Below are 72,089 nucleotides of genomic sequence, written 5' to 3'. Positions count from 1 at the left end.
AAGAAAAAGTTTAAGAGAAATACAGAACTGTTGCATTATTATTATTATTATTATTATTATTATTATTATTATTATTATTATTGATATTTTTAAAACATTAGAATTACGTGCTTAGGAGGATTCGTGTGGGGCCCCCTATGAATAGAAAACTTTTATACGTGGGATGGGATTCGATCTAGTGTCAAAATAGTGTAAGAACTACTAATCCACCAGGCTACCCACCTAACCACGGAAACTACTTTTTGCTTGTTCTGTTTTCCTTAACAAATAAATGCTAATATCCATAGCGCATGTCACTTCCAACCTCAAGACAGGAGATTTCCTCTTTGTTTCTTTCCGTACGACATCTTGGTTACAGAAGCTAATTTATATTCCACAAACCATCTAGACACTAGGTTTAAACCAATAAATTCAATATTTTACTCGACTTTCCAGTTCCTTCCGCCAGCTCATTCACTGCCTCTTGTCAATTTCCCTCCGCAATCGTGCTTGCTACTGAAAAATTCCCTAGAAATCATGATAGCCAGTATACACAAAACCAAGCATAATTTTGTGTTTTGCTGATATTTTTATTATTGTATTATTTTTTTTGGAATATCTCTTTAATGGATTGCTTTCTATTATCTCCACATACTAATAACTGAAGTTTACCCACAAACGTGAGGAAAATGGAATAAATGCGAAAAATCGCGAGTTACAGTATACGCGCAATTTTTATTGCGCATGGGAGTACAACTACAATGTGGTGCTATATGTTGAGAAAATAAAGAAAGTCTCAAACATTCAGCACGTGCACAAAATAACATGTACAAAGTGAATTGTACATTGAATATATCTGGTGTCCGCTCTGACCCCAGGTCACAGAAATATGACATTAAAACTTTAAGGTGGAAAAGGAAAATACTCGTTGATATGTATATTTTGAAAAGCTTGTAGCGTATTAGAAACATTTTGATATGAAATGTCACTGTGCATGAGCACCCGAAATACGATATGTACAAAATGGCAGGTAATTAAAAGTACCTGGGGTCCGTGTGGACCCCAGGTCATATTGATAATGTTAACGACAAATGATAAAGAGCTATAATGGTATAATCATTAGTAGGAGAAATCCAATCAATCTTGCCCATATTAGGCCAATCCAAGTCCCGCCTGATAGTAAGGACTCAATATTTCAGTATCGCATGACACGTGATGCCACACGTATCTGCCAGGTATGGAAAAGTGAACACCCTAAAAACTCGTTCTCTTTTACGATCCCTTTTTAAAAGTGTACTCGTTCTCTTTTATGGCCACTTTTTTAACAGTTATTTTAAATAGCAGAAATTACTTAAGACTGAAAATTGCAGAGCTAATAAAAGACTATGAACACATTTTCCAACCCGTATGTAGCATAGCAGAAATTACATAAGACTATGAACACAGAGACTACGAACGCATATTTTAGCAGCACTGCTATGTAACATAGTAAAGACTATTAACATAACAGAGAATAATTGGGGATGTACTCGTTTCCCTTTATGACCCCTTCTTTTGGGTGTATTTGTTCTTTTTATGATTACTGTTCACCCCCCTATTTTGACATAGCAGAAATTACTTAAGACAATGAACACATAATGTAATCAGAAATTACACATAGACCAAGAGCGCCTATTTTCGCAACGCCCAATGTATAAAACAGTTTGAGCTATTTTGACCACTGTTTAACATAGCACAGACTACATAAGACTCCCATATATTATTTAGCAGAGAACAAAAACCAACAGTAGGAGTGTATTCGTTCCCTGTTATCAACACCTATGTAAGTAGCACATTTTACACAAGTATTCATCAAGTACTACATGCCCCCAAAAATACCGACCATTGAGGTCAGAGGTCAAGTATTCAAACCCGAAAAACTCGTAAACGAAGCCACATATTGAGGTGCAGTTTCCACGTTTAGTAATATGTAATCAACTACTACATGTCTCAAAAGTAGAGACCATTAAAGTCAGAGGTGCTGTTTCCCCATTTAGTCACAGATCTTCAACTGCTACATGTCACAAAACTACTGACCATCAAGGTCAAACGTCAAATATTTAAATCCGAATAACTCCGAAGCGGAGCGAAGAATAAATTTGTGTGATCTATTGAATTTTGTATCAGGCAGGAAAGAAGAAGGAATTCACTTCAGTGATTTATTTACATTTGTATTAATGAGGGAAAACCAAGAAACGTCATTTTAAATAGTTCAATGATATACCTTTTGGCCTATTCAAATAAACGAATAAAATTTGAATGGAGTATTAATTTTTGTACTAACCAGAAAAAGCAAATATGTGTCATTTTAACTACCAAAGAATTTTATATCATCTTCTACTATTTAAACAAACGAAGGGATGAATTTGAGGGACCGTTTCAATGTTGTACCAACGAGAAATGCCATTTTATGTAGTACAGAATTTCTATACTTTTCGTGCTATTCAAACAAACGAAGGAATGAATTTGTACTAACCAGAACAAGGGAGAAAATACCACTATAACTAGCTCAGAAATTATGCACCTTTTCTATTACTGAAATAAATAATTTCAGTACTAAATAATTTCAGTACCAAATTTAGTAATTTCTATTACTAAATTTGTACTACTCCAATACACGAAGGAGTAAATTTGATTCTTATACTTTTTGTACCAACGAGAAAAAACGAAGAGCCATTTTAACTTGCTCACAATTTAATATATTTTGCAATTTAAACAAAACAAGGGATAAATATGAGTGGTCTATTCAGTTTTGTATAAACGAGAAAAATGAACGTACAGTTTAACTAGCACTGAATTACTATACCATTTTTTAATATTTAAATATGCGAAGGAATATTTTTTGTGATCTATTTAGTTTGTACTAACATAATAGAAGTGAAGAAGGACGTTTTTACCTAACAAAGAATTTTATATCATTTTCTACTACTCTAATAAACAAGGGAATAAATTTGAGTAGGCTATTTAATTTTGCAACAATAAGAAGAATCCGATGAGAACCATTTTAAATAGGTGACTACTTTATATCATTTTGTACTATTTAAATAAACAAAATAATAAAGCAGTACTAGCCGGGAAAAGCAAAAAACGACTATTTTAACGTCAGAATTTAGGTACAATTTGTGTTACTCACATAAAAGAAATAATACTTTCGGGTGTTCTACTTTTGGTATGAACCAAAAACAACCGAAGAAGGACAATATTAGCTATCTGAGTATTTTTACCATTTTGTACTACTCCAAGAATAGAATGAATAAATTTGAGTGAAATATTTAGTTTTGTACCAACAAGAAAAAACGTAGCTTTTTAACTAACTGAGCATTTTATACCATTTTGTAGCATTCAAATAAACGAAAGAATAAATTTGAGTGGCTGATTCAATGTTGAAACAAGCAGAAAAATGAAGCAGGCCCATTTGAATTAGCTGAGTATCTTATACCACTCTCTACTATTTAATAGACGAAGCAATAAATTTGAATTCCTTAACCGAAGGACAAATTTTACTAGGTCAAAATTTCTGTACTTTTCGTACTTCTCAAATCAACGAAGAAACACATTGATACTAACCGGAAGAAGCGAAGTAGGAAATTTTCAACTAGCTCTGAATTTATGTACCTTTTATACTACTCCACTGACCGAAAGAATAAATTTAGATGTCCTATTTTAATACCAACGAGAAATACGATTTTAACCAGCTCAGAATTGTATACTTTTTGTGCTATTTAAACATACTAAGGAATAAATTTAAATTGTATAATTAGTTTTGTACCATTTTAACTAACTCAGAATTTTATATTTTGTATTACTCAAATAAACGAACTAATAAATATGAGTGGAGTATTTACTTTTGTACCAACCAGAAAAAAACATAGGAGGACCATTTTAACTAACTGAGTATTTTATACAATACTGTACTATTTAAATAAACAAAGGAATAACTTTGTAGGAACCAGAAAAGTCAAAAAAGACCATTTTAACTAGCTCAGAATTTATGTACCTTTTGTACCTTGCCAAAAAAGGAAAGAACAAATTTAGGTTACCTTTTTATACGAACGAGAAAAAAGTGGACTTGAATTTTAGCTAGTTGAGAATTTTATACTATTTTGTACTATTTAAATAACAAATTGATAACTTTGTACTAGCCAGAAAAAGAAAAATGCCTACTTAACTAGCTCAGAACTTTTGTAATTTTTGTACTACTCCAATAAACTAAAGAATAAATTTTGTTATGGTTATTTTTTATACCAACGAGCAATCTTATTTTAAATAGTTCAGAATTTTATACCTTTTGTACAATTTAAATAAGAGAAGGGATAAATTTGTGTGGCCTTTTTTGTGTCAACCAGAAGAAATAAAGGTCCATTTTACTAACCGAGAATTGTGTATCATCTTGTACTATTTAAATGGAGGAATAAATCTGAGTGGCTTAAGAGAAAAGGACCATTTTAACTAGTTCAGTATTTTTTACCATTTTGTATTACTCAAACAATAAAATAATAAATTTAGGTGTCCTACTTTTATACCAAGGATAAATGCCATTTTAACTAGCTCAGAATTTCTGTACCTTTTTGTGCCATTCAAATAAATGAAAAAATAAATTTCGATGGAGTACTTAGTTTTGAACCAACCAGAAAAATGAAGAATGAATAAATTTGGGTGTCCTATTTACTTCTGGAAAAAATAAATTTGGGTGGAGTATTTAGTTTGCACCAACCAGAAAAAAGTAAAGATTGAGTAAAATTTGGATGGTGTATTTCCTCTTGTACCAAGTGGAAAAAGTGTCGAGCAATTATAGCTTGTGTACTATTCAAATAAACGAAGCAATAAATTTCAGTGACCTATTCAATTTTGTGTCAAGCAGAAAAAGTTGAGAATATTCATTCGAACTCAGCATTTTATACATATTTGTACCATTTAAGCAAACTGAGGATAATTTGGGTGCTCTATTTAGTTTTGAACTATCCAGAAAAGAAGCAAAGAAGGACCATATTAACTAGTTCAATGTTTATATCCATTTGTTCCATTAAAATAAAAGAAATAATAAATTTGGGTCTTCTACTTTTTAAACCAACGAGAAGAAAAAAGTAGGACCATTTACCTAGCTGGCATTTTATACCATATTTTACTATTTAAACAAGGAAAGTAATTAATTTGTAGTAACCAGAAAAGGGCAAAAAGGCCTATCTTAACTAGGTCAGGATTTATGTACCTTTTGTACTACTCCAATAAACGAAGAAATAAATTTAAGTGGGCTCTTTAATTTTAAACCTACCAGAGAGAGGATCATTTTAAATAGCTGAGAATTTTTTACCTTTTACTATTTATACAAATGAAGGCATAAATTTGTGGGACCTATTTAGTGGTAGTGCTAGAATTTTTACTATATTTTAAATTTTTTGTTACCCATAGAAAGGGCCATTTTAAAGCATTGCATGCCAACTTCTGTGATGTAAATTTGTAATTCAACATTTTATAGTATTTTTGTAAAAGTAGAGCCATATTACCATGTTTCTGCCCTTTTGGTATACCATTCAAAATAAACGAAGGACCATTAAGTTATTGTACTACTTTGATTATTTCGAATCTTTTGTACTAACAGAAAACGTATTCCGTTTAAGTAAGTAAAACACTGTAGTGGTACTTCGTGTGCGGTAAAACAAGTTGAATTCCTAAATAAATTTTAATTTCCTCTCCTTTCACGTAAACGGAAATCACAATAAGCAGCTTTTGCCTAATGAAATTTCACTAAAGCAAATAAGTAAAAAAAATATGTTAATAGCAATTTGCCATCCACATTATTAAGGTTCCCTATGTTATGTAGAAAACGAATTTGCGCTCAATATAATATACCTCAGGACCCTCACTATACTAAAAATACAAATATTAGGTAACGTATTCGTAGCGTTTCTTTTTTATTTTATTTTAAGCGTATTAATATTGACAAGCATAAATATGTGCAGCAACATTCAGAATAATAGTTTAGAGAGTTCAATAAAACTGCTCACACCTAATAGTTTAGCACATTTTTATAGATGGTGAGCAACAAAGAACTTTGAAACCTTTTCTCTTATTCGGTGAGCTGATTTTTACTTTGATATATTATCTTCGTCGTTACTGCATTTAATTATTCTATCCTGATTTTCATTTTCCCTTTTCCTCTATCAGCACGGTAATTGAAAATGGCCAAGAATCATGTTCCTTGCATTTACTATTATCGTCATATTTCGTTGTCCTTCATTAGTCTTGTTTAGTAAGTCTTCATCACTTACTAACGCTTATTGCTATGGAGTATGTTTTACAGAATTAAGTTGATATTGAATGTATGACGTTGCTCTCTTCTATTGAATATTTTTTATTTATAAACAATGGCAGCTCAGGTGGATTAAATATTACGTTCAAATACTTAGTAAGAGACCGGAAAACATTGGACTTTAGCGTCCCTTTAGTATTTTATAATTAAACATAAGACATAATTCGGTAAACGCACATCCATTAACCATATAACTGAGAGCCTTACTTTGGGACGTAAGTGGCAATTAAAATTTATTTAGCAATGCAACTTGTTTTGACATACACTAAGTATTCAACAATGTGTTGCTTACTTAAATGGAATATTATTCCTGTTTGTACAAAAGATACGAAATTAACAAAGTAGTGCCATATCTTAATGTCTCTTCGTGCCCAAACACTAATATGGCTCTTCTTGTACAAAAATACGATCAAATGTAGAATTACAAATATGAATCACAAACATTGGTCTGCAAAACTTCAAAATGGCCCTTTCTCTGAGTGCAAAAATATTCAAAATCGTGTAAAATCTAGCACCACAACTAAATAGGCCCCTCGAATTTATCCCTTCATTTGTTTAAATAGTACACAAGATATAAATTTCTGACGTAGTTAAAACGGTTTTTCTGATTGGTACAAAATTAAATATCCCACTCAAACTTATTCCTTCGTTTATTGGAGTAGTACAAAATATACATAAATTCTGAGTTAGTTAAAATGGTTTTTTTCGCTTTTTCTGCTTAGTTAAAAATTATTCCTTTGTTATTTAAATATTACAAAACAGTATAAAATACCCAGCTAGTTGAAATGGTCCTTCTTCGTTTTTTGGTCGTTGGTATAAAAAATAGAACACCTAAATTTATTCTTTCGTTTATTTAAGTAGTGCGAAAGGTACAGAAATTCTAAGGAAGTTAAATAGTCCTTCTTCGTTTAAGCCACTTAAATTTATAACTTTTGTTTACTTAAAGAGTTCAAAATGGTACAAAATACTCAGCCAGTAGAATGACATTTGTTTCCTTCTTCCTGTTTGGTACTTAAATAAATAGGACAACCAAATTATTCGTTCTTCACTGTTTCTAGTTGGTACAAAAGTAAATACTCCATCCAAATTTATTTTTTTTGTTTATTTGAAAGACGCAAGAAGATATAGAAATCCTGAGCTTGTTAAAACGACATTTCTCGTTGTTTTAAAAAAGGAAACCAATATTAATTCTTTGGTTTGAGTAGTATAAAATGGTTCAGAAATACTGGGGTAGTTAAAAGGTCCCTCTTCGCTTTTTTGCTCGCTGGTACAAATTTATTCGTTCGTCTATTTGAGTTGTACGAAAGGTACAGAAATTCCGAGCTAGTTAAATCAGTTCTTCATTATTTCGCTTTATCGCTTCAACCACTCAGATCTATTCCTTCGTTTATTTAAATAGTACAAGATGATATACAATGCTCAGTTCATAAAATTGTACTTCATATCTGTTGGTTGACACAAAAAATAAGCCACTCAGACTTTTTCCTTTGTTTGTTTAAATAATACAAAACGTATAAAGCTCTAAGCTAGTTAAAATGGCATTTCTTGTTGCTATAAAAATAACAACAACAAAATTTAATATTTCATTTATTGGTGTAGTACAAAAGTACAGAAACATTGAGCTAATTAAACTGGGTGTTATTCGCCTTTTCTGTTTAGTAAAAAATTATTCATTTCTTTATTTAAATAGTACAAAATAGTATAAAATTTTCAAATTGTTAAAACTGACGTTTCCTTTTTTCTCGTGGGTATAAAAAATAGAACACCTAAACTTATTCTTTCGTTTATTGGAGTAGTAAAAAGGTAAATAAATTTTGAGCTACTAAAATGGCCCTTTTTCTTTTTTTGGTTAGTACAAATTTACTGTTTACTTAAATAGTACAAATTGGTATAAAATTCAGCTAGATAAAATGCTCTTTTCTCGTTTTTTTCTTGTTGGTACATACCTAGATTTGAGTAGTACACAATGGTATAAAATACTAGGCTAGTTAACTCATTAGTACAGAGCGTCCGATAAATCGAACGCGTGCTTTTATTCATTTTTTGAAGACACTGTACGTTTTCTGCCCTTTAATTCTTTGTAGTTCGTGATTCTACTATCTAGTCTTCCTACGTTTCTTGTGGTTGACTCGATAACATTGATTGTCTGTATTTCATTTATCGAAGAATAAAATATGGCGGCGAGGCTGAATGCTGTTTCACGTATGGCTTTACTTTTTACATATAAATAAATATAAAGGTATTTATGAAGCTTTAAATTATGTATAAAAATTAAAGTATATGCATTAACATTTATTACTAACTACATATTTAGTTATGATTTCCATTAGTACGAGATAGGTGAGATGTAAATTTTAGGCGCCCGATTTATCGGACGCAGTGCATGAGGAACATTTTGCATTCACTACAAGCTCAATTTTTGACTAGATAATACACATTGTGTGTTTTAAAGTTTGCTTATTGAGTCTATGGTTAATTTCAGAACCACTTTACATTAAATGTGTTGTATTTTGTAAATGTGTATTATGTAGGAATAGCGGAATTACTTCTAATTATTAAATATTTCTGTAACGTAATATACAGTGTAACATCATTTGAACAACGATGCCCAACGATTCGCTGATTCGGATCCTTTATACAAGCTGAAACCATAGGTAAGCTTTCGTCTTAGTTCCAAAAACGTTGTGGTCTTCAGGAAATAATTTCAATTGACGAAAGTATGATACTTATGCAAAACAATTTATAAGAGGAAAGCCCATTCGCTTAGGGTTACAAGACTTGATCATTTGTTCCAGTTCAAGTTATATGATGTGTTTCCAATTGAATACAGGAAAAGAAAAAGAGACTATCATTATGTACTGGATGGGAGTGTCGTATTATATTTGCTAACTCCAGCAAGCATTCCAAGTACTGCTAGGTATAAAATATTATTCGGCAATTACTTTACATCCATAGATATCATGAATTATCTAAGTAATATGGGTATTCGTGCACGAGGTACAATTCAGCAAGGACGACTCCGCAACCGCCCACTAAGGGACATCAAAGAAATGAAGAAAGAACGAGGGGTTGCACATGACTATCCTAGCAACGAAAAGGCCAACCTTGTTAGGTTGAAGGACAGCAATGTAGTTGCGGTGGCAACGAGCTACGATAAAAAATTCGTTGCGTTCAACAATTCGGTCGTCTCACGAAAAAATGTTAAGGATAAGTGTGGAGCAGCCTTCCAATATACAATAAAGAAATTGAAGGAGTAGATTTACTAGATCAGTGTGGTATCGTACTAAACAAGAACATGGAAGCGTAAATGATACTGGCCAATATTTGCATATTTCCTAGTTGTTTCAGTTGTGAATTTTTGGTTATTGGCAAAGAAGCTTCAATCCTTGTTAGTACAAATTTATTCCTTTGTTTATTTCGATGGTACAAAATGGTATAGAATTCTCAGCTAGTTGAAATGGTCCTTCTTCGGTTTTTTCTGGTTGTTGCAAAATTAAGTAGCCCTCTCAAATTAATTTCTTCGTTTAGACGAGTAGTATAAAATGATATAATATTCTGAGATAGTTAAAATGGTCCTTCTTTGCCTTCTTTTAGGTTAGTACAAAACTAAATACGCCACACAAATTTGTTCCTTCGTTTGTTTGAATGGTACAAAATGGTAGCCTATAGAAATTTAGAGCTACTTAAAATGGAATTTCATTTCTTCTCGTTGGTATATAATTGAATATACCCTTTCGCTTGTTTAAATAGTACAAAAAGTATAAATTCCGAGCGAGTTAAAATGGCTCTTCTTCGTTTTTTCTGGTTAATATTATTAGTGGAAAACCAAATTTGTTATTTCGTTTATAAGAGTAGTACAAAGTTACATAAGTTCTGAGCTAGGAAAAAATGACTTCTTCGCTTTTTCTTGTTAGTACAAATTTATTCATTTGTTTATTTAAATAGTACAAAATGGTATAGAATACTTACCTAGTTAAAAGGCTCCTTCTTCGCTTTTTTAGTTAGTAAAATATTAATTCCTCTCTTTATTTGAATGGCAACAAGAAGTATACAAGTTTTGAACTAGATAAAATGACATTTCTCGTTTTTACTAAATTGAATAAATCACTAAAATTTATCCGTTCGTTTGTTTAAATAGCAGATGATATAAATTTCGCTACTAGTTAGAATTGTCATATATTTGCTTTCTGTGGTTTTGTACAAAAACAAATACTCCATTAAAATTTGTTTACAGGTTTATTTGAATAGCCCAAAAGGCGTAGAACACTGAACTATTTAAAATAGCCTTTTTTTGCTTTTTCCCGTTAAGAAAAAAGTAAATAAACCACTCAAATTTATTTCTTCTTCACATTTTTCTGCTTGGTAAAAAATTAAATAGGTCACACTAATTTATCCGTCACTCCGTTTACGAGTTACTAGTGTTTAAATATTTTTCCTTTCATCTCGATTTTCAGTACAATTCGGACATGTAGTATTTGATGACCTATTACTAAAAGTAGAAACAGCACCTTAATATGTGGCTCCATTTATGAGTTATTCGGGTTTAAATATTTGATCTCTGACCTCCATTGTCAAGCACTTTTTGGAACATTTAGTACTTGTAATGCTTGTGTAATTTCTGCTATGTTACACAGAACTTGATAAAAGGGAACTAATGCACTCCTGCTATTGGTTCATATTCTCTGCTAAGTAATACATGGGGGTTTTATGTTATCTATGCTACGTTAAATAGTGGTTAACAATATATCATACTATTTTATACATTGGGTATTGCGAAAATAGTCTCATAGTCTAAAAATGTGCTCATAGTCTTTTATTAGCTCTGCTATCTTCATAGTCTTAAGTGATTTCTGCTTTGTTAAAATAAAATAAACTGTATCTATAAATGCTAACTCTGTTTAGAATATAGTTAACGTTTTTTGTGGTTACATTAAATATGACAATGTTTTATTAAAAACTGATATGTCATATATTACGCTCATCACCATTGTGTTTTATTATATGTCACTATCTTGTTTACCTTACCTACTGAATCATTTTTTAAAAATGATTTTACTTATACTAGTAGTAAATTGTTCACTCAACACTGTGTAGGATTATGGCAAGTAGCAGTAGTATGCGCATATCATGTGAAAAATTTAGTATTTTATGGTATGAAATTTTTTCAATTACTATTAAAGCCGAAAGAGATGTAGAATTATAATATTTTCTGTTTAGTAGAGAAAATAGAATGGAGATGAAGAATAGACGCTTAATCGACTGCAGAGGAATACATCTCCCTATACGTTATTGTCTTCACTTTATAATGAACGAGTTAGAAACCAAAATGACTGTTTTTTGTTACTTCTGGTTTCAATGGACGAATTACAGTGGAAATTGAATGTATTTTTGAGATGCTTATTTGATTTCATTGTCACTCCTTGCTATACGATACCGTTTTCGCTCTTTAACAGTGAATGTAAAAAATACGAAAATGGTTGGTTTCTCACTCTTTCGGTTTCAGTACAGATATTACAGTTGGTATAGACATGTTCGGAGAGTTGAGCGAGAGATATGGATAGAGGAGGCAGAACCACACCTATTGCTGTATACTACTATCATGGCCACCATCTTGAAGTCACCATGTTGGATTAATGTTCAAACTTTTCTTCAGAAGAAGATCATATAACATATCGAGATAAATTTTTTTATCACAATCACCTCTTTTAGTGTATTTCCAACTTCCCTGTATTCATTTAATGATTACTACATCACAATATATGTTTATTAACTTACAACCTGAAACCTTAAAAGGTATATTTGACTTGTATACTGTAAAATCATTAAAAAGACTCGGTAGTTGAAAGAAACACACACACACACACACACATATATATATATATATATATATATATATATATATATATATATATATATATATATATATATATATATATATATATATATGGTATTTAAAAACAAAACTGACGTTTGGGAAGTCATATCTGACAGCAAGATAAGAGAAGAAGTATATACCAACTTCGGTGCATAAATGCTTCCTTTCGGAGTTACATGCTGCCGAAAACATTCAAAATGAACTTTAAATTCCATAGCTCAAGAACTATAATACCTACCGTAGCGGAGTCAATACTACACTTAGTAACTAATATGTGAGCTATTCAAAAATACATGCTTCAGAATCGTAAGTTACTCACGCAACAATTTTTATACAGGGAGCTTGTCTACCTGTATATTTTGAAGTACTCACCAACTAACTTTATAAAAATTGAAGCGGAAATACTGCACTATTTTGGAACTTGATATTTGCATATGGCACATACTAGTTCCTAAGCTAAATCTTGACCCGACTACGGTAGGTCCCATAGTTCTGGAGATATGGACCTTAAACTTACATTTTTTCATGTTTTCGGCAGCCTATATCTCCGAAAACAAACATTTGTGCACCCAGGTTGGTCTACACTTTCTGCCTTATCTTGGTGTCAGATATCACGTCCCAAATGTAGTCCAGTGTTTTTTGAAACATCCCATATATATTTCTGTTTGTGTGTGTGTGTATATATGTAAGTTTGTGCGTATATAAGTACGCATAAGGAGGTTCCATTTTTTAGACTGGGGAACTGACAAGAGATACTTCTCACCGAGGCCAATTTTGCTCAGGTCCTTTAGTGCTGGGCGTTTTAAACTGGTTCCGTTTTGTCGCCGAGCTCTCTTGGCTCTGCCTTTTCGACAGGGTCTATTTCAACACTGCCACCATTGGACACTGAGGATTCTTGTCTCCGATCTCTCTGTTCTCGCCCTTTTCACTTACCTTCTGACGTGACACTCAAAGAAATGACCAACTATTTAAAAGAAACGAGCTAATACACGTGTCTTATTGTTTTAAATGACGAACTTATAAAGGTAACCAAGAATGTTCTGTCGCTTTTTACACCCACCACCTCTGAACATCGATATGTTACCTAATATGTACCTGTAAGATCAAAAATAGTCTCCATGACCATGGACGATCTTCTGCCAAAGTTCCGGATGGGCATGGATTCCATCGCAGTAGAACTTGTTGGGCCGTAAAGAGAAGAAGGTATCAAGCGCATTTTGCACCTCTACTAGGTATTTCAACTGGCATCCTCTAATGTGATTGTCCAAATAACGGAACAAGTTATAATCATACAGTACAATGTCCGCGGAGTATCGCGGAAACGATAGTGTTTGACATCCAAGGGGTAGAATGGTGCCTCTTATCATCATAACCACGTGAAGCTTAGCGTTGTCCTATAACAGTAGAACCCCCTTTCTATTCAGAAGTGCTGGCTCCAGTGTTTGAGTTTTTCTTGAACACTTCTCAACTGATGACAGTACACATTTACACTGAAGCTGTGACCAGTTGGAAGTAGTTTTCGATGCATGACGCCGGAGCAGTCCACCAAACACACAGGAGGACTTTCGTCTGGATCAGTGCTGTTTTCGGCACTTTTGGAACCGGTTCATGGGATGGTAACCAATAATTGCAGCTACGTGGAGCTTCGTACTGGACCCACTTCTCATTATATGTCAATACCCAGTTCAGATATGGCCCCTTCTTCAGACGAGACAGGAAAGAAACGCAAGTCTCTGCTTGCGTTGCCTTCTGTACCGGAGTCAAATTACGTGGGACACGTCGAACAAATTTGTAATGCTTTCCAAGAAGATGTAGCCGAATGGTTTTGTCCACACACACTGAATTGGAGTCCAAGTTCCTCACATGTCTGTCCACTGTCCTCTTCAATTGCTGCGTGAAGATATTCAGTGTGTATATACATTGGTCTTTGGGCCCGTACTGTCTTCCAGTGCCACCGTCGTTAAACGTTTTAAACCACCGCTGCATTGTCCGCGTAGTCATGGTACCCTTGCCAAAGGCCTGGCGTATCTTCCGATTCACTGCAGCAACGTATTTTCCCAGTTTGAACTCGTACAGCATATACAGCCTTATGAAACTCTGTGAAGATCCCTGTTTACTCTGTCCTTACGCAAGTTCACGGTGTAACTGAACTGACACAACATGCCAGTATGTTGGATATAGCCACACCAACAACTGAGTTTCGCTTTATCTCTCTTCCCATTCAACTAAGATTGTGAAGGTCAATGAAGCACAGACCTTTACAAAAAGTGACATAACTTTCTTAGTCACTTTTATAGATAACGATAGAATACGTATTTGGACATTGAGCTGCATACCTCTTCCGACACTCTACCAATAGCATATTCGAAGGTGGAGTTCATAAGGAGGAAAACGTTATTACCATGCTTTATCGGTTCAACTTAACACATCGAACGACTGTGCGGTTTTTGCAAATATTCTCCGCTTATCTTTATTCACTGGCTACGGACTTAGCCTCGCTTTTATATTAGGTTCTACTTCTTGAAAACTTGACATTTAGAACCTATGTATATGTAATTTTCCAAAACAATGTGTAGATTTGGCCTCAGCAATGGTAGGTTACAAATACGAACAAAAGTCCGATTTTGGGAAGTTGTTATACGCAATATGTGAAGTGATATAAAAATTGGATGGATTTAACTAGAGTTATCTTGGTAACGACATCCTGACCGAATATAAATAAAGTGCGGTTGAGTTGAAATAGGAGGCTTTCAATGAAATTCATCTGAATTACAGAAATAATACATAAACAATTAACATGAACAACCATATCTTTTATAAACCATCCCATTGAATCTCCAGTTATTTTAACTGGTCCTTTAATATGTGCACATGCTCACTTGATTTATGATGTGCAATAATGGACCCTTAAGTTATGCAAAAACTGCAAATATTTTGGTTATTAGGCATCAATTACTTCTGAATTATCCAAATTTTAAATATAAGGCTATAAACTAAATATATTATGCTTTTACGAAATGATTTGTATCTATTTTAGTATTGGATGTAATATAATTATTAGTTTTCACCTCAATGTTTAGTTCTGTTAGAATGTTTAGAAGGTTTTACAATTGCATTCATCGAAAAAATAAACTTGTACTTTATTAGGTTAATGGTTAGGAAAAACGGATACGAGTGTATCCTAAATGAATTACACAATGAATGACACATACGCTATCACTCTTTTGACACATTCTGATCTGATATGCCTTCCGAAGATTTTAAGAGGATCTCTTAAACAATTATATGCTCAAAATTAGTGAAGAACGATTTTGGTATTAGAAAAATGTTCAGCATAGCTAGTTGAGATTTGTTGTGGACAAGAGATCGGAACAAAGTGTTGTTAGAGAACTTAATAGTGAAAGTAATAATTTAATTATTCATGATATTGTCGGTTGACCAAGCATACACGTCTTTAGATTCCAAAATATTATATTTAGTGATATCTCAAGAGGCAAATACTTTCAAAGTATGTCAAGAAGAAATGGGAGGTTAAAATAGCAAATAAAATAATTATAGTTAATGAAATACTCACTTCCCACGGACGTCCTCTTCTTCGTAACATATAGAACGTGCAACGCTGAGTGACTTGTTAGTATCCACACTTTTGTCCTCCAGAATTACATAGACAACTGGATTGTAATAATACTTATCCCACAGTGATAAAGATACCAAAACAGCACAGACAACGAAAGCTAGCCAAGTAATAATCCAAAAGATCCTATTGAGATGAAACAGTTACTTTTGTTACATGACGTTGACTGAGGATGCAATTGGCATAATATTCAGTATAGAAAGTGTAGTTAAAAAATGATTATTGTTGATTGCTGTTGACGCCGGTAAACATGGTTTCATGAATGTCGAGATGAATCATATTTGCTCTAGTCTTCCAAAACTTAAATGTTCTTTATTACTTAATAACATTTGCCGTTTTCATACGCCAGATTTCGAAGCACGTAATATCCTCCATAATCCCTTACATATTCCAGTTGTTCTGCGTAAATACATTGGTACAATCAAAGAATGAATTATACAATGCTTCTTTGGAAAACATTTATGCCCAATATCTCTCCATTATACTAAAAGCAGTACCATTCTTTTTCTTAATATCTTTCTCACGCAATATGTACAGGCTTACCCAAAATTAAGTTAGAAATGGTAATGAGGGAATAACTCATACATTTGTGATGGTTAATGACAATATGGAGATAAAATTGTATGATAGGTGAATATACTGCCAAGTATTCTCGGATATCTAACACAATTTCCAAGAGAGAGGAACAATGACGTGACAACCATGAGAAAGGCGGCTACAGAGCATAAAACTTCCGTATGGCTGTCATGCAACATTAACGGCCTGTAACCATTGATACTCGAGTTTAACACAGAACATTCAAGACCTGTATGATCTTACTGCCTTTCAATTTCGCGGTAAACAGTATACTGGGACACCAAATAATTATTATTGTGACATCAATAATTACTTTTATGTGACATCAAATAAGTGCTACAAATTCTGAATATGAATCTTTATAATTGGGAAGCAGCCTCAGATATTGATCATAAAGTGGAGAAACTTCTAAATAAGTAAAAGTAGATTAGATTTTTTTTGTGTACTGAATGTGGTTTTATTAAAATCTGAATTGCGATGAAAGAAACCATCTGGAAAGGACGGTGACTCAGATTTGGATTGTCGATTTATTGGACTAATTTAGAAAATACAATACAAAAGATCAGGTTATACAAATACCATTGTTATTGACTGATTGATTGATTTTCCTTTAATGTCCTTTTCAACAGCGAGGCTATATGAGATATGAACCTAAAGATTAACGTGGAATCCGAACCACGTGAGCTCCCGCCGGGAATCAAAACCGGGACTTCCGGGCCAAAGGCGATTCGATTGTTATCGAAGGCATGTGCAACATATTTTTTCTTTTTCTAAGTATTACTGGAAAAGAAAGATAATAATAACTAAATAATGTTTTTGAGAATAAGTATTTGAGAACGGGAGGAAGTATAGTTTGATTGACTAGGGAAACAAAAAAGAGATAAGATTTGCAAAGAGAGTCTTAGATGTGGATTGTTTTTTTTTTTTTTTTGTAATAAAAATTACGACTGCAATTCAAAGAGTTAATTTATATGTAACTACTCACACTAAGAATGGAGGAGTATTTAACCCATGCCGCTCCCCTTTGTGGGGATCCTGACCGTTCGTATGTTTTGAGGATTTGTCCATTCGTTTAGGAGTTATGGTCTTTTGTGTTAGCTTTTTCACATTTGTAGAGCGTGTGAGTTTGGGCTGGGGTATTATGAGCTACTCCCAGGCAAATTATGTCTTCAGAACTCTATATATGTTATCCGCAGTAACTTGTGTGTCATGAAAGAGGACAGAGAATTTGATCATATTACTTAGCGTTTTTCCAGTTATTACATTAAAACGTTTCTGAAGTATCTCAGATTATACACGGTAGCCAACGAACTAAAAATTAACGCATAATTTGATGGTTTATAAGAATTAATGTAACACTTCATCTGATGATGTAAAGCTTCAATACTCATTTCATTGTGTGATTTCCAAAGCATTCATTTATGATACTTAAAACGAAAGATACATGCATTGTAATAGGTATGCATATAATTTTCTCAGAATTATTAGAATTAATTTAGCTTGAAGGAAGTGGCTCTCTGTTTCTAGGAATCGCTTGTGCTTACAAGCAACCTACACAAGACAGTATCAGATCTGACTCAAACTTCGCCCACACGAGACATAATAGAAAAGAAGAAAAACGCCAAATTTTAGCTGCACCCATACAGAAACACCGAAGATATGCTCCGCGACATAAAGCACCACGCGACAACATGATATAAGGTAAACGTCGCAAGATACCCGTTTATGTCGAAAACGGAAAGGATGGGCAGCACCAAAATGATTTCAAGATATTTGATATGCTATAACACTGGCAGCCATCTTTAAAACCATGATCCTGGATATAGCGTAAGGTATTGAAATGAAAAGCGGGATGGGTGATGTATCAATGTAAGGTAAAATGCAAGATGAAAGCCAACGATGTAATCGTGAAAAAGATATGTGTAATGGTGTGGACGGGACGAAGTGTGGAAGACTCGAGCAAAACAAACGTGTATTCGAAGTACAGAATAATACGGGAAGATCCCACGACAATGATACGCGACAAGTAACTGCAACAGTGTCTGTGCATGGAAGTCCATCCGCCTTGACAGATTATGCCTTTCGAGGATATTGGGATTAGGTTTGGAACAATGGAAACCACAGTTACAACCCGCGATACGAGCACTTGTTTGGAGACTACATAAACTACAAAGGAGTATTTCTTATGAAAAAGCAATTCGGCAGCTCGCTCGGAGGTGTTGGAGATATCATCTTGGATTGGTGATCAATAGCACGACCTACCTAGGATTAGAGCCCACTCCTGGATAACGTTTTTTACGTTTCTTGATCAATTTTCTTGCAGTTTCGTGTAAAAAAGGGCATTTGGGCCTACATATATTTAAACACTATCTGAAGCAAAGTGTGTACGAATGAGAAAGCCCAGCCATGTTCTAGTTTACATGTCTTTACGAATATTTTTGGCGACGGTTCCAAATAGTCACTTTATCAGGGAAAGAGAGCGTTCTGCATTGACTCGATGAATTCCATGAGTTTTTACAGTATGCCCCTAGAAGGCTAGTTTACCACACAATGAGACGACCCGAATTGTGTCTACTGGTTTCACTTGCACATATGGAAAGAAGTGAACGTGACAGCAGTGGCCGATCAGTGAGAAGTGATAGTGGTTTTGTGCATATGCAAGCAAAAACGCGCAATATGCTATGTAGTGAGTGTGTTCGCAGTATCGTTCATCAACAAACACCAACGCTAAAATGTCGAACCCTCTCAATCTGTTGTTACTGATGCAAAACAAGAATACGTGCAATCGACAAAACCGACAGAGGACGAACGACAAGCAACTGAACACATGTTGCAGATTTTGAACAACCACGATGCAACAAAAGTGAATGTGGATGAGACTCTTGAAACAAGTAGACATAATTCGAGTCGTTTCATTTTGTGGTAAACTAGCCTTCTAGTGGGAGACTGCAACAACCAATGGAATTCATCGAGTCAATGCAGAACGCTGTCTTCCCCTGATAGTGTGACTCTTTGGAACCGACGTCAAACAGTGTAGCAAAGCGCGCAAAGGAAAAGAAATATTCGTAAAGATATGTAAGCTAGAACATGGCTGAGTTTTATCATTTGTACACGCTTTGCTACAGATATTGTTGTGGGCTCAAATGTCGTTTGTTTATACGAAATAGCAAGAAAATTGAACAAAAATATAAACAACGTTGTCCAGGAGTGGGCTTCAATCCTAAATTTTTTAGGTAGGTCGTGCTTTTGACAACCAATCCAAGATGATATCTCGTACCCTTCCTGAGCTTCCAAATTGCTTTAACATAAGAGATAACCCTTTGTAGTTTATGTAGGCTGCAAACAAGCGCTCGTATCGCGTAGTTGTAACTGTGGTTTCCATTGTTCCAAACCTAATCCCAATATCCTCGAAAGGCATAATCTGACAAGGCGGATGCATTTCCATGCACAGACACTGTTGCAGTTACTCGTCGCGCACCATTCTCGTGGGGTCTTTCCCTATTATTCTGTACTTCGAATACACGTTTGTTTTGCTCGAGTCTTCCACACTTCGTCCCGTCCACACCGTTATACATATGTTTTTCGCGGTTACATCATTGATTATCCTTTTGAATTTAACCTTATATTTATATATCACACATCTCGCTTCTCATTTCAATACCTTGTGCTATATTCAAGATCACGGTTATTAACATGGCTGCCAAGTCAGTGTTATAGCATATCAAATATCTTGATATCATTTTGGTGCTGCCCATCCTTTCCGTTTTCGACATAAACGGGTATCTGGCGACGTTTACCTTATATCATATTGTCGCGTTCTGCGTTATGTTGGGGAACGTATCTCCGGTATTTCTGTACGTTGCTTGTTATTATGTCTCCTCTGGGCAACGTTTGAGTCGGATCTGATCCTTCCTTGTTCTGTACTTTGCTTGTTAGTATGAAAGCGAAAAACTGTAAATGTGTTGAAAATTACTTACGATTCTGATCCCAGTCTGCTTTACTATAACAAGTTGTAGCAATAAAAAATTTCACAAGACCATACCATAATGACATAGTTGATGTCCATAGGATTTATTGAAGAAAAGGTCATTCCCGCTGGGAGGACAATGGGAAGACAATAAACAAAATTGAGGGACAGAACACTATTGATTCCAACGTGAAATGATTGAATTTTAACACAAGAAAAGGCTACACAAAAGCACTCGAATCCAATTCATTTAGAAACTCTCTTTATGAGGGAAATATCAACTAAGAAAGTTTCATGGCGAGCTATGTTTATCGTGGAAAAACAATGTTACCAGCCAAAAAAATATACTTTATTCAAATTAAATACGTCCAAGTAGTCTTTTTGTAACAAAAATGCAAGAACTGAGGAAATAGAAATACAAAACGTTTGTAATTTATTTGCAAATTTAAATTTAAGTTCACAAATTAATTTTTGCGCTTTTGTGGACATGAGTACCTGCACAATTTGTAAAAACAAAGTCATTAAGAATATTATTCATTATTTGAAGCAATTCATATTATTGTGTACCAACCCCAGGTTGTGTATCGAAGTTTCAGAATCTTATTGTTTTTGTTCACAGTTTTCTTCTTCATACTTCTGGTATTGTCTGTAACTAAGTGTTCTGTCAAGACATATTTCTTTTATTTATAGAGTTCAATTGTAATGTTTTCTTGCTGAATTTAGAGTCTGGGATTTTATTTATTACCTAATTATTCGCAGGAAAAGATTTGAACACAATTTTGGTAGTTGTGTTTCAGATATCAATAAGCGAAACGACTTAGGGAGTAACTGCTGCGTCAAGGATTTAATGCAATTTGTCGGTATGTGAAGCAATGAAGTAGTATATTGTACGCTAATGTCAATGACCTTGGTCCGGGGTCAATAACCGAGGGGTACTTAGGAAGAGCCCATGTAGAGTTTGGAACGGGTACCTTGGCCCACTCCCTAAATTTTGGCAGGGGTAACTAGGACCACCCTCCTTAAATTTTGGAAATTCCCAAATTTAAATTTGGGTATGGTAGCCTTGGACCATAGTATGTACCACGAGTAATACTGGGTGTCTATGTCGTTCACTTTTATGGGTACAAAATTGCCAACAATTCAAATTTCGGAGGTCTTTGACCTAATTTATCCCCTTTGATGAGGTTTAATTAATCTATATGGATATATGGTTATGTATAGGTGTTCATTACCTTTCATAAGACATGGGTACATTAATGCACCCCTTGAAATTTTTGGGAGGGGTACCTTGCCCCACCCCATAAATTTTGGAAATTGCCAAATTTAAATATTTGGTATAATAGTATGGAACCCTCGTATGCACCACTAAAATTTGGGTAATCCACCTCGTTTCCTTTCATGGCTACAAAATTGCCAAAAAAATTGAATTTTTGATAAATTTGACCTAAGTTATCCCCTTAGATGAGGTCCTTTTACCTTATATGGTTATATGGTCATGTATAGGGGTCCATCCCGTTTGATAGGACATAGGTACATTTGTGCACGCCTTGAAATTTTGGGAGGGGTGCCTTGGCCCACCCCTTAGTTTTTAGAAATTGCCAAATTTAAACATTTGGTATCATAGTACTGGACCCTAATATATATTACTATAAATTTGGGTGGTCCACCTCGTACCCTTTTAGAGGTACAAAATTGCCAAAATATAAACGTAAGCAATACGTAGTACTACGTGTTTGGTTTTGACCTAAGTTATCCCCTTTGACGAGGTCCTATTACCTTATATGGTTATAGGTGTCTATTTTCATTAGACACGGGTATATTGTAGCACCTTTCTTAAAATTTGGGAGAGGTACTTTGACACACCCCTTCAATTTTGAAAATTGTCCAATTTAAGCATTTACCAGACCTCAATATGTATCATTATAAATTTCGGTGGTCCTTTCGTGCGTACATAGTTGCTAAATTTTTAGTACAACTGTGTTCGATTATTGGCTCAGTTTATCCTCTTTGATAAGTTTATAACGTATGGACTGGTATCCCTTTCAATTTGGTAGGGCTGTTAGTGTCAAATGCTAGTACAGTAACATGATTGATGATTTGGTTTTGATGCGCGAGGGGTCCCTGGTCAATGTTCTCTACGAATTAGGTGGAAATGTAGAACAAGATTCATGGCATTTAATTTTTTTTCAACTTTCAAACTAAAAAAATCAAACCATGATTTTCAAAACAAAAAAATCGAAACGAAAACTTTCAAACAAAACTTTTCAAACTTAAACATCAAAATAAAATCTTCAAACAAGAAATTTGAAGAAAAAATTTTCAAAGAAAATTTCAAACGAACAAATTTCAATCCAAATTTTCAAACAAAAATTCAAACGAAAAATTTTCAAAGAAAATTCTGAAACGAAAAATTTTCAAAACAAAAAATTTGAAACGAACACTTTCGTACAAAATTTTCAAATTAAAGAATTTTCAAAAAAAGTTTTAATCAAGATTTTTGAAACAAAAAATTTTTCGAACTAAAAATTTGAAGCAAAATTTTCAAACGAAAAATTTAAAACAAAATTTTAAAAAAGTTTTCAATCAAGATTTTGAAACCAAAAAATTCAAAACAAATTTCAAACGAAAAAATTTTCAAATAGATTTTAAAATCAAACAGTGATCAACTTTCATGGTTAACCGTCAAATTTTATCCGGTTTTTAACTATTCGATTAACAAATGAACGGTTTTCAACTATTCTATTAACAAACAATCGGTTTTCAACTATTCGATAAACAAATAAACGGTTTTTCCATTTCTTGCCAACATTTACGACTGAGTACAAGAATTTAGAAACTAAAACAAAAAAAATTGAAGTCACTTTAAATACGCATTTGAAACAAGATGTTAGTGTTCATCATGGATACACAGTGGAAGCATCCATTTACCTGTATTCTCGTAGGACCTAGTGGGTGTGGAATAACTTATTTCATGAAGCGATTACTGTCACATCTCCCAACTATGATCAATGTGAAATTTCGTACGATATACTGGTATTATGCAGAATGGCAAGACGTGTATGCAACAATATAGATTCCAATAGAATTTCACGAAGGACTTCCACGAATGAAAGATTTTCAGCCTCAAGATGGACCACATTTGATTATTATTGATGACTATGCCAGATGTGAATAGTGATATTGTTGATATGTTCACGAAAGGATCGCATCATCGAAGTATTAGTGTGATTTTTATAACAAAATGTATTTCATCAAAGTAAAGCAAATAGAAATATGAGTTTAAATTGTTCGTATTTGGTGTTGTTTAAAAATCCACGTGACAAGTCACAAATCAAGCATATGAGTTATCAAATCATCCCTGAGCATCCACTGTTTCTACAAGAAAGTTAAGCAGACGCAACAAGAAATCCACATAGCTATTTACTGATGGATCTTAAACAAGATACACCCGATGAAATGCGATTTTGTATAAATATTTTTCCCGACGATTTGCATCATTACGTTTTCGTACCAACAAAACACGTTTAAATTATTGTGTATTTAAAAAGGATGACATAGTCTGTCACGATATCTCCTACAGTGAAACACGCTAATCTGCTACGTGCTCCGCATAAACCTAAACCAAGATTGCGTAAAGCTATTATTGGCAATGCAGATGATTCATTGATTCATAGTATTTGTGAATGTTGTTATAATGTCTTAAAAGGCACTGTTCCACTGACAGGTGCGCAGAAGTCAAGATTAAAGCGTTACAAGAACATACTCCGCTATCTCGTGATCAATACAAAATCACTGGATAAAAAGAAGAAACATTTAGCCATACAACAAGGAGGATTCTTACCTGCATTACTTGCACCTATTGTAGGAAGTGTGTTATCCAGTATTTTGTTTAAACAATAAACATCATGGAACATAGCAAGAATATGGTTTGAGTTCAACCAAAAGTGCTTCAACGAATGCATGCATCAACATCCCGTGTAAGTGAAAATCCAGAATCTATCTCGATCGTGAAATGCAATCCATATTGAATACATCGTATCCAAGTGATGAAGGAAAATGGAATCAGTACAATAGAATATTGCAGAAATATCTTTATGGATACGTAAACAAGAAGAACCAATAACATTTACAATTACATCAATGAAACCTGATGGTGACGTTCCGAATGTTGATGATAGCACGAAGCAAGAAATTTTAGCCGCAATACCACAAATGTATCGTAAGAAAGCCGAACAGTATGTATCGAAGCCGAATGTATCGTAAGAATGTTCCGTCGTTTAAAACAAGATGACGCATCTTCGTGGGACCATAAAGGAACAGTGTACATTAACAATAATAAATTATATGGATCCAATATTGTAGATTTAAAGTGTGATGTGACTCGACCGAGGGAACATTCTAATCTTCAAGGCTGGGAATTGTTTTGCAACTACCTTGCATCGTCAAACTCACCTCAAGAATTGATTGGTAATCCACGAAGATTAAACTATATTGTCAAGCATAATAGTCCAACAGCATCTGAAGGATCTCCCACCAAAACCTGCACATGAATTATTTTCTTCCGGAGAAGAAGAAGAACATGAAGATGATGAAGTTGTTTTAGAAGTCAGACCAAAAAGAAAACGTATCATTCCACAATGGTCAACGTACAAATCTTGAACAAAAAGTTGAAATCCATTTATTACAATCCAGCACATCCTGCATCATTTTCTACAGCAAAGAAATTATGGCAAGCCACAAGAAAAACCTCTTGCCAAAATTAAACTTTGGTTAAACAAACAACCTACCTATACGTTACATCATCCTGTACGTCGTCGTTTCCGTAGAGATTTTTTTATCTTGTTAACAATATTGATGATCAAAGGGAATGTGATTTAAATGATTTACAATCACTTCAAAACTATAATGACAATTACCGCTATATTCTTACAGTGATTGATGTGTTTCGTCGGTACGGGTGGGCTGTATCACTAAAATCAAAAAGTGCCGAGGATATAGTGAATGCATTTGAAATGATTTTCCAGGACAGGAAACCAATTGTGCTACCTAGTGATCAAGGAACTGAATTTACCAACAAGACAGTACAAAAGTTTCTGAAGAAACACAACGTGCAACATGTTACAACAAAGGATCCATATATTAAAGCCAGCATCGCAGAAAGATTTAATCAGACATTCAAACATCGTATGTGGAAATACTTTACCTAATATCAAACATGCAATTACATCAGAGCATTGCCTTTACTTGTAAAAGCATACAATGAAAGTCAACACTCCAGTATTAAAATGACACCTGCAAACGTTTCTCAGGACAATTTACTGGAGGTGTGGCATAACTTATACAACAAAAACTACAACGTTCAAAACAAGATACGGATTTATCTGTCGGTGATATTGTTCGTATAAGTAAAACAAAACGTGTCTTTGACAAGGGTTACCTCGAGAACTGGACTTGGGAAATATTTATAGTAAAAACCATTGTACCATGAATCCCACCAGTGTATCGACTGGGGATGGTACCGAGACCGAGACGGACTTTTATATACCGAGACGAGACCGAGACCGAGACGGACTTTTAAATACCGAGACGAGACCGAGACAGACCTCTATAAATCGAGACGAGACCGAGACGAGACTTAGGTCAGTCTCGAAAGTCTCGGTCTCGTCTCGAATATAGATATTGATAGATACTAAAATTGCTATCATTCAAAACTTGTTTCGTTGCTGTGTTAGATAATATGAGAACGGTTGACTGATGTACATTGGCATATTTAGGGGGTGGTTATCGGGCTCAAACCCCTCCCGAAATAAATTTGTGATAATTTTTTGCATTGCACGTACAACACAAATGTTTCTTAATCGTTCCTCAAGCCTCTCCAGAACCAAAAACCACTGCTGATGCGAATAGAATTCTCTCTCTCTCTCTCTCTCTATATATATATATATATATATATATATATATATATATATATATATATATATATATATATGGTCGCGGTGCCACCCAGGTCCGCCCTGCATGGGATCCCGGGGCCCAACTTTAATTTTAAATGGAAGCAAGGGGTGAGTGGTACCTCGTTCGATAGACCTTGAAAAACTAAAAAGCGTTGTGGCAAAAGATGTTTCATATCGGGCACTGGCCGACAAGACATGTTGCCTCTATCAGATACAGTAAAACGTGCAGTACCACTAATATGAAAACGGTTGAACATAAATTAACCGAACAAAACCTCAAATAGAAAATGTCATGTGGCACATCGATTGATATTGTCGCGGAGGTTCCCAGGGCTACCCTTCATGGGGGCCCAGGGCGCATCCTCAAAATTGTAAATGGAAACATGGAGTGACTGATACCTCGTTCAACATATCTTTAAAAACTAAATAGTGCTGTTTCAAAAGATTGTTCATACGGGTCACCGTTTTCAAAATGACCACCAAGACATGGTACCTACATCAGGTAAAACGTCCAGGATCACTAATATGAAAACACCAGAACAAATATTCGAATAGGAAATCACAGAGGGTATTTATCATTCTATAGCTCGGGAATGTTGCAACAGTCGAAAAGATGATTAGAGTGAAAGTGCCATAATGGAAAGGAAGAAATCTAACTCCTAGAAATTTATCCTAACCTCACTCCCTAAGTGAGTGAAGCAGGAAGGATCGGTGAAATTGCAAATGAAAGCCTTAGTTTTTGCAAATTGTATCTACGAAACAAAGTTATTGAAATGTGTTTTTATAAGAGATAAATGTCTCTGTAATGGGATAAAGTATGTAAAATTCTTGATAATGGTACCTTCCATTTTGATTGCAGGCAATGGTTTTATGCAAAAATGAATCAACTGAAATGCGAAACCAATTTGTCGAACAATGTAATTTTAGAACAATGTTTACAAACGTTGGTTTTGTTCAACAGTCGTCTGCATGATATTGGTTCGCTTCTTTTCCTTCTATGTCTTCTTGCATGTGATAGAATATGAGTTTCACTGAGATGTTATCAGTTACATTCCGAATAACTTTCAACGGTAATTTCAGCTGTGATCCTTAGTAACGAAACGGTACATACATACGCATATGTGTCCCAAAAATCTTGCACGCATTGCGTTAAATTATCAGGGACGAAGGGGCGGGCAAAATGTTGTTAAACTTGAATTTCACCTTATTTTTATTCACCTTATTTCACTTTATTTTTATTCATTATAGTACCAGTCATTTGTACACAAATGTTTCAGACAAACCATATCTATTGCAAATAAAAGTGAGGTTCTCATTTGAGATTTTACCATTCATTCCCGCTTCACCCACTTATGGACAGAGATCGGAAAGATAATTTTCTATCATTTCCTCTTTTGCATCATGTCAATTATACTTTAATAATCTTTTTCTCCGTTGCATTATACTCGAGCCGTGGAATGATAAATACCCTCTTTGCTTTCCTATACGAGTTTTATTCTGTTCATTTATCTCCAACTATTTTCATATTAGGGGTCTAGTGGTACTGGACGTTTTATCTGATACAGGCACCATGTCTTGGCGGCCATTTTGAAAAAGGTGACCCATATGAAAAATCTTTTGGTACAATACTGTTTAGTGTTTCAAAATTTATCCAACAACGTGCCACTTGACCCATATTTCGGTTCAAAATTTCTAAGTTTGGCCCCCTTGAAAGGCAGCCGTGGATCACTGCGAGAACATCATTCGTCGCTGTTCGTTTCCTGTTTCACTTTCTGACTGTTCGTTTATCTCCAACTGTTTTCATATTAGTGGTACTGGACGTTTTATCAGATACAGGCACCATGTCATGGCGGCCATCTTGAATACGGTGACCAATATGAAAAATCTTTTTCCACAACGCTTTTTACTTTTTAAAGATCTATGGAACGAGATATTACTCCATGTTTCCATTTAAAATTTTAAAGTTTGATCCTGGTACACCATGAAGGACGGCCCCGGGAGGCGCCGCGACAACACCATTCGGTGTGTCCCATGGCATTTCCTATTTGAGTTTTTGTTCGGTTCATTTATGTTCAACCGTTTTCGAGATATCTCCGTGGAAAGATTAAAATGGGCCATCCTGTAAATATATATATATATATATATATATATATATATAGCCGCGGACCCAGTATATGATCAAGGGAGGGGCTAAACCATGGTTTGCCGCTTTATCCGGTGTAAAGAAAGTAGGATTGAAACCCATTTTATCCAGTGTATACTTGAGCGTTAAGGGGGGCTATAGTCCCTATAGCCCTCCCCTATGATCTGCGATATATATATATATATTATATTAAAAATGCTGAAATTTTGTACCAAGTTGGGAAATTCTTCTAGATACTCTGCGATATCACTAGATAAACGATGTTGCTAATAGCCAAATAAAGTTGTATTTTCTCAAATTGCGCTACGTAAAGTATTACATATTTCTAATTTAGTTATTTAACAAAACCACAATAGCCCATACATTATTTAGTGTAACAAAGAACAACACAGTACCATTAACATCAACACTTGGGAAATCTCTAATAACTCAAATGGCATGGACGGTGCAATGCGCGTCAAAGGTATCTTAGCGTCAAATACTGTGATCATGGTATAATATATTTCGAATGAATGAGGGAACAAAGTTACAAGAAACGGAAAATTTAAATGCTTCTAAACACTTTACTTCGAAAACGCGCTGACATATCACGTCTCATCATGCAGATGCTTCCAAAAGACTTAAATGCTTATAACGCCATTTACAACAATTGTTATTACAAGTCATTTCAGAGATACCAAACACATTGGTAGTGATTGTTAAGCTGCTTAAAATGACGTATTTGTATTAAATTTTTATAATGATTATTGCTTTCCTTTGCTTCTATAACATTACAATAATAGTTTTTGGTGGTTTTTAATTACAACAAATTCAGTTACATTATTTTAAGCAGCGTTGCCCACTTAAATAAATTGCTAAATATTATTCTAAATATATGCAAATAACGTAGATGAACTGCAAGATATTTTAAAATTACTCGTAGTTTGCTTTATGGTGCAAGAATGCTTTCAAGAGAAGACGTTTTTCATAGTCTTTGGGCTACTTATAATGTTAATGTTTGTCTTCGTTTCAGCAATACATGTAAATGCAAATTGTAACTGAAATTAAATGTAACTGATACATTTTCAGTAACACTAGTTGTTCCCCTAAGCCTTAGGCCTGGTGTACACTTTAGATTAAGACCGTGCTTAATTAAAAGTTCTAATTACACACTAATTACATTTCACTTGCTTTAGTTTGACCACCGATCACATCAAACTCGATCCACACCATATAGCTATATGCAATTATTCAAGGACTTACAGTTAGTAATACACAGTGTTCATTTTTGTTTTGTTTTGTTTTAGTTTAACGTCCCACAGTTATGCTCGGGCGGCTAAAATAGACGTGGAGCTAATGATTATAGTGGAATCCGAACCACTTCGGTCGTTCAACTTTACCCCTACCGGAAATCGAACTCGAGACCACGTGAACCGAAATCAAGAGTGCTATCCGCTAGACCAAATGGGGGTTCTCACATTATGTTGATTTAAATCATTCAGTCAGTGTTGCCAGATCCGAAGATTAAAAAGTAGCGTGTCTGTACTCGGAAAGTAGCGAATTCCAACTATTTGTATCCCAAATATATAGAATTGAATACTGATTATGCTAATGAAATAATTTAATATGAGCTGGAAAATGTGCTGGACGTATTGCAAGAAGAAATTATGATCGACGGACGAAAACAATTCTAGACTGGACACCACAAGACAAAAACAGCCTAGGAAACCTCCGCATACAAGAACGTGTGATGAAATCAAGAGCCACTGAGGAGTAACCTGGAAAAGAATTGACCAAGTTAGATAGTTGTGAAGACTTGGAAAGACTTTCATCCAGCAATGGATTGATAATGGTTGATTATGATGATGGTGATGATTTTATTATATCTAAACATCGGTGGTAAACTAAACCAATTCATAATTTCGTAATTTTATAGAAGCGAAATACTGGTTCCTCAACTAAGACTATATATATAACTTTTACTAGGTAAGGTAGGGTAAAAATGGATCCGAAATTTAATGAAAGTCATAGAGCGAAATAAGTATTTTTGACTATTCAATCTGTCATGTTGCAGCAAAACTACGAAAATTAATACAAAAGAAAACTAGAAAGTTAAGAATCACTTGTTTTGGCGAGTGAGAAAAAAATAGATACAGATAACTCGAATTACCTATATACTTATATAATAATTATGTCCATGTTTCGCAAGTAAATTTTAATCAATATAAAATTTCAACGTAATGAATGCAAGATTAGTTTTCTCGAATAGAGATTGCATGCACCGTTGAGAGCTCAGGAATAAGATTAATCTATGTTACGGCACTGGATATGTGCTTACGTAATGCATTACGACCTTATGAACTTGTATAAGAAACAGAATGCACTTAAAATGAGACGCGAATTATACGAAACATCGGACTTTGAATCTAACTTGTTTTGTGATCCAACTCAAGACCTCACATAGCAAAGATGAGTGTAGTAGCTCCCACCACAAGGTTCAGGACGTTCGTGTTATAAAGTGTCAATTAAACACGGAGATGTGAAATGATAATAAAGCATTTCATCAATTTCAAACAAAATACGTATATTGTAGTAATAATTTACCCTACTTGTTAAGATAATGAACGTTATATTCTGTTTTTAAAATGACAGTCCAAGCAGAATGTATTGAATAATAAATGAGAAATTGTAAAAAGTTTCAATTTCGACACGATTAAATACATTCGTGCTGCTATGTGTTGCGTTATCCGTTAGGAGGTATTGAACAATTCTGATTCAAAAAAAGGAAATATACTACTGTATAGTACTGGAGTTAATTTAATAGAGTTTAATTGTATAGGCAGTTCTGAGGCTATATGAGACAAAGTCTATTGCTGAAAGTGAAATATGGGTTCTATTAGGGTTTTAGGGTGATATACCCATTGACCATTGAACCTGGAATACGCGCACGGAAAGCATTAGCACTAGCAAATTAGCTATGAAGAGGTACACCATACCATAATTCTAAGTCAAAATGAAAGGAAAAAAGAAGCGGAAACGACAGACTGCACGAGAATATTACTTTCACTATTTTAATTTCACACTATTTATTTCGAGACTTTCGAGACTTTCGAGACGAGACCCAGACTTGGTACTCGAGACCGAGACCGAGATCGAGACAAGCATCTGTTGACCGAGACGAGACCGAGACCGAGACGGTGATTTTTTACTCGGGACGAGACCAAGACCGAGACCGTTATTTATCAACCGAGACGAGACCGAGACTGTACAAAGTCTCGTCTCGTCTCGTCTCGATACCATCCCTAGTATCGACTAGAGGATTTAAATCATCAACTCATCGATGGCGTTTTCTACAGAAAAGAATTGCAACCAGTACCGCTCCCTTCGACGTTCCTCATCCATAAAATATTACGTACAAGAACAAAATGTCGCAGAAAGGAGTATCTCATCCAGTGGAAAGGATATCCTACCTCATTCAGTTCGTGAATCCCTGCAACTTCATTGAAGAAGAAGAAAAGAAATGGAACCTAATCAAGATTTTTACGTTACACTTCCCAGTAATAGTTCCATGGATTATTTTCCATAAAATACATTGACTTCATATATTACGAAATTACAACGACGTGTAGAGTTTCGCAAGAAATGGGATGTGGCAATTGTAGAGATTCATTATCCACATTCTTTACTGAACATTAACAGTGAAAACAATAAAATATATTACAAATCATCAAGCGGTAATGACCAGGAACAGTGGAAGGTTGTAACAATCCCTGTACGCTACTATAACAATTTTTGGGATTTTATTCATACAATTAATACACATCATAAAGAAACCAATTTATATATATCTCATGATGCAACTAATAATATACGTATGCCACATAGGGCATCCCAATAAGGAAATCCATACTTGTGTACAATTCTCACGAAGTGTTAGTTTAATGCTTGGATTTGAAATTATTTAAAACTGATTTAAAAGATATGCAAAAGGGAAATATACACCGGATGTACGATTAGGTTTACCATCACAAATGTACATCTACTGTGACATTATTGAATCTGTAATTGTTGGAGATACAATGGTGCCCTTGCTACGAATTGTCAACATGGATTCTGTGAATCATACATGGATTCTTTAATCCTGCACATTATTTTCCGGTGCAAAAATGAATTTTGAGCAAATACAGATCGATATAAGGAAGAGCACATGTCATCGTATGCCATTCACCTTTGGAACAGTGTGTATAAAGCTACATTTCCATCGTCGTTGTCATGCAATATTACCAAAAACAAGTTTTATCCGGTGTTTGCAACGTCTATGTGGGAAGTCAGTATCAAGCAGGTCATGGCATTGGAAGTTTCCTTGGTGGCTTATTTCGTTCAGTGTTACCGCTTGTGAAGTAAGGAACTAAAACTATGGGAAAATAATTATTAAAATCAGGTGCCAATATGATAAATGATGTTGTGATCTCAAATCAACCGTTGGAAGAATCGTTTCATCAACGGATGCAAGAGGCAAAATCAAATTTACAAGAAAAAGCTGAAAATAAGTTGAAAACTATGCTGGGAAGTGGATATCAGAAAGGAAACTAGGACGACGGCTCTCAGTTTGAGTTTGTCCTTCCAACGAACAACAACATCATCAATTGTACGAAGAGACGTAAATTATCACATAAGAAAAGATCATTGGCATCGTCACCAGATATCTTTGATTAATTCAATGATGGCTTTCTTACATCAATCCTGTGAATGTGTAAAAAGTGAATTGGACATTTTTCATCGCTATCCACGCAAATCAGTGTTCTGGACAATCGTATTATTGGCTACAAACCAAATAGTTCAATAGCTGAAAATTCACCAATAGAACTTGTAGTGAGTGGTAGCAGTGATGAATATATTGATTTGCCACAAACCTTATTGTACACCTTGTCTCAAAAAGGTTGAGCGCATTCTTTATTGCTGTTTCGAGGCAAAAATTTTCTAAGTCCAACTTCGGGTATCTTCGGGAAAAAGTAAACCAGGTTCGAACCTCGAAGCTAACCTTTGCAATCGGGAAAAAATCTTGCAGATGTGTTTTTCTTCTTTTAAATATAATAAGACTTGTTACCAATTATATATAAAAAAGCAACATTGATTGGAATACTTAATGATACAATATTTCGAAACTGTATTAATGCCAGCACATGCTTGTTTGCCATTTTGCTCTCCATACTTAATGGAATATTTAGATACGTAAACGAATCTTTCCATATGTAAAAGAATGGTGAAAGTTAAGACATAGAACATTATTCTCTCCTGAGTACTAAAATAAAAGTCAAAGTAGAACAAAAACAGCGTTTGCAGTGGACATGAATGTAATTATTATCTTAAATACCGTTATATATCGCTAGAAGTATAATTCGTGGATCGCTTGTGTTAGCTCAGTGGTACGCCGTTGGATTTCAAATCGTAAGGTCGACGGTTCGATTCCCATCTAAGTCAGTGTTTTTTTATGAAATTCTATTTTCCGCAATGCATGAAAAATTATATAAAATAATTACATTAAAATACGTCAGTTGTATATATATAACATATAATCATTGCAGAACATAGTGATTATTATGTTTAAAATATAACAGGTGTTCACAGTACGCTGGTATTCTATGATATATGTGAATGTTAAATACAAATTAAGAAAGTAATATCATTGCAATAAATAAATTATGTAGTGTATTTATTTGCAGCTATTTGTCATATAGGGGTTACTTCTGAACATTCGTATTACAGCATGTCATTGATATTCTTGAAATATTATCCGAGGCATAAAAAGAGGGTATAAACAGAGAATCCAAAGTCGGAACGCTCGCAAGAAATTCATGAACCCCAAAGGTCACGTGAGCAGACTGGAATTGTCCTTATGAAGCATGCCACAGCAGAAGGTCTTTACATAGATTTTCAATTCAATACCTGATATATGCTTTTGCAATGTGGAAGTGGTGATGCCCTTGGTCGCTCTTTCTCACTTTCTCGCTCGCTCACTCTGTATTTATATATATGAAAGTGGATGTATGTGTGTGTTTCGACATAATTCTGATATGTCTAAAGCAATTTTAACCATATTTCTTACAATCTGGAAAAGAGTACTGTCGGGATATATATCAAAAATGCTAGAAAAGGATCGATATTAGTACCGAATCCATAGTTTCGTGGTCGCTTAGGTAAACAGTTCTACTTTCAATTCAAGTCCAATTAAGCTCCCATTAGCACCCAGGGTGGTTACGTAGCGACAAAAAAATACCGAAATCAACCAATATTAGAGTCGAAGCGTAAGTTTTCAGTGCCGCATTTCCCATTAGTCCAACTAGGCCCGTGCCTAGAGGGCAACATATTCGAAGAGCGCAAAGTTTAAAATTTTAATTTTTTTCGTTTGAAAAAAGTTTAAAAAATCGAGAGCAAATATACTATTTCATGAGCAGTCCTCTTTTACTATTCTAATATATTTAATAATAGCGTAAGAAATCTGAAAATAATTCAGAACATGTTTCCCATTTATTTTTTGTTACGCAATTGTAGCTGTAGCATCTAGTGAGTGGTATTTAACTGCAATAAATTCACTAACTAAGCATATTCGAATTAAGTTTTATTTGTAAGTTAGGGATCAAGGAACGGAGAAATGTGTAGTTATTGGGGGCGCCGACAGCAAAAGTGCGTAGGGACGCCGAGCTTCTAAATGCAGCACTGTTCGCTAAATTAATTGGTAGAAATTTTAATGCCATTTAAGACCAAATTTAGTCCTAGCAATGGCAGTATCCGTTTGCTGTCCTAGGAGGAATGAAAGGGACTGACATCAAAATTATAAAAAAAAAGACCTACATTAGTGTCGAATCTATAATTTTGGGGTTCTCTTAGGTAAAGATTGGAACTTCAGATGCCATGTAAGTTAAGCCCTCATTAACAGAATGAAGGAGTTTGTGAAATTTGTGACATGTAGAAATAATTGAAAATAACCAATGTTAGTATACAACCCATATCTTTCGTGGTCGCCAAGTTCATTGGGATCAGTTCTGATGACCTTTAAGTTCAACTTCCAGTAGGAGTAAGATCCCCCAGCACATCTAATAAGGAGAGCGTAGTTCTGGAATGTCTGGGACAACCTTTACCAAACTTGGGGGACATATTACTTTCAATCTAAGAAGAAAATATTGTAGTAGTATGAAGTTATGGAAGTTGGGAGGTGTGAAATGTAAAAATAATGTAAAACGACTGATCTTAGTATTTTACCCATAATTTTCTCGGTCGTTGAGATGGATAGTGATGCTCCCAATAAAGGTTACATCCAAATTCATACTCATCTTCACAGGATGATGGCCTGGAAGAGCTAAAAATAAAATCTCAAAAATTACTTAAATATTTGTCGAATTCATAGTTTTCGGGGTGAGAAAGCGTTTCTAATAACTTTGGAAGGTAATTTGTACCCACGTCAAGATGGGCTTTTTAATCATATCAATTTCTCACCTTAAGAAGAAATTACCATTACAATTATGATATTAAGCCAACCTTCGCAATCGATGAAAAAATTACGTGGATGTATGTTTCGTCTTTTAAATGAAACAAGAGATGTTAAAATCAAAGATGGAGTGGGTCAGTTGGTCGGTTGGTAAGTGGGTGAAATGGGTCAAGATTTGTGAGTGGATCAGTGGATCGTGGGTCAAAAGGACGTGACCTACTGCGAAACACCACTCACCGTGACTCACACTGGCCCACCCGGTGGCCACCCTTTTAGTCCAAAGATATTTCGTCCAAAGAACATTTCGTCCAGAGACATTTAATCCAAAGACATTTGGTCCAAAGGACAATTCGTCCAAAGACATTTCGTCCAAAATACAATTGGTCCAAAGGACATTTCGTCCAAAGGAGAATTGGTCCAAAGGACATTTCGTCCAGGGATGTTTAGTTCAAAGCACATTTCGTCCAAAGAACATTTGGTCCGGTAACGCTTGGGGGTCAAGGGTTTGTTTCTATTAGAAGAGTAAAAGTGATTCATATAACATTATGACCCAGTAGCTTCTTATTTCTAAAGGAAATTTGAAATAGAGATTTATTCCGCAATTTTCATTTTGATAGAACAAATAATGCTGAGATATTCAGAAAAACGTAAACGCCTGAAAACAACATGGCCGAACAACAGGAGTGAGGGAAAGGTTGTAGTGTGAAGTATGTTGCTGTAATAACTGCTAACATGACATCTAAAATTTTCATGTTGTGAATGAAATAGTTCTAAAATAAGTACCGGTAACTTAAATTAATGGAGTTTAAATTTGAGTAAGTTAAATATTAGGTATTCAAACCCTTGTGTTAGAAAAGTGAAAAATTATGTGTGAAGTATCTTTGAAGAAATACTGAGTATAGAAAAATACACATGTGTGAAAAATATATTCTTAGTGTCTAAAGATAATACTCTTAAACAGTCACATTCTTGGCTGCAACATTGTGAAAAGTGATTGACAAATATATGATGAAAGTTGGAACATTTCGTGTAGAATATACGTATCTTTTCAGGTTAACCACAAGTCTGGTTTCTATTTGTAGACTATTGATAGTGTGTTACTTCGGCAGACGTTTCTACATAATTAGTGAGTTTTATGAAACTAACTGTTGTTTAACTTGTCTTGTATTTTTATTTCAGTGTTACTCCTTATGCAAATATAGTATATACTTTTACTTTCATATTAATTTTCTCGGTACAGCACAGTACATTTAAGATATCCATTGCAAAGTCTCAAACCAAATACAAGCTTCATATTACCATGCGGAGGCAATGTTGTCCGCAAATGAAGAGGGAGTATGCTCTTCAAAGGGTTGTTTATCATTTTGGGAGGTGAATTCCTTAACCAACCAAGCTACAACTGTATTTCTGCGAAGCTAAAACTGTATTTTTGTAAAATTATTAATGAAAGCAAAGAAAGGTGGGCATTTAGTTTTCAGGCGTTTATATTTTTTCTGAATATCTCAACATATATTTGTTTTATCGAAAAGAAAATTGCGGAATAAATCTCTATTTCAAAATTTCCTTTAGAAATAAGAAGCCACACAAGTAACACTTCCCAAGTGTAACACTACAATTTTGATAAAAATTTGGCAGGCAGATACTACACATAAAATAAGTAAAAAAGTGTTTTTTTATTTTCTGCGGAAAAACGGTTTTAGGGGGCAAAACCCCCACCCAAAATTTTGAAAGTTGTCGCCCGAAAGGCAAGAAGAAGGGGACCGAAATGAATGAAATCGTGCACAAATATTGTAGACGAAAAATGAGGGAATACGGGTTTCGTGTTTTTCTAGAAAGAATGGTTGGGTGGGGCGCTGACCCCTCCAAACCTTTGCTCATGAAATATCAAAAGTGCTAGTAACAGTATGTCAGAAGTGCCTAAATTTACATGAAGAATTTGAACGAAACTTTGTGTATGGACAATATGCAAAAAATAAATGAACACGGGTTTTTTATTTTCTGCGAAAAAAGGGTTATAGGGTGCATAAACTCCCACACAAAGTTTTGAAAGTTGAAGCACGAAAGCCAAGAAGAAGTGGACCGAAGTGAATGAAATTGTATGTAGATATTGGATAAGTAAAATAAGGCCTTTCGTGTTTCACAAATGTCTCCATCTGATTTCTTCAAATTTGGCAGATCAACAACAAGCACAAACAGTATAGTGTATTTTATAGCATTTCAGGAGGCACCTTTAACCCTTACGATGTTTTTCCGCATACACAAAAATACGTGTCGATTAATTTCCTGTTTGCTGTTGATGTGCCAAATTTGAAGAAAAACGGATAGGGATACTTCAGAAACACAAAAGACCTTATTTTACATAGGGTCTCTAAAATGTCTACCCACAATTTCATTTGCTTTGAGCCACTACTTCCTGCCCTATTACGGTAATATTTCCTTTTTTTCGGAGAAGGCCTAGGCCCCAACACTGTTTTCCGCACAAATTAAAACACGTTTCGTTTCTTGGTATGCGAATTGTCCCTATACGAGGTTTCGTTACAATTCTCCATACTCTTTAAGAACCTCTGACCTATAATTATTTGCACTTTTGACATTTCGTAATCAGCAGTTTAAAAAGTCCGTGATATAAGCAACCTTTTTTTTTAAAAGGAGAATACGAAACCCAATTACCTCAATTTACGTCTACAATATCTGTGCAGAGTTTCATTCAATTCTGTACACTTCTTCTTGCCTTTTAGGCCTCAAATTTCAAACTTTTTGGTGGGGGATTTTGTCTCTTAAAACCGTTTTTCCTCAGAAAATAAACTCGCATTCGTTTATTTCTTGCGCATTGTCCCTACACAATATGTCGTTTCAATTCTTCATGTCCTTTAAGCACTTCTGACATACTGTTATTCGCACTTTTGATGTTTCACGATCAAAGTTTTGTAGGAGTCTATGTTCCACCCAACCTTTTTCTCTTTTTCAGGAGAATACGAAACCAATATTCCCTCATTTTATGTCTACAATATCTCTACACAATTTCATTCACTTTGGTTCATTTCTTGTGACCTTTCGGGCCTCAAGGTTCAAACTTTTGGATGGGGGCTTTTGCCCCCTAAAACCGTTCTTTCGCAGAAAATAAAAAAAGTATTTATTTATTTTTTGCGTATTGTCCCTACTCAAAGTTTCGTTGCAATTCTTCATGTTCTTTACACACATCTGACATACTGTTATTAGTACTTTTGATATTTCGTGATCAAAGGTTTGGAGGGGTCTGTGCCCCACGTAACCATTTTCTCCAGGAAAATACCAAACACGTATTCCCTCATTTTACGTCTGCAATATCTGTGCACAATTTCGTTCACTTCGGTCCACCTCTTCTTGCCTTTCGGGCGTCCACTTTCAAAATTTTGAGTAGGGGCTTTTGCCCCCCCTAGAACCACTTTTCCGCAGAAAAACACGTATTCGTTTATTTTGTGTGTAGTATCTACCTGCTCATTTTTTTCAGAATCGGAGTGTTACACTTGGGAGGTATTACTTGTGAGTCATAATGTTATATGCATCAGTAGTAATGGCGTTACTTTGCCTCACTTTGGACTTTGACCCCGACCTTTGTGACGTCATAGGTCAAAGGTCAATGACCTTGGCCCGGGGTCAATGACCTAGGGGTACCTAGGACCACCCCCTCTAAATTTTGGCAGGGGTACCTTGGTCCACCCCCTAAATTTTGGCAGGGGTACATAGAACCACCCCCCTTAAATTTCGGAAATTGCCAAATCTAAAAATTTGGTGTGGTAGCCTAGGACCACAGTATGTACCTCTATCAGTATTGGGTGTCTATGTCGTTCCCTTTCATGGGTAAAAAATTGCCAAAAAGTCAAATTTCGGGGTTTTTGACCTAATTTATCCCCTTTGATGAGGTGTTATTACCCTATATCGTTATATGGGCGTATGAGGTGTGTACGTCAACCATTTAGCTTAGTTTTGAAAAGAATGTATGATAACGTGTGAGAATATTAAATTACAGAAAAGGCTTGACATGCCCCGACGTGGAAAGCAAACCCACCGAGGCTTGAACCAGGACCTTCCACGTCCGAACCATGTACGCTAACCGCTTAGTCACAATAATAATAAAAAAATACGCTATACAGATTTTGTTTCGACAATTACGCATGGGTATCGTTAATGTTTGATGAATCTCTTCAACTTGCAAACGCATCATTTAAAGGTCGTTGTGAGTGGGGGAAAAAAATGCTTACGCGTACTTTCTAACATCTCAGTACTGATGAAACATTCATTCATGCATTCTCTTTATCACTATAGAATGGTAGGTCAGTTACATGCTGATGTAATGCTCTCGAGTTTGACAGCAATAAAACACTCATTTCAGTAACATAATTATTTAAAAAAAAACTTTGATTTCTAGTACATATGCTTTCATAATGAGATTCTGAACGTCACCGCCAGGGAATCAAACTCAGGACCTTTACATGAATTGCTTAGTTAAGAATTTATCATGAATGTTATGATTTCCTGTTTATCAGGTGATTAAGATTTTTCCTTTCTTCTTTTCTTTTGTAGTAAATTCACGCTGCTCAATTCCTTTTTTCCCATTACATATTTGTTTTACCGTACCTGTTTGTTTGTTTTCTCCTTTTATTAAAATGGCCGAATCGGGTTTTACTGTGCGCAATGAAATCACTCGTCATTATAGACGATTTAACATTGAAGGTAGAATGCTCGAAGTTCAATTCAACGCACCGCCCGTAGGAACCGATATCATACAGTATGTACATAACAGTTTCCAAGCAATGCTAGACCATTTGTTATCCAATGTCGACGATGAGGCGATGGTTGGTTTATCGGTAATATCACCACGCAACACGAATAAACCATTTTGGGTGAGTTTTCGCCAAGCACGAAACTTGACACTGGAAACGATGTGGGCCTCATTCGAAAGAGTGTTACAAAGTAACAATGCATTTCTCCTGCACGAGCCATTTACCGTTCATTTTCATCGTGTGGATATTCCAAGAGGATACGGATATGGAGATCGTTTAGCACAAGGAATACTTCAAAATGAAGAATTGTTACGTTGCAAGCGTGGGATTGTACGTGTAAAAAATCAAGACTCAAGGTGCCTGGCGTACGCCCTTGTTATTGCTATTGGCCTGAAAAAATACAAGAATGTAGATGTGAAACGACATAAGCAGTATAAAGATCAATCGAAATGTATTGTGGACGATGAAGTCGATGCGTTATGTTCAAATGCAGGAGTCAATTTGGATCATGGTGCCAGTGTAAATGAAATACGACAATTCCAGGCATACCTCAAAGAATATAAAATTACTGTGTATACCAGTTTTTCAGGTCATGACATCATGTACGAGGGGCCCAACGATGAAAATCGCACTCCCATAAATTTGATTTGTTTGGCTGGCCATTTTGACATCATCCAATCTTTAACTGCTTGTTTTGCAACCAAGTTCTACTGTGAAGCGTGCCATAAAAAGTATGATCATCGTAACAGACATGTAAAAAATTGTCCTGTAACGTGCTCCAAATGTTTACAGAGACCTCTATGCGACAAGAATCAAACGCCGATATTTTGCAACGACTGCAATCGGCAATTTTACGGCGAAGAATGTTTTAATAATCATCGTAATATTGTATATCATCAAGGGGAACCTATATGCAAAATGGTGAAGCAATGTACTAGATGTTACAGAGTATATTCTTTTGTGCATACAGGACAACGACTTCATGATTGCAATGAGATTTTTTGCAATGTTTGTAAGAAGATTGTTCCAGGATCACATCAATGTTTTATGCTTCCTGATCGACAATGTTTGAAACCTGGTGTTCCTTCACTCATGCACGCAAAGAAAGCCTTGTTGATATTCTATGATATAGAATCTATGCAGGACACGAATATTGGCGATAATACGTATGTACACATTCCAAATTTATTGGTTGCAGAACAAGTATGTTATGCATGTGTTGAAAACGATAATATCCAGCAGTCTTGCAGTACGTGTGGTCAGCGCCAGCATATTTTCCAAGGAGAGGATCCAGTTTATAATTTTCTCCAGTACTTGCGGGAACGTCGTCCCAATATAAATAGGATTTTCTGTGTCGCGCACAACGCTAAGGGATACGATGGGCATTTTATCCTAAAGACCATGGTAGAACAATGCCAATGGAGACCTGACGTCATATTAAATGGGACCAAGATACTGAGTTTAACGTTGAATAATCTGACGTTCATTGACTCGTTGAACTTCCTACCTATGGCATTAAGTAAATTGTCAAAAGCGTTCAATTTACCCGCAACCAAAGGCTACTTCCCGCATTTCTTCAACACCAAGGAGAATCAATCGTATATTGGACCACTTCCAGAAACAAAGTATTATGGTGCAGATGAAATGGCCGTCGAAGACAGGAACAAGTTCATGCAGTGGTACAACGATCATCGTAATGACACGTTTGATTTCCAGAAAGAAATTCTCAAGTATTGTATTCAAGATGTCAATGTACTGCGACAAGCATGCGTTTCGTTTATGACGTCATTTGAAACAGAAACCAAAGTGAATCCCTTCTTGGAGACGATCACGATTGCAAGTGCTTCCAATTTAGTATTCCGCCGGAATTTCATTAAACCCAATACCATTGGAATTCTACCGGCACATGGCTATCGATGGAGAAGTACCCAATCGATCGCTGCAATGCAATGGCTGGCTTACATTGAAAAAACCGAAGAAAAACAAATCTTACATGCGGCCCGACAAAAAGAAGTGTTTATTGCGGGATTCCATGTTGATGGCTACTACCAAGATCCTGAGACGTTAGAGGAGCACGTCTACGAGCATGCCGGCTGCTTTTATCACGGGTGTAAAGTATGTTTTACTACAGGCCGTAATCAGCCCATCTACAGCAATCCAGAAGACACCATGGAATTCCATTATGAACGAACGCAAAGAAAAAATGCAAGACTGCGTGAATTGGGGTACATTGTACATGAAATGTGGGAGTGTGAATTTAATCAGTTCTTAAAACAAAATCCTGCAATGGCAACGTATCTGAAGAATCACCCGTACATGAACCGCAGACCATTAAATCCAAGAGATAGTTTTTTTGGAGGAAGGACCAATTGCGTGAAATTGTACCACCAAGTCGATGAAAAAGCAGGAGAAGTAATAAAATATTACGATATTGTCTCGCTTTATCCTTACATAAATAAGTGTGCTAAATACCCTGTAGGCCATCCACGAATTTATCTACAGGGTGATGAAAATATACCACCAATAAATAAAGTCAATGGTCTAATCAAAATGTCGATATTGCCAAGTCGCCATCTTTATCATGGTCTCCTGCCTTACCGATGTAACAAGAAACTACTCTTTCCACTGTGTGCTGCGTGTGCCGAAGAAATGAACCCAGACCCTACAGCAACGTGTACACACAACGACCAGGAGCGGTGCCTCACTGGAACATGGGTATCATATGAAATACAGAAAGCAGTAGAATTAGGATATCAACCAGTGGAAATTTTTGAAATTTGGGATTATGACATTGAACAATATGATCCCATCACGAAAACAGGTGGCTTGTTCACGGAATATATCAATACATTTTTAAAATCAAAAATGGAAGCGTCTGGCTGGCCTAGTTCCTGTGTGACCGAAGAAGACAAATCAAAATTCATACAAACCGTCCTGGAGCGTGAAGGTATTGCATTGGATCCGTCCAAAATTGAAAATAATCCTGCACGAAGAAGTTTATCTAAGCTTTGTGGGAACTCATTATGGGGAAAGCTTTGCCAGCGTACAAACTTTAGCCAGACCACAATTATTGATCGGCCGGAAGAATTTTATGAAAAACTCACTTCCCCCGACATTAAACTCCATCAAATTGTACCCATCAATGATACGATGTTATATGCGTTCTGGGAGTACAATGAACATGTGCCTGTTCAAAACCTAAACACCAATGTCGTGTTAGGTGCATTTACAACATGTCAGGCACGTCTGGAACTGTACAAGTACCTGGAAATGTTGCAGGAACGTGTTTTATATTTCGACACGGATTCTGTGATATTTACAGAAAAGCCCGGGGAGCCAACCATTGAACCTTCTACGTACTTGGGATGCTTATCGGATGAGATGGAGTCTTACGGACCACGAGCATACATCAAGACATTTGTCAGTGGAGGACCAAAAAATTACAGCCTAGAAATATACAATCCGGATACCAACGTCACCAGCTACATATGTAAAATTAGAGGATTTACATTAAACTACAATGCAGGACAACAATTAAATTTCAATACGCTAAAAGAAATGATTACAAATCAATGCCGTGGACAAGTCACCATCACTATCCCCCATAAGATATGCAGGACTAAAGACCATACCATCGTCACACGAAAGGAAGAAAAAATGTACAGTATCCGATACACAAAACGTCGATTTAAAGAACTCAATTCTTATGATACGGTTCCGTACGGGTACGTTAAAAAACAAAAGATGGAACTGGAAAAAGAAGATGAAAAAGAAAAAACTGTAAATACCCAATAAGGCCGCCATTTCTTTTTTCCTTTTCCTTTTCTTCTTTCCCTTCCTTAACCACAAAGCAGCAACACCAAGAAGAAAATGAAGTACCCACAAGAGTTCATAAATCACCACCAACACCATCAGTGGAAGAAATGTAGTCATCCCGTACCGAAGGGGGAACCTTGACCATAAAGCAGCAACACCTAGAAAAATGCAGTACCCAGAAGAGTTCGTAAACCACCAACACCACCATCTGTGAAAAAAATGCAGTGATCCTGTACCCGAGGAGGAAGATGAACCTAAACAGATCCATCAATTACGAGTAAGTTTTATTTCTCTCTTATCAATATTGACTCATTTTTATTGTTTCAGAAAAAGAAATTCTTAAAGTAATCCGTCGTTTCTTCTTTTTCTTTACAGGATACGTCTGCAACATTCGAAGATGATGACGCGTCCAACATATTCATTAACTCGATCCTGTATTTATTATGTTAATAAACATGTATAGGAAGAGCACATACCTTTCGTTAAAATACAACAAGTTGAAAAAAAATATGTTTTATTATTTCTTGAAACCCTGAACACTTGTTTTCAAATCATGGTAATCTTGAAAATTTAAGGTGAAAAATATATTCAAGATTTGGTTTACACGATTTTGTTCGAAAATTAATTAATTTTTAGTGTCCAAAATTTGATTTTTAATTTAGTTCGAAAAATTGATTTGAAAACTTTCAAATGTGGTTTACATCTTTAGTTCGAAACTTGTTTTTAAAAATTGGTTCGAAATTTTTTTGTTTAAATTTTTTTGGTTCGAAAAATTTTTGTTTAATTTTTTTAGTTTGAAATTTATTTGTAATTTTTGTTTCGAAAATTTTTGTTCGAAAATTTTTTGTTTGAAACTTTTTTGTTTCAAAATTTTTAGTAACAAACTTTTTTTTTTGGTTCGAAAATTTTTAGTTTTGAAATTTTTTAGTTCGAAAAAATTTTTAGTTTAAAATTTCTTGCACTCTGCGGAACCGTTTCGAAGAGAATCGGAGCAGTTTAGGTAAAAAAAAATCTGGCAACGCTGTTTCCATTAATGAAGCGCTTACTGAGCAATAAATCGCTTAAACTCACAACAATGTGTTATAAGAAATCTACAAGCGACACCCCTCTTTCACCATTGTTACTTCCAGAGACATAGGCTACTAATTCAAGGACAGGATCTCCATCAAGGTAAGAAAGCTGGTAATCATCTTATCTGTCAAAGAGAACGATAATATTTAATGTAAACTTCAGTACAATATCATGATACCAAAAAAGGGTTATTTAAGGAGGAGGTTGAACCCTCCACGGGAACTTTAAGGTACCAAAAAGGATAACCATTAAAAAAAAATCTCGGTCGAGGGTGGTCACTGTCATATCACGTAATCTAAAAAATTCTAGCATTGGGGTGAGGGAAAGATTATGTGACTTCTATTCTCCAATCAAAATTGAGGTACCAAAACATTCATCTTATCCATAAAATGAAACAAATGAGTGAGGGGTTTTCCCATGTAATCTGTTCACCGTGTGATGGGTCTAAAATCATGTGACTTCTATCTTCCAATCGGTATCGTAATACCAAACCCAGAGCCTAAGATCACGTGACCTCTATCAACCAATCAGCATCGTGGTACCAAAGCATTTATGTTATCCATAAAAGGGAACGAATTTCAAATATCCCAGGGTCTAAAATCACGTAACATCTGTCAACCAATCAGAATCAGGTATCAGAGCACTCATCTTACCCGTAAAAGGGAACGAATTTTTTTTAAAAAATCCAGAGCCTAAGATCACGTGACCTCTGTCAACCAATCAGCTTCGTGGTACCAAAGCATTCATGTTACCCATAAAAGGGAACGAATTTCAAATATCCATGGGTCTAAGATCACGTGACTTCTGTCAACCAATCAGAATCAGGTATCAAAGCACTCATCTTACTCGTAAAAAGGGAACGAATTTCAAAAGTCACAGGGCTTAAGATCACGTGACCTCTATCAGCCAATCAGCATCGTGGTACCAAAGGATTCATCTTACCCGTAAAAGGGAACGAATTTTCAAATATCCCTGGGTCTAAAATCATGTGACAGCTGTCAACCAATCAGAATGAGGTATCAAAGCACTCATCTTACCCGTAAAAGGGAACAATTTTCAAAAATCCTAGTCATAAAAGAGAATGAGGGATTTCCCCGCAGGGTGACTCATGACGTCATACCACGTGACCTGAAAATTTGAGTTTCCCGCGTGGGCGGGGCCTAACGTCACGTGACCTCTCTCAGCCAATCAGAATCGAGAAAATTTTTGCTGACTCAGTTCACTATAACGGGTCCACTACTACTGCATCACTTTTACTCTTCTAATAGAAGCAAACCCTTGACCCCCAAGCGTTACCGGACCAAATGTTCTTTGGACGAAATGTGCTTTTGAACTAAACATCCCTGGACGAAATTTCCCTTGGACCAATTGTCTTTTGGACGAAATGCCCTTTGGACCAAATATCTTTTGGACCAATTGTGTTTTGGACGAAATGTTCTTTGGACGAAATGTCCCTGGACTAAATGTCTCTGGACGAAAATTCTTTGGACGAAATGTACTTTGGACCAATTGGCTTTTGGACGAAATGTCCTTTGGACCAATTGGCTTTTGGACGAAATGTCCTTTGACGAAATGTTCTTTAAACCAATTGTGTTTTGGACGAAATGTCCTTTGGACCAAATGTCTTTTGGACGAAATGTCCTTTGGACCAATTGTCTTTTGGACAAAATGTTCTTTGGAGAAATTGCCCTTTGGACCAAATGTCCCTGGACCAAATGTATTTGGGCTAAATGTCTCTGGACGAAAATCCTTTGGACGAAACGATCCCCAACTACCCACCGTCCCATTCTGTTCTGCACATTGTAGACAGCATCTTCTGAACACTGGTGAGCTTGTCTACGTTTTACTTTCAATATCTCCATTTTTCTTCTTTTGAATCTCCATTTCTAATGAAAAAAAGCTCAGGCATTTTTGGATTTTGATATTTGCAATTGTAAGAGTGGCAATAGCAATAGGAGTTCAATTTTGAGATACAGCTTGTGGGCTTTTAGAGGAGCTAACTGCTGGAAAAAATTTTGAATCACCTGTAATATATGAATTATTATACCTAGTATAAAAAACTGAAAGTAACTATATCTGCGTGATTATCACGGTCAAATTGCAAAGTCAAATGAAATGACATTTGGTATATAATCAGGCCCCAATCCCAACTGGGAAGTTATCATACGCATATCACTTTCATTATAACACATATCCTTAGTGGGGAGTAGGTGTCCGACTTTTTGCGAAAAACTGAGTATCTTACAAGCCTTTCAACTTAGAGAGCTTAAATTCAGTATATAACTCTTTACTAAAAATAAACAGAACGTGTCCTGGCATTTTTAAAAATGTGTTTTATGAGCGGGGGGATTTTCTATATATTGGAAATTGGTAGTGGGTTGATTTGTAAAAAATATCGAAAACGATTGATATTAGTTGAGAAACTAATTGAGGAATGAAAACTAGTCCTTTGCATTTTATACCCACTGCTTTCTAATATAATAATTGCTGAAGCTGGTGTTTAATATATGGATCGTTCAGAGCATAAGGCAATCAAACCATAAAGTTGTGAGAAAAATAGACATAACATTTGTATTCCAAACCTAATTTCATGGGCATTTTAAATTAGTATGGCATGCTTAATTATATGGAAAACTAGTTTTTCTTTCTTTTCTTCTTACTTTGGTCTACTTTATCTTAATTTGATAGTTTCAAATTTCATCCTGTTTTCTACTGAAATTTATATGTAAGCGAAGAAAGAAATAATTATATATGATAAATTTAAATTCATCTTAATTTGGAAGATGAGAAACACTTACCATTGTATATCGTAAAGGTCAGATCCACCGGTATTGTAACAGAGCGGTGCTTGAGCGATTGACGGTTGGAATTCAAACTCCGATAAGTGAAAATTTTACAGTCTTGTTTTATTTCAAGTGTAACCTCTTTAGTCAATGGAGAGAAGGACGTGGATCATGGGCCAGAGTTGATTACGTTGGTGGGTCGGAGTTGGTGACAATGGTTCAGAGTGGTTGATAGTTGGTTGTGGGTCAATTCTGTATTCTACCATTAATTTCATAATTCGCAATCACCCTGTCCTTTAGCTTAAAGACACAATCGTGGAACGTAGAATTTAATATTAGTGATGTAATAAACCCATAATGGGTCGCTTCTTGTTTTACCTTGGTGCATTATACTTTTGCAATGGTAAGACAAGTGTTTACCTCTTCTGGGTAGTTTCACAGTTTCACATTAGTAGAGGTGGTCAAGGAGTTTTCAATAAAGGATTTATTACCATCTTGAACGCTCGCTATTTTGCACAAGTTAGCATAAAGACTCGGGACTCTTACCATTTTTTTTAAATTTTAGTAATACTTTTAAATGTCATACTACTTGATTCCCCTTACCATTTTCAAATTTTGAGTTGCACCTCTCCTGAGACCCACCGGGGAACCTTGGGGCAAATCTTTTCCCTCGACACGGGGTACCTTTGAAATTATAAAATACATGTTTTCCGGTGTTGACATCTGTTTCATCGTTTCAGACTTTTATTAGTGTCAACGGGCTTCATGGATACCATGCTTCTTTATTCTCTTAGTTTTCAGATACAAGCCCCCATGTCGTAAGCCTCAGTGGACCACCGATGCGCAACTGGCGACATTTCGCCAAAAGTTGGTGATCCCGCAGCTACGATCCATGGTGGCCCCACTTCAGTTTTGAAAATTATACCACCAGCGGCAGAGACTCAACGAAACGCCAACGAACCACAAAATTTCTCCCCCAAAATATTTTAAATCGCCCATATGCTTGATTTGTTTATATTCAGGTGAGTGTAAAAAACACTAGGGGAAAAAAGCAAGTATCCCAAGGTGGGCGCGAACCTTCATCCTTAAGTTTACTTGCCGCATATTCTTCTGACTTCGCCACGGAAACGATGAAGAAAATCTCGCTTGTAGAAGGATAAATTATTGAGGTCTTAATTTAGCCAATCAAACAAATCCCTCTATCTCGAGTTCTGTGAGATGGTACTGTGAACCGTTTCGAGATTTATTGCTTTCTGGTGGGGTACTATCTATGTGCAAAATTTGAGAAAATCGCCGACGCGCACCTTCGGAAACTCTCCTCTTTAGTGCAATGTTGACAAGAGATGTTGTGGGTCAATGAAACCTTGATCCACAAAATACTGACCCACTACACATCGTGACCCACAATGACTCAACACCCAATGTGACTCATTCACCCACCATGACCCACTCTGACCCACCACCAACTATAAACAACTCTGAACCATTGTGACCAACTCCGACCCACTAAAATACATCGTCATTAAGTTTGATCCATTATCCACGCCATTCTCTCTACTGACTTAAGAGGTTATTTGTAATAAACCAATTTTTTCCAGTAGTTAGCTCCTCTAAAAACTCATAGCCTGCATCTCAAAAGCCAAGCAGTAAGTCCTATTGCCGTTGTTACAACTTGAAATATCAAAATCCAAAAGAGCCTGAACTTCTTTCTTCATTACAACCAAATGAAAAAAAGAAGAAAAATGGATGTCTTGAAAGTAAAACGTAGACAAAGTTGCCAGTGTTCAGAAAATGCTATCTAGAAGGCACTGAGCAGAATGGGTTGGTGGGTCAATGGGTCAGTGTGAGTCACAGTGATGGTGTTTCGCAGTGGATCACGCCTTGCTGACCTACGATTCACTGACCCACTCATAAATCTTGACCCATTTGACCCACCGACCAACTCAATCTCTGATTTTACATTTAGTATATCATTTAAAAGACGAAACATACATCTACACAATTTTTTTCTCGATTGCGAAGGCTAGCTTGATACATATACTAGTTGAGATGGTAATTTCTTCTTAAGGTGAGAAATTGATATGATTAAAGAGCCCATCTTGAAGTGGTTACAAACTACATTCCAAAGTTATTAGAAACGCTTTCGCGACCCCAGAAAACTATTACTTCGACAAATATTTAAGTAAGTTTTTACATTTTATTAATCATATCTCCAAGCCCCTCATCCTGTAAAGATGGGGATGAATTTGGATATAACCCCATTGAGTGCCTCACTACTCATCTCAGCGACCGAGAAAACAATGGATAACACTCTACAATCAGTCATTTTACACTATTTTTACAAGCCACTCTTCCCAACTTCAATCTCTTGAGGTATCTGAATTCCACAATATTTTTTTCCTTAGATTGAAAGTAATATGTCTCCCATGTAAGGTAAAAGTTGCTCAAGACATTCCGAAGTTTCGCTGGAATATACACGTATACATACATCAAAACATTTAGAGCTGTGTGAGCAATGCTTTTGATGTTGCTCCTGTAAATTCAAAATCCAGGAGGCATAGTCGCTCATACCAAAACGTGGCATTAAATGACATTGTGTTTGTAACAGTGTCACGAACTCACACTATGGATTTGACACTAATCTCAGTCACTTGAGACATTTTATTTTTCATCCTTTATCGCCCGCCATAATAATGGGTTTTGAATCAATTGAATTGATTTTGAGTTTAACGCCCCGTCAGCAGTGAGGCTATATGAGACGTAGACCTACTAATTAACGCGAACTACATGAGCTCTCGCTGGGGGCCGAATCTGGGTCTCCCACACCGAAAGCGTGTACGCTATACGCTTAACCACAAAGGAGCTTTACGATGAGACTTAAATTTGGACTTTAACGCTTTCGGAGTTGTAATTATTAATTTCTGCAACAACGAGAACTATGGATTCGACACTAATATCGATCGCTTTTACTTTATATATAGGCTATTGGCGGAGAGAAAGGGACCACATCCATATGCAAAAGCCTTGCAGATTATTGAACTGAAATCCTTTGGAAAGAAATCCTATTCTGCCTTCTTTCTCGAGTATAAATAAGTCTCTTAGACAGACTTCGTGTTCGTAAATTTCCTGTTTACATAGTATTGGGGATCGGGAGTTTTGTGTCTGTAACGAAGATTGGAGTTTGTATAATAATTTCTGTTTATACCCGAATAGTCTCTTTACCTTTCAGAAAGCGTAAATCACTTGCTGTAATGAGAAAATTCAGAAGTAACTTCCGATGACAAATAGCTCCAAATAAATACACTACATAATTTATTCATTGCGATGAAATTATTTTCTTAATTTGTATTTAACATTCACATATATCATAGAATACCAACGTACTGTGAACACCTGTTATATTTTAAACATAATAATCACTTTGTTCTGCAATGATTGTATGTTATATATATATATAGAACTGACGTATTTTAATGTAATTATTTTATATAATTTTTCATGCATTACGGAAAATAGAATTTCACAAAAAAACGTTGACTCAGATGGGAATCGAACCCTCGCCCTTACGATTTGAAATCCAACGGCGTACCACTGAGCTAACACAAGCGATCCACGAATTATACTTCTAGCGATATATAACGGTATTTAAGATAATAATTACATTCATGTCCACTGCAAACGCTGTTTTTGTTCTACTTTGACTTTTATTTTAGTACTCAGGAGAGAATAATGTTCTATGTCTTAACTTTCACCATTCTTTTACATATGGAAAGATTCGTTTACGTATCTAAATGTTCCTTTAAATATGGAGAGCAAAATGACAAACAAGCATGTGCCGACATTAATACAAAGTTTCGAAATATTGTATCATTAAGTATTTCAATCAATGTTGCTTTTTTATATATAATTGGTAACAAGTCTTATTATATTTAAAAGAAGAAAAACACATCTGCAAGATTTTTCCCTATTGCAAAGGTTGGCTTCGAGGTTCGAACCTGGTTTACTTTTTCCCGAAGATACCCGAAGTTGGACTTAGAAAATTTTTGCCTCGAAACAGCAATAAAGAATGCGCTCAACCTTTTTGAGACAAGGTGTACATCAAGCATAAATTGTGAAACCAGATGGTTCCTCCTTCACCGAGACGGATAAAGCAATTGCACCTGTCAATGATTTTCTAAATACTATGTTTAGTGAAGTACAAATCTACTTGAACAATAAACTGATTTCATTTCCGTCACATAATCATCCATGTCGTTCGTACCTGGAAAAACTGCTCAATTATAATGATGGAACTAAAAATACACATTTACAAACAGCAATGTGGTTTCAAGATACGACTGGTCATATGAACGCAACCACCAGTGAGAACAAAGGATTTTAACAACGCTATGAACTGACAAAACAAAGTATGAAATTCGATATGATTGGACATCTTCATTGTGACATTTTTAACCAAGATAAATTTTTAATTCATGGAGTGGAATTACTTGTGAAACTTATTTCTGCAAAACCAAACTTTTGTCTCATGGCCAGTGAAAGTGGTATCAATGCAAAAATCAATATTCTAGATGCATCGTTGCAAGTGAAAAAAAGTCAGCATTAGCCCTAGTGTCGAACTGGCACACAATAAAATTTTACAATCTACACCCGCAAACTGATTTCATTTCCGTCACATAATCATCCATGTCGTTCGTACCTGGAAAAACTGCTCAATTATAATGATGGAACTAAAAATACACATTTACAAACAGCAATGTGGTTTCAAGATACGACTGGTCATATGAACGCAACCACCAGTGAGAACAAAGGATTTTAACAACACTATGAACTGACAAAACAAAGTATGAAATTCGATATGATTGGACATCTTCATTGTGACATTTTTAACCAAGATAAATTTTTAATTCATGGAGTGGAATTACTTGTGAAACTTATTTCTGCAAAACCAAACTTTTGTCTCATGGCCAGTGAAAGTGGTATCAATGCAAAAATCAATATTCTAGATGCATCGTTGCAAGTGAAAAAAAGTCAGCATTAGCCCTAGTGTCGAACTGGCACACAATAAAATTTTACAATCTACACCCTTCTCACAAGGGTTCAAATGAAATCATTTACCATCCCGAAGGATATACAATCCAAAACTATTGATAACCTGTTTATGAGAACATTGCCAAATCTTACTATTGCAGGATCTACATCGAATGAAGCATCCAGTGGAACTATTACCAGCAATCCATTTGAATTTCAACATCTAAACATAAATTTCTTTACGTTGTACGTGGATGGAAGAGCTGTACCTTCAAAACCATTGCAACCCAGCTTTGAAGAAAATCTCTACGTTTCATCGTACCACACATTGTTCTCAGGCTCTGGCATACATTTTACCAATACTGGAAATACAATTTAAAAAACCGACTACAAGAATGGATATACACTGTTTATATTTGACCTAACTCCCGATTTTTCTGCCGGAGATTGTCGCTATTGGAATTTAAAACGACATGGAGCCATCCGATTGGAAGTTCATTTCCAAGAGAAATTAGCAGCACCTGCAAACTGTATTGTGTATGAGGAGTTTTCCTCACTCCTAGAGATCGACCACCAGCGCAACATTATCCTGGACTTTTAAATTACAAGGTACGTATACGTTATGTATCATTTCCATTCACGATGTTGAATACATTACAATTAGCTAGCGCTTTAAACGGTAGTCAATTCATCAGAAATCATTTTACCGGGGTATTTGCAAGCGATGAGTTGCCCTCACGGATTTCTCTTCCTCGGTCAATCATTGTAAATACAGATCCATCCGCAAAATTAGGAAGCCATTGGATTGCAATTTATATTGATAATCGCGGTGCTGGAGAATATCTTGACAGCTATTGCCTTTCTCCTTAAGTACCACAACATGCTGTATTCTTAAAACTTCATTGTATGTGCTATAAATATAATAATAGCCAAACGCAAAGTCTTGGTTCATCCGTATGTGGTTATTATGCTAATTTTTATTTGTGCTGTAAAGCCCAAGAAAAATCTCTGCGTGAAATTCAATACTTGTTCACAACAGTACCCACGGTTAATGATCGTAGACTACTACAATATACCTTCCAGGTAATTATATCATATTTATCTTGTGGGTGTATTTGTTTTATCGTCACCTATTTCTATACTAATCTTCTTTTTTTCCTCGTTCTTTTTACAGAATTCACAATACGAAGCTTTGCAACCGACGCTATGCAGCAAAACATGGAAACAAATCATCACAATCAAGAAGGGGAAAAGGTGTAATGAACAAACCGAGCTCAATTTACAAACATTGTCAATACTTTAGTGTAACAAGAAAGAAACAGAGGAAACAAAAAATGAATAAAATACAATTTATGCTATCTATGTTTTTTATTGTTCATTCCATCAATATGATACATACAACGTTATCAGATTCTCCTAAAGAACTGTGCGATATAAGAAGAGAACCCTGGTCATAAATCGTGTTCAAAATTCCCACCTTATTCCTAGATAACATTGACCAGGAAGCCCTCGCGGATCAAAAACAAATCATCGATCACGTGACCGTACTTGCATTTGACACCCTAAGGGTCCTACCAAATTGCAAGGAATACCCCTCCATTCCTTATAACCTTATCAAAGAGGATAAATTGAGTCAATAACTGAACACGTTGTTGTACTAAAAATTTGGCAACTTTGTACACATGATAGGACCACCGAAATTTATCATGATACATATTGAGGTCTGGTAAATGCTAAAATTGGACAATTTGAAAATTGAAGGGGTGGGTCAATGTACCTCTCCCAAATTTTAAGAAGGGTGCCTCAATATACCCATGTCTTATGATAGGAAATGGACCCCTAAAACCATATAAGGTGATAGGACCTGATCAAAGGGGATAACTTAGGTCAAAACCAAACACGTGGTACTACATATTGCTTACGTTTATATTTTGGCAATTTTGCACCCCAAAAAGGGAACGAGGTGGACCACCCAAATTTATAGTAATATATATTAGGGGCCAGTACTATGATACCAAATGTTTAAATTTGGCAATTTCCAAAAATTAAGGGGTGGGCCAAGGTACCCCTCCCAAACATTTCAAGGCGTGCACAAATGTACCTATTTCTTATCAAACGGGATGGGCCCCTATACATGACCATATAGTCATATAAGGTAATAAGACCTCATCTAAGCCCTCCGAAGGTGGTCTAGTTATCCCTGCCAAAATTTACGTGTGGGCCAAGGTACCCCTGTCAAAATCTAGATGGGCTGGTTCTAAGTACCCTTCGGTCATTGACCTCGGGCCAAGGTCATTCACCTATTACCTATGGCGTCGCAAAAGTCGGGGTGAAAGTTCAAAGTTAGATAAGGTGACGCAAATATTACTCCTGGTGTATAAGGGTAATTTTATTAATACCATATGTGAATTTACAGTTGGAGAAAGACGTTGTGTCGAAAGTGGGCCAGTAGGGGAACGAAATGGGTCGACTCGGAGGTGTTGTGACACTGAACTGAGAGGAATCAGTACAGATAGTAATTTACAAAATCTACCCCAACAAACAGTCCTGTATTGAAACAAATATATTCAAATGTTTAGTGAGTCAAATGGAATTTTCATGAAAATCAAAGGTGGGTGAACAGGAGGAGGATGGTCGATACGAGCGCATTTGTCAAGTGAGGAACGTGGTAGCAGGAATAGTTAGTAAAGAAGTAGGCCAGTCGCCGCGAGCCGCAAAGACACAATGGATAAGTCGGCCATGAATTTAGTAAATTGACCAACTTTAGCATGTCAAAATAATCAACTGCCAGTTTTCAGCATTGATCATCTTGATCATTTTGGTAATTTTCGAGTTTATGTAGTTATATGTTGTTATATGTAGTTATATGTCAAAACTTTATAAACAGTAAACTTAAGTGGTTGTCGTTTGTCTTGTTATCAGTGATTGGTTGTGCTGAAATTAGATCACGTGACCAGAGGGGAAAGGGGCACCACCAAGCAGGTTGGCAACCTGAATTACTGAAACCAAAGACGAATCGAATCACTCAGAGCTAGCGCAAGGCGGCACAAGGGTTCGAACAAAGTGCGCGAGCAATGACTAGCGTTTTTATTTAAGTGTGAAGATACGTTACAACGAATTTAAAAAGGTGTGTGTGTGAGTATAGTTTTTGCCTCGCTTCTAGATATTCGTAGAAAAGCAACAAAATCAGTAGAAAATCAGTCGCTAACGCTTGGGGCCCCCTGCTGCGCTCCTGCTCCGACTCAGTTATATGGCGATCGTGCTTTTTACTGGTCGTCTAGTACAAATTGGTTCGTGTTTTATGCACTGTAGTTTTTGCCATACGTCCACACTGTCTTTAAACTGTCCATATATTTCCGCGTTATTTGCTCGATGGTAGCCACACGAACACTAATTTTGTGTGGGGGTACATCATTTATTCATTTTAAAATATTTTGAGGCTAATCTTCCGCATATGGTGGCCCCGGATGCTACACATAAACCTGTTTTCTGCGTTGTATTACTACTTATAGTATTTGCTATTATTTTAGTATACCGTACCAGATCTACCTCTGTTTCATTTCCTAATTTTACATTTCATTGTTAATCACACATACTATTTGTAATGTTTCCTACATCCGTATGCATCTATATAATATTGAAGCCAATGGTAAAGGTAGAGCTGAAAAGTTAAGGGGGTGGTAGGTAGCGGCATGTCGTTACCCTCTCCCTCTGCCTATCTTTGCACATTGTCATTTTTTAGGAACTAGGGAGCGCCGAACATATTTTCTGGAAGTGGGAGACAGCGTCACCCCTCGTTCCTACTCACTTTTACCCCTGATGGAAGTGCAAAATTAGTACCCTCCAACAAGTACATACCCCACACTACTCAGAAATTACTAAAACAACGAATCCTTAAAATACTACGTAAATAAACTTTTAAAGGGAGATTCGGTGTGATACCCATACAAAAACACATAGACCGCGGTGGCTCAGTCGTAGAGCGTTCACCTGTGGTGCATGAGGTCCCGGGTTCAATCGCAGCTCTCGCCAAGTGAAGTTTGTGGTGGGTTAACACCGTGCACGTGGGTTTCCTCGGGGTTCTCCCGTTTCCTCCTACTTTCTACATTCCACCATTCCATTCATTTCTCATTATCACCGTCTCCTTTAGCCTAGCCGACATAACTGTGGGATTTGAAACTCAAAGATTTCATTTGATTTCCTGTCAAACACATTTCCCTGTAACAATAATGTACTAGAATATCTCTTTCTTGCGTGTTGTTCCCTTCTATGCGTGGCATACGTATTTATATATTCATGAAAAATGCCTTTCTTTTAGTATAACATGCTCTAAATAAGGAGCTCCAATACTAGTTCAGATTGACTTCAGAAGGGATGAGTAAGGATACAGTGTGAATGTATGGCGCAAACACTACAGTGCATAAAAGATGAAAATCTTGTGCTAGGTGGCCACTGAAAGACACGAATGCCGTCTAACCTAGTCAAGGCAGGAGCACAGCAAAAGAAACCGAGCGGATGCATCCATAATGGGTAGGCGCGATAGCGACGGTGAGTATACACATAAACGAGGATAGTGGAAAAACACTTAATATGGCATACAATAGGCCTACATGCCTTGTGTTGGAAAGTTTGCAACACTTGTATGATCCCTTTGTACACAGCATTGGCATAACACTTTTACTTCATCGTGACTTTCGTATGTAGTACAGAGCACACTTTCCATTTCATATTTCTACCTTAGTATACGGTAACATCCCCTTGTAATTTCACTACTTGTGCAATTCTGTTGTAAACTCGAGTAACATATTTTTTTCTGTGGATTTTACAAATTAACCCCTTCACACATATAAACACAAAAAATGGGATAGCATCTAAAATTTCGCCCAATTTCATTATATTCAGATTCGATGCAACTTATTAGTTTCCGCTCTATATTTGTGCATTTTCTCCATTGCACCAGCAAATATGTTCCAGGCTATTTAATACGACAGTACGTTTGAAATACTTTCACTTTCTATTGCTTGCTTACCTAATATCACATCAATTCGCGAACTCAGAATTTAATCTCCCCAATCAATCGTCCGATACTGATGACCGTTATTCCCCTTTCTGTTACTCTCATGCTGACATTTCGTCTGATTCTGTTCATTTCTCCGTATTTTTCTTCAGGGCGCCCATCTGCGTTACTTAACTCTATTTTGAAATACGTGCATCTAATATGTTGTAAAGAAACTACAGATATCTGTTTACCGAAAACCACAACTCTGTATCTCGTGCTTATCGTAATATAGAGGAATAAGGAACCACACCATAGAAATGTAGGGATTTTATACTAGATGGCATAATATGGAAAAATGATTTATTGAGGCTTTATACAACCATCTCAAAAGTAGTTTCAATCCAAAACAAACACACATGCAGCAAGGGTTTCGGCATACAATAGGGTTCTTAAAACTTCCATTTTCAAACATTTCCAAAGTACGTCGTAAGAAAGTTTTAAAGAACGTTACAAGTGTGTGTGCTATTAAGCCTCAATAAATGGATTTTTGAAATACATGATTCTTCCACCCGAAACGCACAAATTCATACCTAACTACATTTCATGGATATACACTTCGTCGCTGATTTGCCTACTGTCTATGGATGCGCGACCGCCAATTTTATAATTTTTCTGTAATTTCTTCAAAATAACTAAAAAGAGTTGCAAAGTAAAAGCAAATAGGTGAGTCGTAACAACGGTATCACATGCTAAATAATATTGTCTACTGCACCGCGGTTCTCATTTTCGATTTCTTTTATTTATTTTGAAGAAATTGCAGAAAAAAACCGTAAAATTGGGCGTCCCTGCGTGTAGAATCTTTAAATCAAAGAAGGTTAGAGCATTCTTTTCAGTTAGTTTTTACTTGATGTTTGGTTGTTTAAATATTAGAACTTTGTTTTAGAAGTAAGGGTTGTTGTGATGGATCTTTCTGTGTGTTTTTTTATTTCTTTTTTCTTTTTAGCTAACGGCGTTTTCCTGAACCATACAGCCAGAATATAAATTAGAAACTGAAAAATATCAATATGGAAAATGTGCTCTTAGATTTGTAAAACTTTGAACAGTCAGCGAAAAAATGGAAAATCCCTGGTAACCTTGTTTAATCTATGCATGTATACATAATTGCATATTAATGTTTCCTGCTATTACAACATGTTCTGCTTTGGTAGCAGGTCATGTCTCGGTGACTATGATGGTGGGGTCCCTTTTTGTACTAGGCGTTTTCTTTGTTTTTTATGCAATGGTCTCTCTTTCTAAATCAGCTGGTCTCAGTTAATTGAAAGATAATTAAACACAATATTTGAATACACCGAATTCTCCTCAATACAATTTCGAGGATCTAAGATGTACTCGTTGGACTGTTATTTGCAGATGTACGTTGTCTAAGAAACTCAGTAGATGATTGTCACCTGTAATGTTGGTCGTGTTGGCCGATTTTTTTTTTTCAGTCTTGAGGCCGCAATAGTTTCTCGTGATGAAGTGAGAGTGAGGCGAAAATTCTAAGCAGATATACGTCTACAGAGGAAACTTATGTTTTCTGCTTCTTTCCAACTGCTATATCGCAGTCTGGCCGCTTTTTTCAACCAACTATTTGTTCCCAGCAACAAGGCTTATATACACAGGGTGAGGCAGAAGTCCGGAGCCCATAGGCTAAATCGGTTACTATTGTAGGTATGAAAACAAGGTAAGATATGTAAGGATATTTTTCAGTTCCAGCAAAAGTTTTCTCTTTGTACTGGTATGCCACCCAATAAAGGAAATACATTTCGATATCTCTTATTGAACAATATTAATGAACGAATGTGTGGCTTGAAATTAGCTATACTGAGAAAAATTAAAAGGATGCATAATTAAGTATATACATGCGACTTCAATATGCACGCCAGTGCTGTAGCAACCACGGAGCTGAGGAAGAAAGCACATACGAAAGACATGACATTAATTCCTTTATTATAGCCTTCATTGTGTATTTCTTTCCGTTCTCTTTGGCCTGAATAATTTCAATCCACACTTTCTTTCATTAAATGTTGTCCAACAATAGCAGCGTTGTACTTTTCAATACTATTCAGAGCTATACTAGTAGAGAAACAAAACTGTAGCTGAAATTTAAAAATATCCTTACATAACTTACCTTGTTTTCATATTTGCAATAGCAACCGACTTGACCTATGATCCCAGACTTTTACCTCACCTTGTGCTGGGAACAAATAATGAATCAAAAACAGACGGCCAGGCTGCGGCATAGCAGTTGAAAAGACGGCGGCACAGAGTCTCTCATTTCCTTCGACAGCGACTCGGATCTGTGAGCGGCCCTGCCGCGAAGTCGCGTCTTTGCAAACATACAATCGCCAAAGTGTCGTAACAGAGTCGGGCAAGCCTTCGAAGTCGCGGCCACCTGCCGCTTCGGATCCGAGCCGGCAAAAAGATGTTTTTTTCTGTACATAGTCGTGTATGATCCGCCGCATGTGGGTGCCGACTCCCTACCGATGGCCTTCCACCGTCGATGGTTGCCCTCCCGCTTTTCGACCGCGATTTCCCCATGAGAAGTGTTATTTACTAATGTATGTAATGGAGATAATATAACTTAATTTTCCATACTGTAATATTATTTAAGCTAACATAATTTTTGTTAATATCGATTGAAGTATAATTGTATTCCAATATTATATTTCCTTTTCCAAACCCATTCTTGTTCAGTCAGCAGCAGATTTTCTTGAAAACATATACACTGAATCTTAGTTATATTAGGTAGTTACTTTTGTTGGATTAAATTCCCCAGTGGCTGGAGATAAGTTAGTAAATTACGAAAAAATAACATGGAAGAAATATAGAGATGAGACTCAAAAGAAAGTAACCGCGGTCATCACTGTAAGGCGATAATGTGGAAGGAATGTAATATTTAATTTTGAATTACAAGAAGGCGTATAAAAGTGTCATAGTGGGTGACTTGACGATACAGAATGGTGTGTAAGAGTTAAAATCAAACTGCTATTAACTAACAAGTATATAGTCGAAGCGGAGAGGGCAGCTTGCACATAAAAGTAAAAGATTTAAGACAGTCATATATGTTTCTTTTATATCTGAATAAATACAATAATTATACATATCGATAACTGATTTTTGAAAAAGAAAATTAATAGTATGAATTTATCAAAAATTTGAATTTCAGTAGCTTCCTAATCCTTTCCAGTGTAGTAAAACTTGTTAAATCTAAGTTACGCTTAGCATAGCTTGGTTACACTTAACTAATTCACTATAACCTAACCTAAACTTACCTATACTACTTACTAACTAACTAACTCTATGGCCTATGGATCCCGGAGGTTCAGTGCCGCGTTCACAAAAGCTCTCCACTGACTTCTATCCTTAGCTAATTGGATCCAGTTTCTACTTTGTATTCCTATCTCTGCGAGATCCATCTTAATATTAACCTCTCATCTGCGCCTAGGTCTTCCTAATGGTCGTTTTCCTATGGGTCTACCAGTCAGGACTTTGAAAGCGTTTCTACTTTCTTCAATTCTAGCTACATGACCTGCCCTCCTAAGCCTCCTAGACTTGACGACCCTAACAATGTTGGGTAAACCGTATAAACTATGTAGTTCTTCGTTAGGAAGCTTCCGCCATTCCCCATTCTCGTTCCTCTTGGGTCCGAATATTCTTCTCAGGATCCTGTTCTCAAATACTTTCAGTCTATGTTCTTCCCTCAGAGTAAGCGACCATGTTTCGCAACCATACAGAACAGCATGCATGATTATCGTTTTATATATTTTAAGCTTCAAATTCTTCGACAGAATTCGCGACGACAAGAGATTTTGAACCGAATAGTAACACGAATTCCCTGCTTTTAGTCGACATTTAATTTCTTCGTCAATATGATTTTCGTCTGTTAATATTGATCCTAAATATTTGAAACTATCCACTTTATCAAAGGTATTATTTAATATTTTAACGCCTGCACAATTTGCCGTATTACGGTCCCGACGCACTTCCATGTATTTAGTTTTCTCTGCATTTACTTCTAAACCCATGTCCCTGCAAGCGTTTAATAAGATCTTTGCATTTATTTCTACTGTTCTCCTATCATTCCCTATTAAATTTACATCATCATCATATGCCATAATCTGGTGAATGCCGTTCAACCTAAACTACTTACACTTAACAATATTATCTTAACAAAACTAACAGGCTCTCACCTAAGTTACACTTATAAAACCTAAACTTGCATAAATTGCACTTGCGAGTTTTAAGCTGAAAAGGACGAGGATCAATAAAGGTACATTTAACACACACAAGAATGAAAACTAATTTACCGAGAAAAAACTAAGGTAAACTTACTAAAAATAAAATAGAGTAAGAAAAAATAATATAATCCTAACTAATTTTATCCAAGTTAAAGTAAAAATAAATTATATTCATTTATAGAAACTTACGTGTTGTTGTCAAGGACATTGCCCTCAATCCCATCACATTTAGGACGTAAAGAGTAAAACGTGGAATAGCAATAGGATGTAAGTGTTAGTGTACTGAAGTGAATATTGGCAAATCCGACTCAATGGTTACCGTCCACAAATTTGAAGTGAAATGTCGATTAGCAAAGCCGTTTATATCTAAGTGTTGGAAAGATAGTTAAAAGTCAGTTATAATGATTTGTTGAGGTTGTTTTTCGTCAACTTCTGAATGTAACATGTAGAACGAAAGAACTATATAATAAGGAGTGTTAATGATGTTAAGTTCTGCAGTGGTAGTTGCAAACAGTACAGGAAATAAGGGGAAAAGCAGAAACCTAGGAACAAAACAGGGAAGTTCTAACAGGATTTTATTTTTTGCGTCGATTGTTCGATTTGAGTGTCCTATAGTGTTATAAAAATAAGGAAATAATTTCATATTTTTGTTTTACGGACACGGCTTTTCTTCAAACCTAAAGAACTAACATTTATATGTACTACATCAATTCAATAATACAACATACAGATGCACATATTTAATACAAAGAAAATTAATATCTCAAAATAACAATTTTGATTTAGAAACGAAAATTTAGGCAGGCGTAATTCTCGCTTAAACTAACTAACCTAACATTTGTTATGCTCTAATATAAAATAGAAAAGTATGAAGTTTGATTTTTCTCTCCTTCTGTCTCTGAAACCACAGCATTTTGTTAAAATTTAATAAATATTTCGATTACCTGATATACGTATTGGGAGCCTCTACAAACTGTTTAACTCCATCCAGTGTTGAATATTTAGCAGGCTTTTGAATGAGCTCTTGAATTATATGTTTCATAGAAGAACGCCGGTACCTACAACGAACAACATTAGTTACTTCTAATCGTTCTTCGTTACCAGGTTTAATACAAATTAGATTGTTGAATCATAACAATGTTCCAATGTAATTAAATATCTTATTTTAATTTTTTTCTTTGGTTGAACATAGTACGAAGAACATCAATTGTTTTGTGATTGAATCCATATTGTTCGTAAAATGAAATTTGAGTGATACATGCCACGGCAACGTGTTTAATACTCGTCAATTCCTCATTGCTTTCTAAAGTTTCATTTTTAAAACTATACAACAATTTATGCCACTGAATAGGATTGAAGTAACCAGAAAAACGTATCGTATAATCGGGAATATATATCATTGAAAGTAAGTGATATCACTTGCTCTCCAACCTTGTTTCTAGCCTTCCTTTTGCAACATACAGTAGACACACACACACACACACACACACACACACACACACACACTCACACACATCATGAGTGGCTTACCAGAAGACGGGCTGATCGACACTCAGGTCAATATAAGGCACCACTAATCAAGAATTTTTGGAAATTCAACGAGGAGACTGAAATATGAGTGGAGAAAATACATGCCTTCCATACATCAGAATCTCTTAAGATTTTAAACATGAAATTTTAGTACATGAACTTTTCTCATTAAAGTAATTGAAGATGTTTTACAGCATTTTCAAAGAGGAGTGCGGTGATTCAGTGCAAGAGAGTCTACCTCTGGAGTAGCTTGTTATTGTTACTACGAGCGCAATTTTCCCCCTCCCAGTATTTTGACCAGCACACAAGGACCCAGCTTGTTATATAAAGTTACAGAGCGCAAAGTATCTCCACAACAAAAATTCTAAAGTAAGATCGCGTAGGCTTTTATGACATTTAAAATAATAAAAACTTACATCTAAAAACTCTGTGACATAAATAAATTTTCAAAGTAAAAAGCAGCAAAACCTGTGCACAGGTGGACCTGAGAGGACTTACGCCTTTTTCTTATTTGTTTGTTTGGTTTTGATTTTGGCTGCCTCTCAGGCTCCTTTTTCTCTATTTCTCTTTCTATTGCTTCTGCTGCTTTTGTTGCGCCTTCGTTTTCCTTTCCCGACTAGCGCTAGTCTCAATTCACGTCAACTCACTCCAATCTACTTGTCTTGTAGATGCAAAATCCTTCTTTCGGCTTGGAGGCGATTCGAACCTGCGACGACCACGCCGATAACTACTCACAGTTGTCCAGACGATGAGCGACCACGCTCGGCTAACACGTACTCAAAGAAATCAAGTGAAAATCGGTCCTTATATATGAACAAATACTTCTACAAGCAACGCCATCTATTAGCAAAGTGATAAACTAAATGATATGCAACACCATCTACTGAGTAAATGAGTAACTTCTTGAATATGTTCAGCTAGCCGGCAAATTTAGCTTAAGCATCAATGTTCAAAAAGAAAAAATGTCAGTGTGGCCAACCCACATATCAAATATTATAGTGTTTACCCCAAATATTTTTAAGAGGATAGTTTTACCCCTCTATAGTTACAATGCGCTAACTCATCAAATAAAAAAGTTGGGAAATTTCTGAAAAAAATTGAGTGCAACACTGCAAAAATAAAAATTCAGATATTTGAGAAATAAGAAACTACTAGCATAATCTACATAAGATACTAAGTCTTTTTAAAGAATAACATTTTCCCGGAAACTCAAAGATAAACCCGTAAAAAATTCCCGAAATTTTGAATTTACTATAACTTTGCCAAATATTCATCGATTTTCAAAATTCAAACGACAAACAATAGAGAAATAAATGTGCCATGTTCTGAATGTATTGTAGGTTGCGAAACTCTAAGGATAAAATTTTGAATTTGTTATAACTTCGCTAACTACTCACCGATTTTCAAAACTCAAACGGTAGTCAATAGAGAAATAAATTTACTATCTACAGAATGTCTTGTAGGTTGCACAACTCTAAGGATATTATTACAAAATTCTAATAAATCTCTTATTTATATATGGATCTTTAAAAATCAAATAACATAGCTTTGTTTATGTCTAAATATCACAGATTTTATAGTTTTGAACCCATAAAAACACTCATACACTTAGAACATACTTAAAATTACAAGTTTGGATACTGATAATGGAATCTAGTGTTAACTTCGTTCTCTATGGGAAACAATGATTTCTTAAACTCTGTCCACTGATCATAATTCAAGCTGAATAGACAGCCGTTAATATCAAAAACTACTTCCGTTTCGGTTTGTACATTTCTCACAATTACATTGAAATTTTTAGTAAAAATGAACTTCTTTTGAGGATCCATACTAACCACTCCATTTTTACTTTAGAAAAAAAACTTAATCATTTTTCTTACTTCATACATTCATTTCTAAAGAACAGCTGGTGTTTTTATGAGCATTAGAAAGATCTTTCATTCCATCATACCTCAAAAACAGTTTCTTAGTTTTCATTTCTTTTAAAACTTGATCAGTATCTTCATTATATCTCTGTGGTAATAAGGTTTTGTACTTTTCATTAAAATGTACCAATACTCTTTCACCATAACATTTTAAAACAAATTTTTCTGACCAGAACAAAATGAATTATGTAATAATTATACGATTTTTGTTACAGTTTCAAGGACCTAACGTCCTCTTCATCAGACATTGAGAAAAAACAGATGACAGCAAATCTTATATGTTCCTCAGCCGTTAGTTAGCATTTTCATTTATATAATTTTAATTGTTTTTATATATATATAAAATTTAAATTTGTAATATGTAACAATATCATTATATAAATTGTTATTCCTAATAACAATCTATATAAATGATTGAAGAAGAAATGGAAGGAAAAGTTAGAGATCAATGGAAAAAAGAAAAAGTTATAAGATCGCTTAAGACGTTATGGGAAAATAGCTACTGTATAATTGGAGAAAGACTAGTAAGGATAAAAGAAGGTCTAAGCATTGGATCCAAGGTGAGTCCAGTTTTAGCGGAAATAGTGATGAATAAGTGGGAGATAAAAGTGACAAAAGAAGCAAAAGGAAAGTTAATCTTCTTTAGAAGGTATGCAGATGATTGTTTAGGGATATGGACAGGGAATAGAGAACAACTGAAGAAATATGTTGAACTCATAGAAAACGAAGAAAAAGGTATAAGGTTAGAATTAGAAGTAGAAAAAAATAAATCCATCAATTTTATGGATATGAAGATAGAGAAGCAAGGTGAGAAAGTAATTACCAGTTGGTATCAAAAAACGTGTTGGGCACGTATTTATTGTCACTGGAGAAGTGATGTAGACAAAGCAACTGAAAAGAACTTCATTAGAAACATGGAAAGGAGGATAGAGAACATATATAGTGAAGAAGAGGGAAAGAAGAAAGATTTGGAAAATTTCTATAAACAAGTTAAAAATAATGCCTATGGGATAGAACAGATAAAAGGAAAGAAAAAAGAAGAAAAATAAAAAAGAAAGAAGAGGAAGAAACTAAGAAGTGGTATGGAATTCAGAGCATAGGAGAAAAGACGGAAGTGCTAAAGAGGTTATTAAGAGAAGGAGGTATTAAGACATATAGAAAAGGAGGAGAAACGTTGTTGAGATGTATAAGAAAGAAAAAGAAAAGGAGGGAAAGCAATATAGTGGAGGAAGAAGAAGAAGTTATCCATGAAGTGAAATGTAGTTAGTGTGACATGAAATACATAGGGGAGACGGGAAAAAGGCTCATGGACAGATTGAAACAACATAAAGATGATGTTCGAATGAAAAGAGAAAATAATGCTATTTAAAAACATGTGAAAGAAACCGGACATATGATAGATTGGGAAGGGGCTAGAGGTTTAGAAAGAGAAAAAAGAAAGATTATTAGGAAGTGGAAGGAAGCGAAAAGAATAAATAAATAACAAGAGGAGAACTTAATGAACTGGACAAGTGGTATAAATATACATGAGCGATGAGAGAAATTGTTAGAAGTGATAGAAAAGAAAAATGCATAAGAATATTAGTGCAATTTGAATAGCTCCAAATTTTTGTTATTTTATTTTATTTTATTTTATATAAAGATCAATAGAATTGTAAATTGCATTGACAATTAACATATATTAACAATGTAATTATACGATATTGTTACATATTACAAATTTAAATTTTATATATATAAAAACAACAAATAAAATTATATAAATGAAAATGCTAATTAACGGCTGAGGAAGGTATGATTTGCTGTCATCTGTCTTTTCTCAATGTCTCATGAAGAGGACGTTAGGTCCTTGAAACTGTAACAAAAATCGTATAATTAAATAATTCATTTTGTTCTGGTCAGAAAAATGTGTTTTAAAACGTTATAGTGATTATCCAGAACTCTTTCACCAATGTATTTTATTTGTATCAATTTCCATAAGGTTACTTCGTATGATTTTCCTTCCTCCAGATCTTGCAATTTAACAGGTTTTAAAATGGTATTATTGTTTTTCTTGTTTAATTGTGATGCCATTTTCCTATTTATTGTACAAAACACTTTTAAAAACTTGTTCATTTTTGTAGTGATCTTATCTCATTATATATAGTTAATTCTATCAACAATGTCTTTTGTATGTTTGTCTGTTAATTCTCCGTTCATTACTTTAATAATATTAAGCTCATCCTTAAACATAGCAATTTGAGTAACCATATTTTTATAATACTATTTCTTCGAAGCTATATTAAATCGTGTGATAAGCCAGTGATAACGGCAGAAGCAGAGGCAAATGCTGTTGTAATAATCGAATAGACTCTAACAGGAATAAATATATTTACAAACCCTGTAGAAGCAGAAAGCAGTATCGAAAATGCAATAAGAGTAACATAAATACATTTTAATCTCTTAAATTTTCTTTTATTTTTTGCTAGTAAGTTTTGGAGTGTTAATATAGTATCCTCAATTAAAGCAATTAGATTCTCTCGTGGAATGTTATCTGGAATATTCATTTTATTAAATAAGTTTTTATGATATTACCATAAAACACCTACAAACTAAACATATAATTGATTTATATCTTCTCGATTATCTTTTCTTTTTGAACATCATATTCAAGGTTTTTCTTGCCAATCATTACAACATAACAAATCGTTTTATCAGGTACATCGCTTTCAAAATTAACAGTTAATTTCAGATTGGTTCTATCATTTACAGTTACTGATTTATGCTTGCTTGTGATAATTACAAACATGGGTCTATTTTCTAAAAAACTCTTTAGGATAATAAAACATCTCTGTGTTTCCAATTGTAGCTCTCTTATATATCGTATACATTTCGTAAGCTTTGAGATATTTATGCTTTTCAAAATCTAAGTTCAAAGATTCTAAAGGAAAATACTCATTTCTAGAATTACGAAAATGGGTATTCTGTACTTTACAGTGATCAAAATAGCTTGAATCTCTTTCTTGGTTATCATTCTTATGAGTTTGGAAAAATGTAATAACAAAATTAGGCATATCAAATTCACTTAAGTTAAATTGTCTGGTTAGATCGCATTCCAAATATTTACCTGTAACTGATTTTTGTAAACATTGATATGTGTTGAAGGAAATATGAATCTTACCCTCTTTTTACATGTTAGTTCTTAGCAAGGTAGCATAGCTAGGTTCATAATTAACAATAGGCATTCTCGACTCCATATTGGTAATCTTAACTTTACCTGGATGTGGTTGATCATTCTCATACGTTCCATCATGCTTTTTAGTTTTCCAAATAGCAAATGCATTATCATCAGAACCACTTCTTTTAAATGTGTATTTCAATCCTCCTTTCCACATAATATCTTTATAATCAGAACAAAATCCTGGTAAAAGTCTTAGTAAAAATACTAATTCTTCATCTGTTCTTCGCCATGTAATTCCTTCCCGCCCACATTCATCATAATGATTTGCTTCTGGGTTTGAAATTGTACATGTGTTTACAGCTGTCGAAGTTAAATCAGGATAATCTATAATGTCCAATATCTGTCCATGCTTACTAACTTGTATTTGAGAAAACAGATGTGGGAAGAAGGCATTAACAAGTCTAATATTTTGGCCAGTAGGATATTCTCCATTTCCATCTCTACCTCTAATTTCGAAAGTTACATAAATATCAGTATAATAAGGATGAACAAACCATCTCCAACATCTATATCAAACTCAATAGATCTGTTTGGTTTATTTAAATTTTCGATTGTCTTTTGATTAGGTTTAAAGGATTGTAATTCATATGAATCTATTTTATCCATATTTATTATAAAGAAAAAATATTGTTATCGTTTTGAGTTCAAACCATAAAACAAACTTAAATACAACTTCTCCAAATATTCTTATTCTTATTCACCTGACTAATAATTTCTGAAAAACTATATCCATCTGTAAACAGTTTTAATACTACAATACATAAATGCCCATTGAATACCTCGTTAAAATGTTGTATAAATGTTGTATACGATTGCTACTGTAATTTATATTATAGCCAAGATATTTTACAAGTTTTTTTTGGTGGATTACCTCCGAATGAATCAAACACATACTTTCTATTTCCTTGTTTCCAATAACAAATCCAATGAGATCCTATATTTAAGACGTATCAAAGTTAGCAATACCACACTCATTCTTCTTTGGTTGTTTAGGTAATTTATCACACATAAATACATCTCTAAAGTTCTTTATCCTAACCTGTTTAACAAGATGAATTAGACCTATGTTACTTAAGGCTTTGATTTCTTTTCCTTTACTGTTTTGGGCTTTAAGCTTTTTGGAAGCTTACCACCTTGCTTCTCTTCCATTGCTAAGTTATGTCTCTTTTGTCCTTCTAATTCTGCTTTATTCTTTTTCACATCTTCTACCGTTTTGACTACAGTAGCAACTCCAGCAGTAGAAGAACCAAGAGCACCTATTAAAGCTAGAATGGTTGGAATAGTAAATATAAAACCTCCATAGTGAACTTTGTTATCATTCGCCTTTATTTCATTGTTTATTTTCTTAACTTGAGGTATAGAAAGAGTTAAATGCATTTTTGTACCTTCTTTCATCTTTTTAGCTTTATCATTTAACTGTTTCTTAGTTAGAATGTGATCAATATCTAATTGTTTAAGTTCCTTGTTGGGAATTGTAAATGTAAATCTACTTAACTTCATATTTATATTTATTATAAAACTTTTATGGAAAAAATCCATAAAAATTAAACACAATACTTATAAACCTAAACCAAATCTTACTTTTGTATTCATAGCTAAAGCAGTTCCAAGAGCAGGTAGTTTCTCACTTATTCGATTAGCATCTTTGGCAAAAAAATCTTTCCCATGCTTTATTTTCTAATGCTTTGTCTGCAATATGTTTAGAGGCTGTATCTTTATTATCTCTGTAGTAAATATCATGTTCTCTACAAGCTTCATCTAGGGGGTTAATACCTTTATTACCTCTTTCTAACCTTTCTTGTAGCTTAGTTCCCGGACCACAGTACGAAAATCCTGGAATATGTAATTCAAATGGAAGTTTATTAATCAAATCATTTAGTAGTCCTTTTCCATACTTCTCACTATTCCAAAATTTTGATGGTAACGTATTCAATATCTTTATCAAATTACCCATACCTTTTGGATCATTAGGAATAAATTGCGAGAGTTTAGAATTAATCATATCCATTATGCCTACTTTCTCATTGTAAAAGTTATTATTTCCAGCTTTTTCTTCTCCATCTATAACTATTAACCTGTCTATTAAATTTCTCACATCATCCATCCATATATATTCTTTAGGTAATTCGTTGTATATTTTTATTCCTTCTTCAGATTTTGGCGTTTTCTTTCTTGGTGGTGATGGTTTTAGAGTTGGTTTTATATATTCATCCGAAATAGGTTTGACAATTTCTTTGTATTTTTCACTTCCACTAGATCGCAGTTTTCTTGTATTTGGATCAATGTTATGAAATACTACATTAGAATCAATAACTATTTGTGTATATTTTTCTAGATCATCTTCATTATAGTTTTTTGGATTATGTTTTGTTAGTAATTCCCATAAACCTTTGTTCCTGTGTAATGTCTTTTATTAATAAATAAATCATCACCATGAATTTTAACTTCCGTATCCCCAATCATATGTATGATTTTCCCATGAATTTAACCTTCTGTATCCCCAATCATATGTATGATTTTCCCATCTTCATCATACGGTTGAATTTCAAAACTTTTATCATCTCTAGTTGCATAATAACTCGAAGCAATGTTACCAAAATTTGTAGTTGCTAAAGATTCTATTCTTTCTACTTTATACTTAATTTGCTTTTTCATATGTTTGATTTTTCTGTTATAGGTATATCGCTTTCACTTGTTGAACTCTCATACATAGGAGGTGTTACTAATAAGCT

Source organism: Thermobia domestica, chromosome 7 (assembly GCF_964235325.1).
Source record: "Thermobia domestica chromosome 7, izTheDome1.hap1.1, whole genome shotgun sequence".
Taxonomy (NCBI): Eukaryota; Metazoa; Arthropoda; class Insecta; order Zygentoma; family Lepismatidae; genus Thermobia; species Thermobia domestica.
This window is presented reverse-complemented; position numbering follows the sequence as displayed.